The sequence below is a fragment of the Rhododendron vialii genome, chromosome 9a, assembly GCF_030253575.1.
Source record: "Rhododendron vialii isolate Sample 1 chromosome 9a, ASM3025357v1".
Classification (NCBI taxonomy): domain Eukaryota; kingdom Viridiplantae; phylum Streptophyta; class Magnoliopsida; order Ericales; family Ericaceae; genus Rhododendron; species Rhododendron vialii.
This window is the reverse complement of record NC_080565.1, coordinates 22,045,836-22,117,924: the sequence shown is the minus strand read 5'-3', so window position 1 is coordinate 22,117,924 and position 72,089 is coordinate 22,045,836. Positions and strand designations below refer to the sequence as shown.

General features: G+C 42.6%; 2 protein-coding genes and 1 long non-coding RNA gene across 5 annotated transcripts; 1 reads left to right on the top strand and 2 right to left on the bottom strand.

Annotated features, from left to right (window-relative positions):
- Positions 1 to 20,963: 20,963 nt before the first annotated feature.
- LOC131299699 (uncharacterized) lies at positions 20,964 to 22,054 on the bottom strand. Its single transcript, XM_058325278.1, has 2 exons — positions 21,824 to 22,054; positions 20,964 to 21,755 (listed from the first exon to the last, which is right to left on the bottom strand). Exons 1-2 carry the CDS (start codon positions 22,052 to 22,054, stop codon positions 20,964 to 20,966), a joined length of 1,023 nt encoding a protein of 340 aa, XP_058181261.1.
- A 33,873-nt stretch (positions 22,055 to 55,927) lies between these two features.
- Positions 55,928 to 59,010, top strand: LOC131301258 (uncharacterized). Of its 3 annotated transcripts, XR_009191217.1 has the most exons (5): positions 55,928 to 56,731; positions 56,931 to 56,984; positions 58,046 to 58,104; positions 58,538 to 58,593; positions 58,875 to 59,010. It is a non-coding gene; the product is annotated as an uncharacterized LOC131301258 (long non-coding RNA). The 3 variants fall into 3 exon arrangements; XR_009191216.1 differs by having other exon boundaries at positions 55,928 to 56,984; XR_009191218.1 differs by lacking the exon at positions 58,046 to 58,104 and having other exon boundaries at positions 55,928 to 56,984.
- Positions 59,011 to 64,751: 5,741 nt separating this feature from the next.
- LOC131299698 (uncharacterized) lies at positions 64,752 to 65,972 on the bottom strand. Its single transcript, XM_058325277.1, has 2 exons — positions 65,426 to 65,972; positions 64,752 to 65,374 (listed from the first exon to the last, which is right to left on the bottom strand). The coding sequence occupies exons 1-2, from the start codon at positions 65,970 to 65,972 to the stop codon at positions 64,752 to 64,754; spliced, it is 1,170 nt and encodes a 389-aa protein (XP_058181260.1).
- Between the last annotated feature and the right edge of the window lie 6,117 nt (positions 65,973 to 72,089).

The window sequence follows — 72,089 nt, the reverse complement described above, 5'->3', positions numbered from 1 at the left end:
ATAAGAGTACTTTTATTACACAAGGGAAGGGAACTAAGGTTCCTAACTACAGCTCCTCCAGCACCTCCTGCTCCTCCATCTGAGCCAGCTCTTCAGCTCCATAGGCCTTCAAGGTGTACAGCTTACCTTGTTCATCTACAAAGTCTGACACATTATACCAGCGTCGCCACCGATATAATATATCAGGGTTACCAAAAAGGCAACACCGTGAGCTACGAAAGCTCAATAGAAAATCTCATACCCGCTAACCCATAACTTAAAACAACAGAAATAATAACACATCGATTTCCACATGATACATATATACGCAGCTAATCAATGACACATCCACATTCGTTAATCAACTATCGTTGGTGTCCAAGATTTTCTATGTATCTCCTACGCGACTCGTCGTAGACCGTGTCATCATTATCTTTTACAAATCAATATTTCCAAAAATCATTTGTTTAACACGCACAATTGCATTGGCTCCGTACCGCGGATAACCAAGCCACACACCCAACCTCACAATGGTTCCGTTTTTTCTCGGATCCCATTGGAACACACACAAAACACACTCCACACAATGGGCTACCACGTTCGGCCACATTGCGGTTTCCAAAACATTTCCTTTCAAACCAAAATTTGTTTTTAACACACCCAACCTCGGTTCCGCCGCGCCGGTCTCCCGAGTATCCTCACAATGGTTCCGCCGCGCCGGGTTCCCATTGGCACACAATTGCATTGGCTCCTCTTCGCGGATAACCAAGCCATACCTCACCATGGTTCCGCCGGTCCGGGTTCCCATGGGAACGCACACAACCTCACAATGGCTCCGCTATTCCGGATCTCCATTGGAACACACACAACCTCATAATGGTTCCGCTTTTCCCGGATTCCCATTGGAACACACACAACCTCATAATGGTTCCGCTTTTCCCGGATTCCCATTGGAACACACACAACCTCACAATGGTTCCGCTATTCCGGATCTCCATTGGAACACACACAACCTCACAATGGTTCCGCTTTTCCCGGATTCCCATTGGAACACACACACACCTCACACAATGGGCAAGTCCGGCCACATTGCAGATTTCAAATCTTTTCACCCTTTTCAAATGTTTCTTTTACACACGCAAAAACACGACTCACATAATGCCACCCAAAACCGGTCATTATGTAGTTTCAAAATATTTCCTTCCTCGGAAAATATTTCTTTTAATTAACCACACCCTAGGTGTCATGTTTCTACTTTCTCGGTTCTCGTGTCTCGTTTACATACAAAGACTCCGCGGTAGGACAAACGTAAGCAAGAATCATCCTAACAAGATCATCCAATTCTATATTACTCATCACACTCAATCACTACTTATAGCATAACGCCACATGTACGGACGCCTTTGGAGTGTATCACTTATGCTTTATTCAAAGCACAACGCCACATGTACGGACGTTTTTGGAGTGAAATCACTTATGCTTTATCACATACCACAAGCAATACAAGCAATTCATATGTGCATACTCATAATCATTTTTAAAGATCAAAATACAAATACTTCTAAACAAACGATAAGTACGTAAATAAAGATAACCTACTTTCTATCATACGGTTCTATACGTAGAGTTAGGGTCAAGGGGTTCTACCTTACTTCTTGGCGGTAGTCGGCTACGGAAGGTTAGTCGGCTACGGAAAGTACGTCGGTGGTCGGACGGAGTAACTTCCTACGGTAGTCTCCCGGTAGCTTCGAAAGAGAAAGGTTTCTCTCGAAACTTCTACTTGACTAACACTACTCTACTTTATGGATCGAAGGGTGGTCGGGTGGCGGTTTAGTGGCGGCTTAGGTTGAGTTTCTTGAAGAACCCAAGAAGAACTCAAGAACATGAAGAACAAAAGAAAGAACAAAGAAAGAACACAATTTTTCTAGAGAGAGAAGTTGCTAGGTGAAGGTGTGAGTTCAATGGCATGGGATGACTTGCTATTTATAGGCAAAACTCTTGGGCTCTCCCTCCCTCTCATGGCCGGCCCCCCCTCTCTCTCTCTACCTCAAATTTTGACACATGGCATGCACTTATGGAAGATCAAAGGCTAAACCCTAGGTTTGCATGGTTAGGTTAGGCTAAATGGTAGGCTTGCATGGCTAGATTGTACCAAGGATTGATCTTTGGGAGATTTGTTTGGAAAGAAGGAGACAATGGTACAAGATTTAGTCTTGAACAAATCCTAGAAGTACAAATGGGAGTTAAGTTTGGTTAGGGAAAAGATTCTCCCATGGACTTGAAAGATGTAGGAAGATATGGAAGATCAAGGAAGGTCAAGTCAAGGTACAACCCATCTCTTTCTTTCTACCTTCCTCTCTCTCTCTCTCTCTCTCTCTCTCTCCCTAGTACACATACACACACATATATATATATATATATATATATATATATATATATATATATATATATATATATACGCATAAGAAAGAATAAGAAAGGTACAAAGTACAAAGATTTACAAAATCAAATACCCAATAAAGAAATCCAATTAGGCACATGCCCCTTTAAATAAATAAACTAGTGTACTCTAGGAAGATCAACTCCCCAATAAATTAATCCAATTGGGTACAAAACCCCAATACAAAATAATAGCAAAGTACTTAGGAAAATCTTAGGCTTTAAAGGCTACATAATAAAATATGGGTACTTCATCACATGGGGTTTTAAGAAAAAAGACTAATTTAAAAAAAAAACCCATGTACTTGGTTGAAAGAATAAACCCTTTACCCAATGGATAATAAAATCCCTAACGGTTAATAACCAAATGATAATAAGGTAAGAGTACTTTAAATATTAAACTAAGTCTTTGAAAAAGACTACATGTCCTTTTTTATTATTACACATGCTTATATATAAATGTACTTACCAAATAAAATAAAGGAAAGGCTTTTGTCCAATGGGTAAAGATTACCCTAACGGTTATTGTCCAATGGTCCAAGGTTACTTGGGTACTTTTATTAGAAAAAATAATCAAAAGTACTTTTCAAAATAATTATAAAAGTCTATTCAAGTACTTTGCTCAAATCTTTCATTAAACCTTTTTAATATAAAGAATTGGGTTTCTATTATCCAATGGATAATAGTTCCCCTAACATTTATTGTCCAAAGGACAAAGAATAAATCCAAAATAATAAAAGAAAATAAATAAGTAATTTCTAGGGTTTGAAAAGGTTGACTAGTCAAATCAACTTTATTGGAAGGTTCCCTAGTCACATCGGTACTTTATTTGGTCAAAAGACTATATTACCCAAGGGTTACTAACTTTCCTAACGGTTATTACCCAATGGATAATAATCTCCCTTGCGGTTAATAACCATTGGACAAAAGAGTACAAGTACCATTTATTTTAAAATAAGATTTTGAAAGACTACATGTACTTTTATAATAAAAAGTTTGTTATCCAATGGACAAAAATTACCTTTGTGGTTATTAACCAATGGATAATGGAGGGGTGGGGGAATCCCCAATAAACAAGAATAAATGTACTTTGCACATGTGAACATACACCATTAAGATACTATATCTAATACTTTACCAAAATATTTAAATGGGGGCTTATTGTCCAATGGACAAAGATTACCCTAACCATTATGGACCAATGGGTAAAGACAAAGGTTCAAGAGTTTCAAAAGGTCCAAAAGGTTCATCTAGTAACTAGGTGAGTTGGTTGCTCGGTTCCTCCAAGTAGTCGGTTGGAAATTAACTAAATTGGTCACGTAGGTTTTTCTAGTCAAGAGTTTAACCAATGACCAAAATCTAACTACGACGAATATTAACAAGAAATCATATAACACTCAAGAGAAAATAAGTAATTTAAATAAAATTCAAATATTTAACGAAATTTTTATTCACCAAAATTCAGGGTCGTTACAGTGAGCCAGAAGGATAATGAAAGCATGCATAAAAATAGACAAGAAAGATAGACTATCCCAGGAAATAGATCCCTCGGCCGGTGAATGGATGTCAAGGCCGAGGGATCCCGCTAGATTGATGTATTAGCCGAAAGATTGATTCCCCAACCGATGTTCTTCCTCACACCAGACTAAATGATTAACAGAAAATTAAAATGCTACGATTAATGTGCAAGGGCATGAAATAAACCAAACCGTAGGCCCCTGGGCCTCACCACCTTGATCCCTCAGTTGCTTGATTGTTTCGGATTGAGGGTGATTGATTGATTTTACTTCTCAAAACCCTAGGGTTAGGGTTTGTACTTCGGGGGTTTGATCGTCGGATTGCGGCTACCTTCGGAAGGTTAGGGTTTTTGTAGGGGAGATATGAGAGTGTTTCTACAGAATTTCGTGGCTAGAGAGGGTTGATTGTGATGTATAATTTCGGAACCAAAGGCCCTTTTATATAGGCATAGAGTGACTCACTCCAACCATTCATAATGCACGATTTGAATGGGAAGTATATAACCAAAAGATCTCTTTTCATAATCTCCTTATGTAGCCTGAACACATCAGAAAAAGACTGCTAGGATTTTGAGAACGGATCAAAACGATTGATAGAACATTCCAAAATCTGGAAAAAGGACAATTTAGTGGCCGACCAATCGATCTGGCGGCCGAGGAATAGATATGGCAGCCGAAGAAGAGATCTGGCTACTGAGGAATCAATCTCTCAGGGAGATTTTCAAACAACACGTTTCACATGTGAAAGAATGAAGTTGAGGCCGTGAGATAGATCTTGCGGCCGATAGATGGATTTTCCTAGGATGTTGTATTTCTGTCTGAAAGGCTATTTGGCTCTGAATCGGGTCCTCTAAGTGGCTAAAAGTATTCACTAAAAGTCCATGGGTTTACTAGAAGTCAATCAACAATCACTGTATCCATTCATCATCGGGATGGTCCCCAAAGTGGGACTTGAAATAATCGTTAGGCCAAATTGGGGTGTCTATAGATGCCCCTCTTTGACTGAACTTAGACGGATCTCGAGGCATGTTTAAGTAAGAGTCAAAATCGTAAAACAACTTCAATTTGGTCGAACCACTATTCCAAGGGTTTTTTTGAAAAAGGTTTTAGTTTTGGTCGGGCCGGGAGGCTGCCTACGTATTCCACAAGGGAAGTTCAGACCAATCGTAGTTTAAGGCAATAAAGAAAAATAAAAGTTCAGAGGGTTGAGAACAGAAAATGTAGCTTCGGGCTTTAAAAGCCGTAGTGCAACGTACCTGGGCTATGCCAGGATTTTGGCGGAGAGTAGTTGAAGGAGCGCGGAGCTGCCGGGGAAATTTTTGTGGACAACATTCTTAGTATTTTAGGGTAGATCAGTACACAGTGGGTGAGTCATTTGCTTTTCTTGACCATCTTTACTCTAACTAAGGGGAGCTCGGTAGGGTAGCCTATCCTTGTGAATGAGCTTGATGGAATTGATGTAATTGGGGTGGAATCCAAATAATCTTCTGGAGACAATTGGACGCCGGTTTTTAAGATATGGGGGCACAAGGCCAGTAACTGGAGTATGGAGCTTGAGGTGATAGAACCGAGGCGCGGAGCCGGTTGCAGTCATAAGGCAAGAGCCTAAGGGTTAGAGCTTTGAGCTTGAGGTGATAGAACCAAGGCGTGGAGCCGGCTCAGAGCTTGGAGCTTGAAGTGGAAGAATCGAGGCGTAGAGCTGGTTGAAAGCCGGAGCATAGAGCTTGAGGTGATAAAAACTGAGGTGTAGAGCCGGTATTGATCATAAGGCAAGAGCCTGAGAGGTCAAAGTTTAGAGCTTGAAGTGATGAAACCGAGGCAAGGAGCCGGTTGATAGGCAGAGCATAAAGCTTGAGGTGATAAAAACCGAGGCATAGAGCCAGTTGTATGCAGGATTAACCTGTTTCATGGGTGAGAGAGATGCAAAACATAGTATATGATGATGGTTAGATATGATGATGGTGGTGATGAACAAATATGATAATGGTGAGGTAATTGATGCAGACTCAATGTGAATGCTTATGTGCATGGGCCTGTGCATGTGTGTTGCTTTTTTAAGTGTAGAGCTTCTTTCAAGTTCTGGACTTAAGCATTCAGAGCGTAGAGTTTGAGCATTTAAAGTATAAGCTTTAAGCATTCGAACATAGAGTTCGAGCATCCAGTACACAGTGGTTGGGCATTCAAGCGTAGAGTTTGAGCATTCAAGTGTAGCACTTGAGCATCCAATACACAATGGTTGGGCATTCGAAGAGCTTCAAGCATTCAAAGTGTTAGACTTTGCGCATTCAAGCATAAAGCTTGAGAATAGATGATATCTTGGTGATTGTTATGGCATAGAGTCAATTGAGATAGCGGGCGTGAAGTTGCTGAGATAGTGAGCATGTAGGCTACTGATAGTAGAGCTGCTGAGACTATGATAATGAGTGGGCGTAGGGCCGCTGAATGAGCATAGAGCTACTGATTTGTGGGCGTAGAGCCGCTGAGTTTATGGGCGTAGAGCCGTTGAGATTATGGACGTAGAGCCGCTGAGATAGTGAGCATGGGCGTAGTGCCGTTGAATTTGTGGGCATAGAGCTGCTTAGTTGGCGTATGAGCGCAGAGTTGTTGGGATGATTAGCATAGAGCTGAGGGGCTGTTGGAGTGAGTCTACAGGCGTGGAGCCGCTGAGATGATGGAGCTTTTGCATAGGATGTGATGGCTATCGTACTTCTGGAGTATAGCAATTTGAGCATGAAGCCTAAGTATGAGGTATCGAGGATCCTTTGGTTTTGTGATCAAGAGCTCGGGGTTGAGTGTTGAGCAGTAGTAAAATTGCTGGAGAGAGTTTAGACAATCTTGGTGTAACAACTCCGATTTTTCGTTCAATAAAAATCTCGTTGTTATTTGAAATTTCTTAATTTCTCTTAATTGCTCGTTGTTTCTCTTATTGATTTCCTTGTGGTTTGTATTTAAACAATCGATCGCCTTATCATCGTATTTCTCGACTAGAAACCCTAATCGCACTTTGGACCCTCAAGGATCGCTTCTTGACTTATATGCCCTACCTAGCAAGCCTAGTTAGCTTCTAACCGGCTTGATGGAGTGACCAAACTAGGAAATCACCTAGTTACGATTCCCTAACCGAAGATGGACCGTTTTGCCATCTTGAACCTTTTGAACCGTTTGAACCTTAGACTAGTAATTGTTTAATTATTTTCTTTTAATATTTTGGTTTTATTCTTTATCCATTGGACGATAATTGTTAGGGGAACTATTATCCATTGGATAAAAGAAACCCATTTCTTTATATTAAAAGGATTTTGAAAGATTTAAGCAAAGTACTATGATTGACATTTATAATTATTTTGAAAAGTACTTTTCAATTACTTTACTAATAAAAGTACCCAAGTAACTATGGACCATTGGATAATAACCATTAGGGTAATCTTTACCCATTGGACAAAAGCATTCTCTTTATTTTATTTGGTAAGTACATATATATATATAACCATGGGATTTTACAAAAGGACATGTAGTCATTTCCAAAACATAGTTTAATATTTAAAGTACCCGTACCTTATTATCCCTTGGATAATAACCATTAGGGATTCTATTAACCATTGGGTAATAGGCTCATCTTTCAAACAAAGTACTTAACCCATTAAAATAATATTTTGTTAAGATTCCCGGGAGTACAAAAGTACATTATTATATTAATTAAAGTACGGTACCTTTTGTATTGGTTTAAAAGGTGAATCTTGACCCTTAAAGACTAAATTGCTCTTTTGTACAAAAGTACCTATTGTTTATTTGTATTCTTGCATTGTAGTACATACATATATATACATATATAGCTAGTACATGAGAGAGAGAGAGGGAGAGAGAGGAGAGAGAGGCTGAGAGAGAGGAGATGAGAGAGAGGCCGAGAGAGAGAGAGAGAGGGAGAGGGAGAGAGAGAGGAGGAAAGAGGAAGGAAGAAGAAGGTGGATTTGATGTGTGACATTAGTCTTTCAAGGTACTTCAAATCTTTGGTGATTCCTTTCCTAGCCAAATCTTAACCCCATTAACCTCCATTGTACAAAACTCAATTGTTTAAGCCATGAATCTTGTACCAATGTCTCCTCCATTGCAACATATCTTCCAAGAATCCCATCCAAGGACTAACCTAGCCATGCAAGCCTACCAATTTAGCTTCCAACCTTTCAATCAAACCTTGACATGTGAAATAAAGTGTGACATAGAGAGAGAGAGAGGGGCCGGCCAAGAGGGAGAGAGAGAGAGCCCTTGCCTATAAATAGAAGCTCATTCCAAGCTTAAACTCACACCTCAAACCATTGCTCCAACTTCTCTCTAGAAATTCCAAAAGTTCTTACTTTCAAAGTTCTAGTTTTCTAGTGTTCTTGAGAGAAACCACCAAACCACCTCCCAAAACCACCGTTAGATCTTTAAAAGTAACTTAGTTAGTTAGAAAGTTGTTTCTAGGAAGAGAAAGTACAACTCTCTTCCTTTCGAAGCAAACCGACGCCGTTACGCCGCCGAAATCCAAAACCGACGACCGAATCTTCTTAGCCGACTACTACCGCCAAGAAGCCAGGTAGGATTTCCTTAACTTCCATCCCGGTAGAATATTCTTATCGTCCACCCCAAATATAGTGTAGGAATTTCTTATCTCTATTCCTAAGTATAAATTAGTTTTGTATCATAACTCTAAAATAAGTTCATTTGAAAGTAACTTTGATCAATAAGCTTATGTAGATAAGGTTATCTTTGTTTAAAGATGCATAAGATGCATGATGTTGTTATTGTGATTCAAGCATGTTGTGTGGTCAAGAGTTGAATAATATTGTTGTATTCATTTTGGAAATTTATAAATGCTTGTTATGTGGAAAGTCCTACACCACGGAGTCTATGTATGTAACGTGACACGAAAACCAAGAGAATAGAGACATGGCACCTAGGGTGTGTTAACAAAGATAAAAATGTGTATCCGAGGGAAGAAATATTTTGAAACTACATAATGACCGATTTTGGGTGCATTATGTGAGTTGTGTGTGTGTGTGCCAATGGGAACCCGGCGCGGCAGAACCATTGTGAGGATACTCGGGAAACCGGCGCGGCGGAACCGAGGTTGGGTGTGTGCTTGGTTATCCGCGGTACGGAGCCAATGCGGTTGTGTGCCAATGGGAACCCGGCGCGGCGGAACCATTGTGAGGATACTCGGGAACCCGGCGCGGCGGAACCGAGGTTGGGTGAGTTAAAAAGGAGTTTTTGGGTAAAAAGGAAAGTGAAGTAATAACATGGTCTACGATGAGTCTAAGTAATGAACACAACGTTAGACAAGTAAGGATTGTGGATTTGAATACTTGTTTGGGCTATATGCATGATCTAAGTGGAATTGTTGTTATTATGTTCTTCGTTCATAAGTTAAGGGTTAGAGGGTTTGGATAGTTCTATTGAGCTTTTTGGCTCACGGTGTTGCCTTTTTGGTGACCCTGGCATATTATACCGGTGGCGACGCGGGTATAATATGTCAGATCTCATAGATGAGCAGGGCGAGCTTTACACCTTGGAAGCCTTCGGAGCCGAGGAGCTAGCTGTGATGGAAGAACAAGCGGAGCTGTAGTTAGGAGCCTTAGTTTCCTTCCGTTTGTAATAAACGTACTCCTCTTTCATGTTTTGTTGTAATAAAAGAGCCAGACTCAGTTTTTATTTCAATAAAATGTTTTATTTAACGTACCCAAAATTCAGGGCGTTACACTTGGAGTGGGTTTGGCACTAATGCTTGGGACTCCATATCCTCAAGGATGCCTCTAAGGCTAGTTCTAATCATATTGCGTTTGCTCAGAAGTGCCCCCAAGGCTAATTCAATCATTGCTCATTGATGGCTCTGTTGGTCATGGACCTAGAATTTCATAATAGCTGGAGTTGGTGCACTGGGCAAAATCTGATGTGGCTGTAGGAAATAGATTGGGAGGCTAGGGGATTGATTAAGCGGCCGAGATATCGAAGAACTGACCGAATTATTGAAGAACCGGCCGTGAGATAGCCTTGTTTCCAGAGTCCTATTTAAAGGCCCCAACAAACATTTCATTTCATATTCTCCTTTCCTCCATTTTCTTCTGCCTCTGAAGACTCCTCTCGTCCTTTCTGCCTTCGAGGACCCCCCTGCTTCCTTTGTCATTCCGTCGGGCCCGAGCGATGGGTAGTGTGCAAGCATGGTCGGTGTGTGCGGAGGGAGACCGCGCTGCCATTGGTCTTGTCTTGAAGTTTGATTAGAGACTTCCCCATGGGGGGCTTGTTTCCATGACTTGGAGCTCCTGGGGTGGCGTTAGCACGCAGTATGATGATTTTTCTGGACCATGTGGTGATCCTTTTGAGCCGTGCTTCCATGCTTTGTGTATTTGCCTTCTCCACTACTATCTACTAGGCCCTTCCTCTGGCCATGCTGTTTCTATATTGCTTGATTTTGCCCAATAGATTGGTAAACGTGTAGGTTTAGCTGGTTTGGTGTTAGCAGAGACTTTGATGGGTCTTGATGTAGTGAAGGTTAACCCAATAGTCCAGTTCTCAGGCAGTCCTTTATTGCTACAGGTACACTCTTAATTTGTTTATTTGCTTGTCAAATTATCTTTCCCCTCATCACTCTTTTGTTTTGACTCACATGTTTTCACAACTTGCAATTTTTCCCTTATTTTCTACACGTGTGGCTTTTTGATAAACTAAGGGGTATGAGATGTGCCAGAGTGGCTTCCTTATAGCCCGGACCATTACATGGAGCGCCGTGTGATTAGATAATTTCCAAATGTGGCTGCTTGGAAGGCGTGGATGAAGACTCGCAAGGGCGATCGGATTCAATGGGTTTGTCCTTGGTATGGCATTGAAAGCATGATTGTAAGCACAATGAGCCATTTTGGTGTTGCAGTGATTGGTATTACCCAAGTCACCTTCTATTTTCCTGCTCGTTTTCAAAAACAGTTTGGGGCTGAACAAGCCAAAGTCTTTGGTGATCCCGAGTATGCTACTTCCAAGGTCCATGATGCCAACCTTCGCCGCAATGTGCTTCATCTATGGCCGAATCGGGTGATGCAAGATGTTGCTAAGAACCTTGTTGACAAGCTATCTGGTCCGTACAAGCATTTGTTGGAGAAAAACCTTTTGGAAGACAAAAGTGCAAAGAGAAGGAAGACCTAGAGATTGACACATTGTTTATGTTTAAAAGATGGCGAGCTTTGTTTGGTTGGGAATTTAGTTTAGTTTAGTTTTGGTAGTGGGTGTAGGGGGATGAAAATAATTGGTGCTTAGAACAGCATTAGATTGCAACGGGTACTCGTGCCTCTTCACCGGAACCCTAGTTTGTCGTTGGGACCCTAATCTGCAAAACAGACAAGGGGTGAGCGCACCTTTGCCTCTCGTGGCAAAGGCCCTCTGATGCCTAAGTTAGTATCACGTACTAGAGAAATCTCCAATTATCAGTAGGAGAACAATATTAATGCAACGTATTGCATACCTTTTACCTCTAGGTTTACCTCGTATTTATAGATTCATAGATGCTTGCTGCCCAAGCATCCCTGTTGCCCTAGGATTCCTATCTCGTATAGGAAACCTAGGATATCTTAGATTCTAGTTCCCTTATTAGTTCATTACTTTAGTCCTTTTAGGACTCTTTTCCATAGCTGGCTGAACATACCATTCCCGTTGGTATCTTTCCCAGATCCTATTTTCTCGGGATCTCATTCCTTAACGGAATACCACTATATCTGGACCCTTCCAGAGTGTTCCCTCTGCTCCAACACTTGGCTGGAGTTCTTTCCTTGTTTGACTATCTCATCGCCGAACAGACTGCCTGGACCAATCACTTCACATACAACTGGTCCTTTATCAATTACTTGGACCAATGTCTTCTTAGGAGCTCTCCTCCTGTTCGACCTTCTCATTGCCTAACAAGCTACTTGGACCAGTGACTTCACATGTCACTGTTCCTTTATTAGTCTCTTGGTCCAATAACTTCTCATATTTACCGGACCAAGACCTCGTACAACCTTCCTAGACCAATAACTTCTCATGTCACTGGTCCATATCGTCGAACAACGTCTTGCACGGCGACTGTCCCTATTATTTTTAAACCACGGTCCCTCGTACCACGTGTTCGGGCCATCTTTGAGCCTGTTCGGGAATACCTCCCTATAGTGGGTGGAGAGAGAAAAAACGTAATGATTGAAGAGGGGTAATGATTGGAGAGAGATAGAGAGAGATGAGAAAGTAATAATTGGAGAAATAGGATAATGATTGGAGAAAGAAGTAGGGTAATGATTGAAAAACTAAACTAAACTAAGAACCGAACACAACTGTTCTTTTCCATGTTTGATTCTAGTTTTCATAGATCAAGAATTGTTTAAGCTTGCTTTTCTTTTTTTCTTATAAATAATAAAACACTGGTTGCTTTATTAAAAATGCCTTTGCCATGGTTTGATAGTGAGTATGTTTAGGATAGATTAGAAATTCAGAAGTGGTAGTGATAACAGTGGCCGAATCTCAGTCTAGAGATTGCCTACGTATCCCATGGAGGGAATCAGGCCATAAACGTAGTTTCAAAATGAGATTTGTTTGTTTTTTTGTTTTTTTACATTTTAGCTAGGGTTCACTCAGGTATTTTCCTCTCCTTTTATGCTCTTGATTTTGCCTAAAACTGCCCTTGCGGGTTTTCAGTCTAGCGAGCTTTTTATTTATGCCTTAGTTTTTGCCTAAGCCGCCCTTGCGAGTTTTCAACCTAGAAGGCTACTCTAATTTTTGCTTGGGTCCGCCCACCCTTGTGATTTTCGGCCCAACGAGCGTCTCTTAGGGGTAATACTTCCTCAGCTTGTCGATGTTGATTGGTGTTATGAATTCCATCCCATTTAAATCTGCAATGTATGCTGCTCCTCAAGACAATATGCGTTTGATGAAGTAGGGTCCTCCGCTGTTTGGTTTAAACTTGCCTATCGGGTCTGAAATGTGGCGACAGATTTCTTTGAGTACCATATCTCCCACCTTGATGTCTCTTGGCTTCACCATTTTGTTGAATGCTTGGGCAATGCAGCGTTGATACCCTTGTACGTGGTATGATGCTCTCAGCCTTCTTTCATCCAGTAATGTCAACTCGTCGTAGCAATTTTGAACCCAATCCTCTTCGATCATTTCAGTCTCAGCCAAAACCCTTAGTGAGGGTAGTTCCAGTTCGACAGGCAAGACAACGTCCATCCCATAGACCAGGGATTAGGGAGTAGCCCTAATTGAAGTCCTTTCAGTCGTTCGATAACCCCATCGTGCCAAAGGTAGGATTTCTGGCTAGTCCGTGTAGATGTCGGTAGTTTTCCACAGAATCCTTTTGATGTTTTTGTTTGCAACCTCAACTGCCCCATTAGTTTAAGGCCGATAAGTAGATGATCGATGATTCTGTATCCTAAACTCAGCAAAAAGTTTCTTTGTTGCCCCTTTGAAGTGCGATCCATTGTCACATATGAATTCGTGAGGTACACTATACCGATAGATGATATTGGTGCGGATAAAGTTGGCCACATGAGTGGCCTTGAGGGTAGCATAAGAAGCTGCTTCTACCCTCTTGGTGAAGTAGTCAAAGGCTATGAGGATAAATGATGCTTGTATTTCCCTTTTGGATTTATACTCCCAATAACATCTATTCCCTAGGTGGAGAATGGCCAAGGGGATGTCATGCTATATAGATCCGTAGAGGGAATACGTAAGCGATCAGCATGAGTTTGGCATTTGTAGCATCGGCAAACATAGTCAACACCGTTGGCCTCCATCGTATTCCAGTAGTATCCTTGACGTCGGATCTTCTTTGCCATTGTTGCCTCACTCATGTGTGGCCCACAAATTCCCTCATGTATTTCCTCCATAACCTTCTGGCTTTCTTCTTTTGTGACACAAAGTTGATTGGGGCCCAGGTGTACTTTTCGATACAGTGCTCCACCATAAACTACAAATCGGGCGGCAAACTTCGTAGAGCTATCCTATCCTTTGAGATGGCTTCAGAGGGATACTTTCCCTCCCTCTTCTAGGAACTTCTTCACGTCCTCATACCATGGTTTTCCATCGTCTTAACCTTCCTCAGTGAAAGTGCACTCACATGCTGGCTTGACCTTTTGCTCGATCATTAGCAGCCACATTGTGAACCTCAGGGGTATTTCGACCATGGAGGCCAATGTTGCCAATGCATCTACGAACCTATAACTCACTCGTGGAGTGTGCGTGAAGATAACAGAATCAAATTGTGAAATTAGAGTTTTCAACACATAGTGGTATAGTTTCAGTGTATCTTCTTTAACCTTTCAGTCTCCTCTTGCTTGGGACACCACTAGGTTCGAATCTCCAATGACATCTACCCTTTTTGCCCCTAGTTCTAGGGTTGCCTCCATCCTAGCAATTCAGGCTTCATACTCAGCTTGGTTCTTGGTGACTTCAAACCTCAGTTTATATGACAGAGGGATATGAAGGCTGTTAGGGGAAACTAGCAATACCCCTATACCATATCCACATTGGTTTGATGCTCCATCGAAGTAAATCTGCCAAGTGTCGTCTAGGAGAAATAAGATGTCTTCGTCTGGAAACATGAAGTCTTTGCCTTCAGCCTCTGTCATAGGATGATTTGCCAAGAATTCTGCCACAGTCCTTCCTTTTACTGATTTCCTTGTCATGTATTTGAGGTCGAACTCTGCTAACAGCAATAACCACCTAGCTAACTTTCCAATAAGTGCTGGTTTCTAGAAAAGATATTTGACTGGGTCTAAATGAGAAACCAGAACTACCGGATGTGCTAATAAGTAGTGCCTTAGTTTCTTCGTGGCCCATACTAGCCCCCAGCTGGTTTTCTCTAAAGGAGTGTAGCTCGTTTCATAGTCCATCATCTTTTTACTGAGGTAGTATATGGCGCACTCTACTTTGACATTGTTTTCTTATGCTAGCATACATCTCATGGATGTGTCTGTTACCGAGAGATACATAATCAATGGTTTTCCAGGGATAGGTGGTGATAACACAGGCGGGTTATGAAGGTACTCCTTGATTGCCTTGAATGCTTATTGACAGTCTTGGCTCTACTCAAAATCTGTGTCTTTCTTCAAAAGCTTGAAGAAAGGTTCACAAGTGGCTGTGAGTTTGGAAATGAACCTGCTAATGAACTGCACCTTTCCTAGAAAGCTCCTTACTTCCTTCTCTATCTTTGGTGGTGATATCTCCATGATAGCTTGTATCTTGGAAGGGTCCACTTCGATTCCTCTCTGAGTGATAAGGAATCCTAGCATCTTTCTAGCGGTTACTCCAAAAGTGCATTTTTGAGGATTAAGACGTAACTTGTATTGCCTATCCTCTCAAAGAATTTTCGGAGTGCTTTATAGTGTCCTTCCCTCTCCTTTGATTTAATTATCATATCGTCGACATATACCTCCACTTCTTTGTGCATCATGTCATGCAGCAGTGTTGTCGCCATCCTTTAGTAAGTGGCTCCAGCGTTCTTCAACCTAAATGGCATTCCTCGGTAGCAGTAGGTTCCCCATGGTGTGGTGAAGGTGGTCTTCTCTCTATCCTTTGGAGACATTGGACTTTGATTATACCCGGAGAACCCATCCATGAAAGATGGTAATGCATGTCCTGCGGTGTTGTCCACTAGCTCATCTATGTGTGGCAATGGAAAATCATCCTTCGGACTGGCCTTATTGAGATCTTGAAAATCTACATAGGTCTTCTTTGGTATTGGAACGATGTTAGCTACCCATTAAGGGTATTCGATGACTATAAGAAAACCGGCGTTGATTTACTTAGTGACTTCTTCTTTTATCTTTAAGACCCAATCGGGGTGCATACGTCTTAGTTTTTGTTTAACAGGTTTTGCATCAGGATGGAGAGGAATTTTGTGTTGAACAATTTTGGGGTCTATTCCAGCCATGTCCTCGTAAGACCAGACAAAAATATCTTTATATTCTTTTAGCAAAAGGATTAGTTTTTCATTTTCCTGAGAAGATAGTGTTGCACCAGTTTTAACCAACTTGGGCTCGTTTTCAGAGCCTATGTCGGTGTGCGTGGAGGGAGACCGTGCTGCCATTGGTCTTGTCTTGAAGTTTGATTAGAGACTTCCCCATGGGGGGCTTGTTTCCATGACTTGGAGCTCCTAGGGTGGCATTTGCACGCGGTATGATGATTTTTCTGGACCATGTGGTGATCCTTTTGAGTCGTGGTGCCTCATTGGTATACGTTACCCCTGGGGTGTCTTTTTTTTTTTTTTTTTTTCTTTTCAGCTGGCCTCTGGTATTCGGACCACCAGAGGATTCTGCATCCTCTTCTCCTGTTTTTCTGTTTTTCTGCCTGCATGGGTTAGTTCGGTAGAAAACTGATGTATAGTTTCGTTTAGGAAATGTGGGATGATTCCCCTTGTGATGTAAAAAGCTTTTGAGTATATGAAAAAACTTTTGCTTTGATACTTGATCGTGTATGCTACATTTGTGCCATTTGTTTAGCATAAATTCATAATTCGATGAATTGAGCAGAACCATGGAATTTCTCTGTAAATAAGCCGATCCGGCTGCCGATCCATCGTTGAAATGGCTGAAGAATTGATTTTTCTTCTCAAGGACTGACTTGAGTCAGCTTAGATTTTGACGAGCCAAGGAATAGATCCCTTGGCCGACATATCAAATTGTTGGTCGATAAATGGACTTTACTGACGTGGATTTTGAATTTGATTCCGATTCAGACTAGGACTCAACCTAGCCTATAAGTATGCCTTTTACGAATTTTGATAGTTTGTCAATAGCAGTTTTTAACACATGGCACAACTGGTTCTTGATCAATGGATGATGTCCTTCAATGGCCTAGACCGTTTACACTTTAATTCTTTCGGTATGGACTTCGTCTTCTCCCTTTGCCAAATTCCTGTGAATTTTGCTTTTCTCCGTGCAACCACCACCTTGTGGGATCCTGTTCTTTATGTTTTTCGATTTAGAAGGGAAAAGTTATGTCCCACCTTTGAAGAATTTGTAGCTATTATGGGTCATTCGGATAGAGAAGGTCTCATTGTCCATAACCTTTTGTGCAATCGTGGCGACCTTTTGAAGGCCTTACTCCAAATTCAGAAACACGAAATCAAGTTCTATCAAAGAGAAGACCAAGGGCATTCATCCTTGTGCTTTTACCTCGCTTCCGTTCTTCTTGCTTGAAGTTTTATTACATTTAGCTCAATTCCATCTCTTGGGTTCTTTATGGTGAGCGGAAAGTTGGAAATCCTTCAGCGTTTTGGTACAGCTGAAGCTTATTGCCAAATTCCTCAACAGAAACCGTGCTTCCATGCTTTGTGTATTTGCCTTCTCCACTACTATCTACTGGGCCCTTCCTCTGGCCATGCTGATTCTATGTTGCTTGATTTTGCCCAACAGATTGGTAAACGTGTAGGTTTAGCTGGTTTGGTGTTAGCAGAGACTTTGATGGGTCTTGATGTAGTGAAGGAGAGAGGAACGCAATATTTTTTTAAAAAAAATGCCTTTTGAAGTTTGGCTCACTTTTACTAACCAAAATTTTTTGGAGAAAACTACACAAGCGAATAATAGTAAAAGCCCTAGTTCGGATTGGCTGGATGCGGAGATCCTGTTATGTTACCACTCCATTCTTCAGCAGCGCGAAGCGTACTATTTTGACAGGCTTTTGAAAGATTGTTCATTTATGTATTGATCGCCAAATTTTGATTAGTGCGATGATTCTCCAGCAGAGTCGCCACTGTGGGCACACACCCTAAAATTCTCAATTTCAGCCTTAAAAATCGGGTGCGCCCTATTCCGGGAAGCGCAGTGAAATGCTTACAATTCAGAGTCGCCACTCGGGTTTTGTGGTGAAACACCCAAGGAACCGAACTTGAAACGCTTGCCACGTTATTTGATTTTGAAAAGGCGTAGATTGGTCCGTCGTCACCTTCGATATCTGAGGTTCGGGAGCCAGATTACGAGAGGGGAAGGGTTTTATGGCACCCCTCTCGCCCAATCCGAAAATCGGTCTCTATTCAGGCATTTTGTAAAACATTTGTATTTTTCTCTCATTAATCATTTTTTAGCCAGTTAGGACGGGGGAGCAGTTAAAGGGGATTAAAACTGTAACAAGTTGCATTTATGTGACAAAAGATGATTGATGCTTTTTGAGACAGATAGTAATAGATTGAGAACAAGCACCTGCGAGCATTTTAAGCAAACTGGAGCACGCTGTCTCAGAATGAAGCACGCAAAGGGAGACTATATGCACTGGCTGGGCCACTGCATATAGGGACTACTTGCGTGCACCACTGGTGTACTGGTGTGCGCCGGTAAATCTAAACTCACAGCTCTTTTTCTTAACCCTCTGGGCTCTGGAAGGACCAGTACACACCCAGGACAAACCACGCAATTAATATAGCAGAATAAATGCAGTTACAGGCATCAGAGATGGCTTTAGAGCAGTAAAATAAACAGAACCCCCCATAAACAGTGTGGGGTACATAAACGGAGGCCAAGACTCGAATGTCATGCAAGGGCCAGCCACCGGACCCATTGAAACTGTCGTACGCCAGTCCAAAGGCCCCGTACGCCAGTTACACTATTTGGTCAGTGCTTGGCTTTGCATGATTTGGGCTCTGGAACACGACCAGAAGGATCCCAGAGGCCCTCTAAAATAGAAATAACAGATAAGCAACTACACAGTTCTAAGATACAGAAAGTAGTAAACTGGTTCTTAGCATGCATAAAGGTGATAAGATAGAAGAAAACAGAAAGATTGATGGTCAGTGATCCCCACGCCAGTGTTGCACGTATCACCATTACTGGCGTACGGCTCATTCAGACTGGCATGCGCCATTGACTACCATACTTGATCCTTGAAATGCTATCAGCTTTAGGGTCAGGACTGGTATTGATTACCAGCCTTGACCCTGCTGGCACCCTTCAGGGGTCAGAACAGGTTATAGAACAAAAGGTGGTATACCTCTTGTTGGCCTTTGATGGAAGGTTTGAGCTTTGAACTTGAAGTTTTTAGGGGATGGATGATGAGTATGGGGGTGTGATCAGTGTATGGAAGAGGGTTGGCTTCCCCTTCCAACTGATGGGAGAAGAGAGAAAGCAAAGAAGAAGGAGAGAGAGAGCTTGAATGCTCTTTTATGAGTCTTAACCTTGTGAACCCTTATATGCAAGAGGGTATTATAGGCCAGGAGTGGACTGAGGAGAGGGCTGATCAGTTGGGTTAAAAGGTGGTTAGGTTGAGGAGAGAAGCCTCCATGAATTAAATGCATGGGACTTGGGTTGAAAGGTGGTGTAAGAGAGAGGGGGAGCAGGCTGCACAATGGTAATCATCAGGGGATTGTAGACTACGTCAGGGTGGCCACAAAAGTCTCGAGCACGTGGTTGAATAGTGATGTTTGACCGACTTTTTACTGGCGTGCGCCTATATTGTACCTGCGTGCGCTGGTGGCAACTGAGTCAACAGTCGATGACTGACACGTGGCAGTTGACCGGCGCATGCCAGCATGGCACTGGCGTAAGCAAGTATGGTTTTGCTGAGGCCATTTGGTTCTGGCTTGAAGGCTCTGGGCAAGGCTTGACATAGGCCTGAATGAGGTTCAGGACACTCAAAGCTCAAACACACCATTAGCCTCGGAGTGTTCTTGACCATAATCATCATTGGGGAATCAAAATCCTTAAGTAAACTGTTCTGGACAGTCCAAAATAGGGTGTCTACATTCCCTTATCAGTTCATTACTTTAGTCATTTTAGGACTCTTTTCCATAGCTGGCCGAAAACATCCCATTCTCGTTGGGTATCTTTCCCCAGATCCTACATTCTCGGGATCTCATTCCTTAATGGAATACCACTGTTTTTGGACCCTTCCAGAGTGTTCCCTCTGCTCTAATACTTGATTGGAGTTCTTTCCTTGTTCGACTATCTCATCACCGAATAGACTGCCTGGACCAGTCACTTCACATGCAACTGGTCCTTTATCAATTACTTGGACCAATGTCTTCTCAGGAGCTCTCCTCATGTTCGGCCTTCTCATTACCTAATAAGCTACTTGGACCAGTGACTTCACATGTCACTGTTCCTTTATTAGTCTCTTGGTCCAATAACTTCTCATGTTTACTGGACCAAGGGGGGTACAACCTTCCTGGATCAATAACTTCTCATGTCACTGGTCCATATCGCCGAACATCGTCTTGCACGACGACTGTCCCTATTACTTTTAAACCATGGTCCCTCGTACCATGTACCATGTTTTTGGGCCATCTTTGAGCCTGTTCGGGAATACCTCCTTATAGTGGGTGGAGAGAGAAATAGCGTAATGATTGAAGAGATGGGTAATGATTGGAGAGAGATAGAGAGAGATGAGAAAGTAATAATTGGAGAAATAGGGTAATGATTGGAGAAAGAAGTAGGGTAATGATTGAAAAACTAAACTAAACTAAGAACCGAACACAACCGTTCTTTTCCATGTTTGATTCTAGTTTTCATAGATCAAGAATTGTTTAAGCTTGCTTTTCCTTTTTTCTTAAAAATAATAAAACACTGGTTGCTTTATTAAAAATGCCTTTGCCATGGTTTGATAGCGAGTATGCTTAGGATAGATCAGAAATTCGGAAGTAGTAGTGATAACAGTGGCCGAATCTCAATCTAAAGGTTGCCTACGTATCCCATGGAGAGAATCAGGCCATAAATGTAGTTTCAAAAAGAGATTTGATTGTTTTTTTGTTTTTTTACATTTTAGCTAGGGTTTACTCAGGTATTTTCCTCTTCTTTTATGCTCTTGATTTTGCCTAAAACTACCCTTGCGGGTTTTCAGTCTCGCAAGCTTTTTATTTATGCCTTAGTTTTTGCCTAAGTCGCCCTTGCGAGTTTTCGACCTAGCAGGCTACTCTAATTTTTGCTTGAGTTCGCCCACCCTTGTGGTTTTCAGCCCAACGAGCGTCTCTTAGGGGTAATACTTCCTCAGCTTGTCGATGTTGACTGGTGTTGTGAATTCCATCCCATCCAAATCTGCAATGTATGCTGCTCCTCAAGACAATATGCGTTTGACGAAGTAGGGTCCTCCCCAGTTTGGTTTAAACATGCCTTTCAGGTCCGAAATGTGGCGACAGATTGCTTTGAGTACCATATCTCCCACCTTGATGTCTCTTGGCTTCACCTTTTTGTTGAATGCTCGCGCAATGCGATGTTGATACCCTTGTACGTGGTATAATGCTCTCAGCCTTCTTTCATCCAGTAATGTCAACTCGTCGTAGCGGTTTTGAACCCAATCCTCTTCGATCATTTCAGTCTCAGCTAAAACCCTTAGTGAAGTTAGTTCCAGTTTGACAGGCAAGACAACTTCCATCCCATAGACTAGGGAATAAGGAGTAGCCTCAGTTGAAGTCCTTTCAGTCGTTCGATAACCCCATAGTGCCAAAGGTAGGATTTCTGGCCAGTTCGTGTAGATGTCAATAATTTTCCACAGAATCCTTTTGATGTTTTTGTTTGCAGCCTCAACTGTCCCATTAGTTTGAGGCCGATAAGTAGATGATCGATGATTCTGTATCCCAAACTCAGCAAAAAGTTTCTTTGTTGCCCCTTTGAAGTGTGATCCATAGTCACATATGAATTCGTGAGGTACACTATACCGATAGATGATATTGGTGCTGATAAACTTGGCCATATGAGTGGCTTTGAGGGTAGCATAAGAAGCTGCTTCTACCCACTTGGTGAAGTAGTCAATGGCTACAAGGATAAATGATGCTTGAATTTCCCTTTTGGATTTATACTCCCAATAACATCTATTCCCTAGGTGGAGAATGGCCAAGGGGATGTCATGCTATATAATTCCGTAGAGGGAATATGCAAGCGATCAGCGTGAGTTTGGCATTTGTAGCATCGGCAAACATAGTTAACACAGTCGGCCTCCATCGTAGTCCAATAGTATCCTTGATGTAGGATGTTCTTTACCATTGTTGCCCCACTCATGTGTGGCCCACAAATTCCCTCGTGTATTTCCTCCATCACCTTCTGGCTTTCTTCTGTTGTGACACAAAGTTGATTGGGGCCAAGGTGTGCTTTTCGATATAGTGCTCCACCACAAACTACAAATTGGGCGGCGAACTTTTGCAGAGCCATCTTATCCTTTGAGATGGCTTTAGAAGGATACTTTCCCTCCCTCTTCTAGGGACTTCTTCACGTCCTCATACCATGGTTTTCCATCGTATTCACCTTCCTCAGTGAAAGTGCACGCACATGCTGGCTTGAACTTTTGCTCGATCATTAGCAGCTGCATTGTGAAGCCCAGGGGTATTTCGACCATGGAGGCCAATGTTGCCAATGCATCTATGAACAAATTACTCACTCGTAGAGTGTGCGTGAAGATAACAGAGTCGAATTGTGGAATTAGAGTTTCCAGCACAGAGTGGTATAGTTTTAGCGTATCTTCTTTAACCTTTCAGTCTCCTCTTGCTTAGGACACCACTAGGTTTGAATCTCCAATGACATCTACCCTTTTTGCCCGTAGTTCTAGGGTTGCCTCCATCCTAGCAATGCAGGCTTCGTACTCAGCTTGGCTCTTGGTGACTTCAAACCTCAGTTTATATGACAGAGGGATATGAGAGCCGTTGGGGGAAACTAGCAATACCCCTATACCATATCCACAATGGTTTGATGTTCCATCGAAGTAAAGCTGCCAGGTGTCGTCTAGGAGAAATAAGATGTCTTCGTCTGGGAACATGAAGTCTTTTGCTTTAGCCTCTGTCATAGGATGATTTGCCAAGAATTCTGCCACAGTCCTTCCTTTTACTGATTTCCTTGTCATGTATTTGAGGTCGAACTCTGCTAGCAGCAATAACCACCTAGCTAACTTTCCAATAAGTGCTGGTTTCTTGAAAAGATATTTGACTAGGTCTAAATGAGAAACCAAAACTACCGAATGTGCTAATAGGTAGTGCCTTAGTTTCTTCGTGGCCCATACTAGCCCACAGCAAGTTTTCTCTAAAGGAGTGTATCTCGTTTCATAGTCCATCATCTTTTTACTGAGGTAGTATATGGCGCACTCTACTTTGACATTGTTTTCTTGTGCTAGCATACATCTCATGGATGTGTCCGTTATCGAGAGATACATAATCAATGGTTTTCCGGGGATATGTGGTGATAACATAGGAGGGTTATGAAGGCACTCCTTGATTGCCTTGAATGCTTGTTGACAGTCTTGGCTCCACTCAAAATCTGTGTCTTTCTTCAAAAGCTTGAAGAGAGGTTCACAAGTGGCTGTGAGTTTGGAAATGAACCTGCTAATGAACTGCACCTTTCCTAGAAAGCTCCTTACTTCCTTCTCTATCTTTGGTGGTGATATCTCCATGATAGCTTGTATCTTGGAAGGGTCCACTTCGATTCCTCTTTGAGGGATAAGGAATCCTAGCATCTTTCCAGCGGTTACTCCAAAAGTGCATTTTTGAGGATTAAGACGTAACTTGTATTGCCTAATCCTCTCAAAGAACTTTCGGAGTGCTTCGTAGTGTCCTTCCCTTTCCTTTGATTTAATTATCATATCGTCGACATATACCTCCACTTCTTTGTGCATCATGTCATGCAACAGTGTTGTCGCCATCCTTTAGTAAGTGGCTCTAGCGTTCTTCAACCCAAATGGCATTCCTCGGTAGCAGTAGGTGCCCCATGGTGTGGTGAAGGTGGTCTTCTCTCTATCCTCTGGAGACATCGGAATTTGACTATACCTGGAGAACCCATCCATGAAAGATAGTAATGCATGTCCTGCGGTGTTGTCCACTAGCTCATTTATGTGTGGCAATGGAAAATCATCCTTCGGACTGGCCTTATTGAGATATCGAAAATCTACACAGGTCTTCTTTTGTATTGGAACGATGTTAGCTACCCATTAAGGGTATTCGATGACTATAAGAAAATCGGCTTTGATTTACTTAGCGACTTCTTCTTTTATCTTTAAGACCCAATCGGGGCGCATACGTCTTAGTTTTTGTTTAACAGGTTTTGCATCAGGATGGAGAGGAATTTTGTGTTGAACAATTTCGGGGTCTATTCCAGGCATGTTCTCATAAGACCAGGCAAAAATATCTTTATATTCTTTTAGCAAAAGGATTAGTTTTTCACTTTCCTGAAAAGATAGTGTTGCACCAGTTTTAACCAACTTGGGCTCGTTTTCAGAGCTTATGTTTACTATGATTATTTCTTCAGAAAAAGGTTTGGCGTGCCTCTCTTCTTCCCACTCGAAGAATTCTAGAATTTCTTTTGGAATTTCTTTCTCAAAAATTGGATTATCAAAATCCACACAGTTAATCATAGGCAAAGTGAAATACTCTAAATCTTCAATCTCATTGCTAAAATTGCCGAAAGACATTTCAGAGTCAAATTCAAAATAAATATCATGCCTTGGCGCTTTGACCAGGTTTTCCTCACTAGACTCAGTAGTTTGAAAAGATGAAACACTAGACTCGGACTGGGCTGATTCGGAGTCGAAATCAGAATCAGTACTAAGATCAGAGTCAACATTTTTTATTTTGTATTTTAGAGAATGTTCAACGGTCCGGTTTGGGTAAGCCCCCTTTGCAGCATCCACAATCAACTCAGAGCAATCTTTTTCTTCACCAAGGTTGATCATCAACACTTCACTGTCATCTTGATTTGCACTTTCACTATTGTCACCCTGTAAGTCCTAGAGGGCCATTTGGTTTGCCACTACTGTTGGTTCTTCTAGTTGAGCTTCAATCTCCGTTTCATCGCTGTTGTCAGCTTTTCGTGTGCCAACAAATCCCAACTAGTTGCCAAACCTATCCATGATGGGGTGGATTACCCTTATTTCATCATTAGTAACCCCCTCATCAAAGAGTAGGTTTAATGACACTTCATCTAGTGGATCATTGTGTGGGCTCCTTCACGGTGAGCCCTCGAGAGTCACCACCTGAATTTTTGAGATGGATGATCCGAGAAACCGAGAATTCATTCGAAAAAGGCTTTTGGTCATAGCGAAAACATTGAGATTTTGGGTCCGGGGACCCCGTTACGAATGGGGAAGGTTTTGTTAGAAAAGCACCCCACTCGCCCGATAAGAATCAGTCTGTACTTAGCATTTTCAAATGGAAGATCTTTCAATGTCAATTGGAAAGCCAAACTCTTAATAAACAAATATGAGGGGAAGGGACATGGGATTAAGTATTTCACATTGGAGTGCTGGTGGTGCTTGTTGTATAGTGAATGATAAAGAAAATGATATGCAGGAAACAGAATAACAAGTTAACATCAAAACTGTCTTGATCACTTATAACACCGCGTGGTTCATGCAGATATCACGCACGATGTCCAGATAAACCATGCGATGTAATAACTCACCATCAGGCCTGCCATTATATTCTAGATCCTGACACGGCACACCAGTTACTCTGTACAATATTTCTCAAAATACCGTTAAGCATAACCCTCAGTATGTTTCAGAATAACACCGCTCCTCCAAATTGTAGATTCAAAGCAACCTTATGCTTATGGTTAACAATAGTTTATAAAACACCTTTTTAATGCACTTGATCTATTTAAGTGATCAAGAAAACTCCTTTTTGGAAGATAAATCATGACTTTTGGATGTGGTCTCTTTCTGAAACATACTTGGAGTAACATTTAGGCAATAATAACAGACCCAACAATGAGTTAGTGTGATCAAGACAGTCAAAATAGAATAACAATGGACTTTCAAAATGCCTTATGTTGCGATGCACTACATTGTGCGGTGTAAAAAGACACCGTACAGTGTAATAAATCCATTACAGCAGCTAGTTTTAGTTTCTGAAAATGGTTTTTGAGTTAGTTCTTAACCAAAAGGGGTCAAAAATGACTGCAGAAAGTCCTCTCAGGGCCAAAGCTAAGCTTGACCCAAGGAAACTTGTTTTTACCTTCGAGTTTGAGCTTGAATGGACTTGGATGAGTGTAGGCGAGGGGTGGATGAGCATGGATGTCTCGTGAGCTTGGTGTTTTGGAATTTCAGAGCTAGTAAAACACTAAGCTTTGAAAAGGAAAAAGGGGGACCGGGGGGGGGGGAATGTTTGAATGGAAAGGGGAGTGCCTAGAGAATGTTAATGATAACTTTCTCAAGGCTTTGAGGAAAACATGGATGAAGAGAAGGGACTTCAAGAAACAAAGGAATATGAAAGTATGTGTAGGGGATGGAAGAAGTATCTAAGAATGAGGTTGTAGAGCCCTTTTCTCTTGAGAGGAGGGGTGTATTTATAGGCAAGAGCCAATGATTATTAATGCAAATGGGGAAGGTATCCTCTGGATCAGCTATTATTCTCTGCCAAGTGGACTTTGAGCTGTGGCTCAAGTAAGCATGGCTGACAGTTTTCTGAGCCAGTCAGAACTTTCCTAAAACATCGTGCGGTTTACTTCATGACCTCGTGAGGTGTAATGAATTTCATTGTACCGTGTCGTGTAGAAGTGATCATGTGGTGTCAAAAGTTCAATCTCGGGCTTTTCTTGGGCTTTCTGGGTTTTGTAGGTTTTTGGGCTTAGGGAGTCCACATTCAAGCTCTTGAAGATATTGTTTCTTTTATTCATCATCGGGGCATTTAAAGAACCTCTGAGGTCCAGATTTGGGTGTCTACAGTAGTCCCTCTTTAACGGAACTTGAATACCATTGATTGGTACGAGTGACGCTTAAAGAATAAGCATCCCAATCCATTGCTCTAAAGTCTTTAAACAGAGACACAAACGTAAAATCAAAGTGCAGGCAGATGATGGTGATGGTCGCACTCGTGGAGCTTGCTATGTACCTCGTTTGCAGGGATCTGACGAACGTAGTTCAATTGGGACAATGCAAATTATGCAGTAAACATGAGAAGATTGAGTGCCTGTAGTGCCAAGTGTCGTAAAAATTTTCAAAACAAGTCCTCGGGGGACTAAAAGCTAGTGTAAATAGTAGCATAAGTGCGAGACGAGCCCTCGAAGGGCGAAATGAGAGACAACCCTCAGGGGGCAAAATTCGAGATGAGACAAGCCTTCGAAGGGTGAAATGCGGGACAAGCCCTCAGGGGGCAAAATTTGAGATGAGACGAGCCCTTGAAGGGCAAAATGTGAGACAAGCCCTCAAGGGGCAAAATTCGAGATAAGACAAGCCCTCGAAGGGCAAAATTCGAGACGAGCCCTCGAAGGGCAAAAATGACGGTGAGTCCCTTAAAGGGCAAAATTCGAGACGAGACGAGCCCTCGAAAGGCGAAATGCGAGACAAGCCCTCAAGGGGCAAAATTCGAGATGAGAAGAGCCCCTGAATGGCAAAATTCGAGATGAGCTCTCGAAGGGCGAAATTGACGATGAGTCTCTTAAAGGGCGAAATTTGAGATGAGTCCTCAGGGGACTAAAACTAAGACGAGCCCTCAAAGTGCGAAATTTGAGACGAGTCCTCAAGGGATTGAAACGAGAATGTGACAAGTCCCGGGGACGAAAATTCAATAAGTCCCAGAGGACAAAAATGTGACTTTTGAGCAGGCCACGACATTCTATTCAAATTTCTAATGCAAAGTGTAGGTGGACAAATTCAATTAATGCTTTGAACAGCACTAGATTGTTACGGTCTCTTGTGCCTCTTGACCGGAACCCTAATTTATCGTCAGAACCTTTTGATCTGCAAAACAGACAAGGAGTGAGCGCACCTTTGCCTCTCGTGGCAAAGGCCCTCCGATTAAGCATAAGTGATTTCACTCCAAAGACGTCCGTACATGTGGCGTTGTGCTTTGAATAAAGCATAAGTGATACACTCCAAGGGCGTCTGTACATGTGGCGTTATGCTATAAGTAGTATTTGAGCGTGATGAGTAATATAGAATTGGATGATCTTGTTAGGATGATTCTTGCTTACGTTTGTCCTACCGCGGAGTCTTTGCATGTAACGAGACACGAGAACCGAGAAAGTAGAAACATGACACCTAGGGTGTGGTTAATGAAAGGAAAATATTTTTCGAGGAAGAAAATATTTTTGAAATTACATAATGACCAGTTTTGTGTGGCATTATGTGCGTGTGTGTGTGCCAATGGGAACCCGGGACGGCGGAACCATTGTGAGGATACTCGGGAGTCCGGAACGGCGGAACCGAGGTTGGGTGTGTAGCTTGGTTATCCGTGGTACGGAGCCAATGCAAATGATTTTAAAAAGGTTGGGTGTGTATAGCTTGGTTATCCGCGGTACGGAGCCAATGCAAATGTTTTGTGTTAAACAAATGGTTTTTGAAAGATTGTTTTGTAAATGAAAATGTTGACACAGTCTACGATGAGTCACGTAGGAGAAACACGAAACTCTTGGACACCAATAATAGATGATTAATGAATGTGGATGTGTCATTGATTAACTGTGTATATACTTATCATGTGGAAATTGATGTATTATAGCTTTGTTTATAAGTTATGGGTTAGCGGGTATGGGATTACTCTGCTGAGCTTTGTAGCTCACGGTGTTGCCTTTTTGGTGACCCTGACATATTATATGGGTGGCGACGCCGGTATAATGTGTCAGATTTTGTAGATGATCAGGGTAAGCAGTTCACCGTGGAGGCTTTTGGAGCTGAGGAGCTGGCAAGAATGGAGGAGCTGAGGAGCTGTAGTTAGGAACCGTAGAACCCCCTTCATTTTTGTAAATATTGGACTCTTGTAGGAGTTTTGTTGTAATACGAGCCAGACTCCATTTGATTTTATGAATAAAATGTCCTTTTAACGTACCCAAAATTCGGGGCGTTACAAGCAGTAAGTTCCCCACTCAATGATGAACGTTGTTTTCTCACGGTCTTCGGGTGCCATAAGAATCTGATTGTAACCTAAAAAGTCATCCATGAATGAAAGCAAGGCATGCCCCGCAGTATTATCCACAAGTACATCGATGTGTGGCAAGGGAAAATCGTCTTTGGGGCTTGCTTTGTTCAAGTCCCTAAAATCGACGCAGACTCGAATTTGTCCATTCTTCTTGGGAACGGGAACAATATTGGCCACCCAGGTGGGATACTAAGAAACCATGAGAAAACCAGCATCAATCTGCTTGGTGACCACGTCTTTGATCTTCTGTACCCAATCTGACCTCATCCGTCTGAGCTTTTGCTTTACTGGCTTAGCATCTGGCAGTAAAGGGATTCGATGTTCTACTATCTCAGGGTTGATGACAGTCATGTCCTGATGAGACCATGCGAAGACATCACTAAACTCAGTCAGCAACTCCTTGAAATCCCAATGCTCCTCTGGAGAAATCGTGGAGCCCACTTGAACCATCCGGGGATCATTCTCATCTTTCAAATTTATAGAAATTACTTCTTCTTTTAACGGCTGAGCATGCCTTTCATCTTCCCTCTCGATGAGGGCACGAATTTCCTTGGGAATATCCCCATTGCAATCTATCCCTGTATCGTCGGGGTCAACACAGATTATGTATAAGTCATCAAAGTAGTCAGAAGTAGATTCTTTCATTTTATAAGACCCCTCAGGATTGCCAAGTACAGCAGAGTCAAACTCGAAATAAAAGCTATGACGTGGAGGGCCAATAGGCACAAACTCTGACTCAGAGCTAGACTTAGACTCAGAAGACTCAATAGACTCTGTGTCAGACTCAGACTCAGATGCGTCATCAATGCAAGTTAAGCGTGGTTTGAAAATGCAAATTTTCAAGCTACCCTTGGCTTCCATGATAAGGGAGGTGGGATCGTCGAGGGCATCGGGCCTGAGCATGAGCACTTCGGCTTCTTCATCCTCCTCAGCCAAACCCACTTGGGAGAATTCATGGAACAACTGCTCCAAGCTCCCCTAATTGAAAGATCCCAGCCAGTCAGTCTTCACCTTCGGCTGGCTAAGTTTCTTCCTAAATTTTTCCCTTGCCGGCTCTTCATCGTTGTTTGACTAGGTGTCGTCAGCGAAAACCTCGAAACCCAATAGCAGTTCCCCGATCTCTGAATCGATAAAAGGCTCAGCCTGTCCGATGTAAGTAGCATTTCCCATCTCGCGCACAAAGTAGCTGTCAGGATCACCATAGAGAGTTTGAGGTTTTCCCGTACATTTCCTTCTTTTGGCATCATTGGCAGATGCGATGTACCCCAAACCAAAACGGCTCTCACAAGAAGGAAAGGTAGGGAATTCCGAGATCCCTTGTTGATGAATCCCTAAACCCAGGTCGGGTAGATAGGACATCCTTCTTATAATGTCCAAGGCGACAGAGCTTATGATGAAGTCCCGGTCCACGTTGATGGCCAAAACAAAGCCGGATGTGTCAAAAAAGATACTCCCTAGATCGATGTCTTATTCGCCGTGCATGATCCCCAGAACAGGAGTACCATCTTCCTTAAGTGGACGAATCCCAGAATCCCCGCAAATAGTTAATGTGTCGGTAGGAAGTCCCAGCATGACTTTTTGTTGGAGAGTAGATGGCATAGCCATGATGTCAGATCTATGGCGCCATGGCCTGCCCAGTAGAAGATTGAAAGTGGCCAGGATGTCGACGACATGGAACTCAACATCCATTTTGAAGCCCTCAACAACGAGCTTGAGTATCAGCGGGCCCTCGACCATACGACGAGTGTTGTCATATGCCTTAACAGCCAAATTGGAAAGCGCAAAGTCCTTAGCCAGTCCCAGATGATAAGCCACCCTTATAGGGCAAATGTTGATTGTTGAACCATTATCGATGAGGACGATCGGAACCCAGAGTCCTCGACATTTGACAGTGATATACAAGGGGCGGTTGTGGTCAACCCCTTCGACTGGCAGGTCTTTATCAGTGAAGACCACGGTGTGCTTGGAAGTAGGTAGGAGGATGAGAGATATCATTGCCTCAGGAGTGATATCAACTTGAACCTCGAGGCGAGAGAGAGTGTGGCAAAGCTTCTGACGATGCTCACGGGAGGAACAGATTAGTCCCCAGATTGATATGGCAGCGGGAATCTGCTCAACCTGTTTCTGAATCATGTCTGTGCTCGGGGAGCCACCAGGTACCTCAAACGGTGCAGACCTTGGTAAAGCAAAGGGTTCGTTCCTTTGGTTAGAAGGGTTGGATGAACTCCCAATTTGCAGATTAGCAAGCTGGAAAATTTGTTCACTCCTTGTAACGTTGTGAACGTTTCCCAAAGAAGGCACAACCTGATGGTCTTGGTTAACATCCCAGAGATCAGCAGGGACTTCTCCCAATTTGTTTGTTTTCCTTTGTCAGTGATTGGTGCAATTGTAGGCACTTCCATGTCCAATCCCAGAGCTTTAGCCAAGTCTTTCACCAGCAGTGTGTCTCAGAAGTCCAAATCCTTAACTGCCACAATCTCTGGAGCAGGCTCTGGATTGGTAATGAAAGGAACATCCCAACGTTCGCCATTGGCCAAAGAGCGATTGACGGTCCAGACTTCTGTTCCAACTTGGACATTGACTACATCGTCAACATCCCAAAGATCGGCTAGCGGGACAAGGTCCGTGACCATGATGCTGCAGTCCTCCTTGTTCGGAAAGGGAACTATAGGGCACGAAAGTACCTCATCAATGATGTAGAAAGTGGGGTCACACTCGGTATCAGACACCGAGTTAACAAGCCTATTGATGGCAAAGGGGAAAAGCATTCCCCTAAAATGCGAGGTTCTTCCTGAACAAGATCGTCCTCTACAAAGTGAGTCATGTAATCCAGCCAGGCGTAACCTTGGAGAGGATTAGGGTCAAAATCCAATGGAAATTGCCAAACAGGTTTGGGATCCCAATAGTATTCCTCTTCGGGGAGTAAAGGTTCGGGCTGCTGAAATAGCATGTACAAAGAGATGCCATCCAAAGGATCGAGTATCGCCTGGTTATTTCCGGCCAACCATTCTTCGTTCCAGGCCTACTCAAATGGGACATGTTCGGGGAGCGGGACATGCTCGGGATGTAATGGGAACCCTTCAAGCTCAAGTTCAGTCCATTCATTGATTATGGGGGCAGTATAGTCAATATTATTAGCTATGGCCCAACCTACGGCTTGCATGTTAAGTTCAGGTTTTGGCTCAGGCAAGGTTGGCATTGCAGCCCTGAATCGATTCCCGAAGCTTTGAGAAGAGTTGGGATCTGTCATGACAAAGATGGGATCACGACGAGTTGAGGTAGGACCGAGTTGTATAGGCTAAATCAGGCCATCATGGAGATCACCGATGATCTCATTGAAGAAATCCAGGCCCATTTGCAGGAGTTGAGGAGTTGGATTAGGATGAGAAGGCTCTCCTATGAACATGAGTTCTGCTTCTGGCTCCAAAGGCATGGTTACGACCGGCTTGGGTTGGTTCATTGGGAATATATGGTTGGTAGGGTTGAATATAGTGGAGCTGGGATTGATATGAGTGGAGCTGAGGGATACCTGGCTAATATGCGAGATAATGTTGTGCTTTGGCATGGAATTGGAGATGACATTTGGCTTCGAGGGTGTTCCGAGCATGCCATTGTCAATGAGATCTTGGATCGCATGACGGAGGCGAAAGCAAGAGTCAGTGAGATGACCAGCCCCTCCGTGGTAGGCACATTAAAGGTTAGCCCTGAAGTTGGGTGATGAATTTTTAGGTAGAGGAGTTGGATCAAGGGGCTTGAGATGCCCAGACTTGACTAACTTTTCCAAAACCAAAGACAGAGGTGCTTCGATGGTGGAAAAGCTGTGGGGTTGGTTGCGAGACTGGTTGTTCTGTGGTGTTTGCACCTGATTGATGTCGGCGATGTGGTTGGTAGTATTGGAGGAAGAAGCATTAGTGCCTCTGGTTGCTATGTTGGAGTAAGTCCCTTCCCCAAACAGCGAATTGGTATTGCCAGAGTATGCCTGAGGCTTTGACTTTGGGGGGTTAGAAGATTCTCCTTTTGATAGAATTCCACCCTGTAGTGCATCCTCGATGTCCAGGCTAGATTCGAAGAAGGTTTCGAAGTTGGCAGATGCCTGGACAAGAACTAGGTGCCTGGTATAGTCTGGCTGAAGATTACGGGAGATAATGCGGAGTTGGTCTCTCTCGCCGGGGCGTTCAGTCATTAGAACGACTTTGGACCTCCATCTCTTAACGAAGTCAGCGAAGGATTCCTTGGCTTCCATCTTAGTTGACTCAAGCTCCCGAGTTGTCATTTTTAGTTGGGAGTTATAGTTGTATTGCGAAATAAACATAGCCCCAATGTCCTCCCAAGTCCTCCTCTTAACAATGTCAAGTGATAGGAACCAGTGGAAAGCAGGCCCAGAGAGAGTTTGCGGGAACAATTGAGACATGGCCTTAGATTCGAGCGATAATAGCTTCATAGCAGCATGGTAGCTATAAAGATGAGTCTTCGGGTCATCACACCCATCAAACTTGGCTAGGTCAGGCATTTTGAACTTGTCAGGAAGCCTGGCATTAGGATATAGGCAGAGATGGTCCAAGTTGATTCCCCCAGCACTGATCTTCTCGGATTTGGAGAAAGATTCTTCCAGTTTGGTCATCTTGGCAGCAGTTAAGTCAGGGTTTTGAGCAGACCCGTCCCCTACAGGATTTGGGTTTTGAGGAGGTACTCGAACTCTTCTAGGATTGGGCTTCCTCTTGGACAGCTGGAGGAAGACGAGTGTTGAAGAGGTTATTCAATCAGGTAATATTGGCATCTGTCTGATCAGCCCTCTGTTGCATGGTGGTGATGCTATTCTGGAGATTCATGAGCATAGTTTCCACAGTGAGTGGTTGTGGTTGATCTGCCATGACAGATGTTCCAGAGGTACTTGATGTAGATGAAGGAGTTGGTGACTTAAGGGGGGGGGGTCCACTTTCTGAATGACCGATGACGAACCTGATTGAAAAGTGGCTAACAGAGAACACAGAGAGTCTTCCGTTGTGACTGATTGGGATTGTAGCCTAACAAGCCTTTGAATCGGATTCTGATGCAGACGTTCCCAAGTGGGTTTGCCTTTCTGCTTCGATACTCTCCTTGGAGGTGCAATGGTTCAGGACTTGCAGCAAAGTAAAAGAAGGCTCAGTAGGGGTCCCGTGGCAACTTTAATCTAAATAAAAGACTAAAGTACAAATGCAGCCAGCGTCGTCAGTGTCACCCTAGACTCTAAAACTAGAAGATGAGTCTGTCTCAAAAGTGATGAGACACTGCCAAGATCCTCAGAAATCTTTTCGGTAATGTATCCTTATTAGATGAAACAAAAGGATGTCAAAAAAAAATGCCTACACCTTTGACTACCTCACTCTTGAAGTTTCAACTTTGAAGTTCGAACAACTTGGTGTTGATGACGTGATACTGGAACCAAGGTGGCATGAGCGGCACAGCGCTGTTAGCCTAAACGGTGTATGTGCTTCGCACGATAACCAAAATGGTATAAGTATCACGACATTCTCTCCGTTGTTCCTCACTTTCTGTTTGAATCCTCAACCAGGTAGATAAAAGGGTTAGAAAGTTTTGATTTCCCAAAGTCTTGCTGATCTGAGGACTCTGAAGAATTGATAACATGCATTCGACAGAACGAACAACTCCTCATCGGGCCAAGACAGTGTTTTCAGATAGACTCGAAAGAACGAGAACCTAGAAGCCGCCCTAAAACATGCCCCTACGCAAGACGAAATGTATGTACAGTGCATGCGATAGGAAAAGCAGTAACACGTAGATAGTATGAGGGGGTTAGATGCAAATAGATCTTACCCTATAGGTACCTGTCCTAGTTTGAAGTGTGCTAGTGCTTTGTATATGCAATGGCTTGTTTTGGCTTGTAGTAGTTTCCTTGGACTAAAGTCAGGATATACCTCCCGCTGCCCGCATAATCGCACAGCAGCAGTCAAACGGTAGAATGACTTATCATCGTCAAAGGTTGTTGGGCGTTCGGGGTCCCCGGGCTCCGATAAACCATGCCGGATTATTCTCCATCAATGGCGATAATGCCACATCTAAGAGCCTATTCATGTGTAGCCTACTCGGATTAAGGAAAATCCGGTGCAGTGCTTGATAAACTTTCGATGCTCGCCTGATGTGCTCTAGCTGGAAGCAGCCAATCCAATCCCATTAAAGGATATTTAACCCCTAGGGCCGATCCTCCTCTCTCTACTGGCATTGACTCGCAACGAAGGAGTCCCATTCCTTTGGCAAAGTTGCCAAAACACTCTAACGGGGCTATCCCACATCGATGCAAATGAGAAATGCTAAAAATTGATTAAGAAGAGAAGAATCATAAAATCACAAAATGCCTTTTCAAATTTGGCTCACTTTATTTAGTCAATCTTTAGAGGCAACTATACAAGTGATTAATCGAAAAAGTCCCAGATTGGATTGGCCGAACACAAGGTCCTGTTAAATCACCATTCCAACCTTTGGCAGCGCAAAGCTCACCGTTTTGATAGACTTTTAAAGGATTGTTCAAGTGTATTAAACTCTAAGTTTGAATTAATATTGTTTCGATTGTCCCCAGCGGAGTCACTACTGTGGGCAGCATGCCCTTAGGAAATTCCGTTTTCCTAATGGCGAGGGCCCTAATCGAGGGAGCATGAGCACGAATGGCAAGCGCTTAGAATACAGAGTCGCCACTCAGGTTTTGAAGGTTCGACACCCAAGGAACCATATTTCGAAGCACCTGCCGCACTGTTTGATTTTGAAAAAGTGAAAGCACCAATCCATCGTAACCATATCTAGGTTCGGGAGCCAGGTTATGAGAGGAGAAAGGTTTTAAGGCACCCCTCTCGCCCAATCTGGAGATCGGTCTCTACTTAGGCATTTTGTGAAAATATTTGGGATTCTTCTTTTATTAATTGATTTTTTGCCAATTAGGGCGGGGAAACAGTTTAATCGGAGATCAATGCTATAACAATTTGCAGGATATGATCAAGAATAGCATGGATGGATGAAACATTGAGAAATAAAATGGGATAAAATCCTATGCTGTGATTAATTATCAAAACAGTGTCTTACATGAATTCAACGTGCACAAAGGCCAACCAGCATGCATGGATTACATGCATGCAAGTTGACAGGCACGCGCCAAAGCCATACAATGCGCACATGTTGATACTCCATCACAGGATGTATTTTATCCCCTTCTGGGCTCTGGAAAGACCAATGCTCACCCAGGGGCCAAACCAAGTAGTTTATATGTACACACAGAGATAATACTTACAAACAGAATGAATAAAACTGACATACAACCCCTAAACAGTGGGGTATTAAAACAAGGCTCAAGGCCAAGTTGCCCATGTAAGAACCAATCACTGGAAATGAACCGACGAGCGTGCGTCACATAAGGACAAGTGCGCGCTGATTCTGACTAGACTTCCAGGAATTTGCTTCGCATGTCTAGGCTCTGAAACATACTCAGAAGCAACCCAGGGGCATCCCAAAGCAAACAATGAAGCATGCTGAACTAAATTAACAATTTTATCATGTAAAACAACTAGTCAGATTTTAACATGCACCATAGTGATTTATAAGATATTAAAAAAAATAGAAAATAACTAGCATTCCATCCCCACGTGGACCATCGCGTGCAGCCTATTACAGGCGCGCGCGCATGGGAGTCCAGCGCGCGTGAGAAAACCAGTTCATGGTTCTTGTAACCTTGCTGACTTTAGGGGTAGAACTGGTATTGATTACCAGCTCTAGCCCTGCCAGCCCCCCGTAGGGATCAAAACAATAGGCAGAATAAGGTGTTTATACTTTGCTTGAGTGGTTTTGGAAATGGGTTGAACAAGAAGGTAGAGCTTGTAAAATGAGTGTATTAAGATAGCTTGAGTGATGAAGTATCAAGTGTATTAGGGTTTGTGTGTCTTTTTTTGCTTGAACTTTTGTAACCTTTGAGATTTTGTAACCCTTTAAAATGGAAGACCAATGGGGGTATATATAGAAGGGTGGAAGGAGCAATGTTGGTGACAAACAAGGTGATACAACCAGCCAACAAAGCTGGTTGTGGTTGCTTGGTGGTGAAGAAGGTTGAAAAAGGTGATGGGAGTTATTGTGAGGGGAGGAACCCCATGCACCTGCAAAATGCTGTTCAGGCGACGAAAACGGGGTTCTACAGCCATGTAGACCCCCTGATGATTATAAAATCCAGCTGGAAAAAGGTGAAAGGGATAGGTACTGATTTGCGCGCGTGTCAGTGACTTCAGCGCGCGTATGTGCTATCTACCCACGCGCTGGTCAACAGTCAAAGCTTTGACCTTTGACCAACACCTGGCGAGCTGATACACGCGCGTGGAAGCCAATTCAACGCATGCTGGTCAAACCTGGGGTTAGGGTTTTGACTTAGGGTTTTAGGGTTCACAGAGGTTTAAAAGGGGTTCCAATCACTCCAAGTTCAAACCTTTATGTTCTCAAGACTGCTTTTCGATCCAATTCATCATCGGGGAAACAAGAAACCGAAAATTAAAGTAAATCAATTGGGAGATCCAGATTGGGGTGTCTACACCAAGAAAATTCTCAGACAGGGATACTTCTAGTCCACCATGGAAACGGAGTGTATAGAATATGTACGGAGATGTCATAAGTGTCAAATCCATGCTAATCTCATGTATATTCTGCCATCAGAACTGCACCAAATAACTTCTCCTTGGCCTTTCTCAGTATGGGGAATCGACGTTATTGGAAGAATCACACCGGCAGCATCCAACGGTCATAAGTTTATCTTGGTTGCAATTGATTATTTCACGAAGTGAGTAGAAGCTGCTTCCTACGCAACCCTGACTGCGGTAAAATTTGCACATTTTATCAAGCAGAATGTCATCTATCGGTATGGGGTTCCTCAAGCGTTCGTGTCAGACAATGGAATTCACTTCAAGGGTCGAGCTAAGGAAGTTTTTGGAGGAATTTCAGATCCAAGTGCACAAGTCTACCACATATCGGCCCCAGACCAACGGAGCCGTGGAAGCTGCAAACAAGACTGTCAAAACCATTTTGGAAAAGACCATTGAATCCGCAAGGAATTGGCATGAGTAGCTACCACTAGCGCTATGGGGATATCGGACGTCCATACGTACACCAACATGAACAACACCTTATTCCTTGGTTTACGGGATGGAGGCCGTGCTCCCCATTGAGTTAGAGGTTCCATCCCTTCGAACCATGATCGAATGTAAGGTTCAAGAGGCAAAGAGGTTAAGCAATAGGTTCGAGGAACTCATGTTATTTAATGAACGGAGATTAAGAGCCCTTTACCACATCCAAGGGTACCAACGAAGGATTGCATGAGCATTCAACAAGAAGGTAAAACCTAGGGACTTGGCAGAAGGTGACATGATTTTGAAGGAAATTTGGGCACGATTTATGATCCACGAGGAAAATTTCGGCCGAAGTGGTCAGGACTGTACATCATCAAGACTATCTTATCTGGAGGAGTATCACAGCTTATCGATTTGGATGGAAATGAGTTCTCAACTTTGGTCAACCTAGATCAGCTCATACGCTACTATGCTTGAGAGAGGCTCGCTGAATTGAAAATCGCAAGGGCGGGCAGTTATAGGCAAAAGTTAGAGCAAAAGCCTGCTAGGTTGAATACCCTCAAGGGCAGCCTAGGCAAAAGTTAAGGCATATAATAAAAAAGCTCGCTAGGCTGAAAACCCGAAAGGGCAGTACTAGGCAAAATTTTAGAGCACAAAAGGAGAGTGTCAAAACCAGAACGAACCCTATCCTGAACTACGTCATGACCTGATTCCTTTGCAAAAAGGATACGTAAGTAGCCTTGCTTTGAGGCCCGGTCGCAATCTATCAAAATTAAAAACTAGTTGCAAGAACTCAAAACACAGAATCAAGAAGGGGGAAACCCTTCGTAACTCACTTTTGTTTTAATTACTACTTCTATTACATAAGGTTGAGCATACTTCTTGAAGATAAAAGTGCAACATGAAAAAGCAAAGCGGTCCACAATTTATTTCCTAATCAAAGCGGTAGGGGTGAGTCAGTTTTCACTAGCTCCTGCCCTCCCAGCAATGTCCCTCCTGAGCCACTTCCAATAGCTCCCGCATGACAGCATACATGGATAAGGGCTTACATCAGTGACCTCTCGGCTACCCCAAAACTCTTGGTAGTGATAAAGGATAGAAAGGAGAAAGAGAGGCAAGACGACATCAACCAAAACCTCCTCTGGAGCCTCTTGCCTCAAACCAAGTTGGTGCTTGATCTGGTAAAGGATGTAGAATGAAAAGGCCTCCAAACCAGCAAGTACGACCCACTAAGGCCCCATGTAGTGCACTGTCATGGGTGGAAGTTCCAGCCAAGGGCACCTCCAAGAAATGGTTTCAGCCCGCAACCTCTTGAAGAAATGAACCCACTCGAAAACACGACGGTCCGCAAACTCAAAGCATCGACGGGACAACAGTCTAGCCTCATATGTCTAGTTGCCAAGGGGAACAGTCAGCACGTTCACCTTGTCACAAAGCCAAATCTACCAAGAAAGAGAGAAAAACAAGTAAGAAACAATAGGAAGCCAAGCCGAGTGTTGAGGTAAAACGAGAACAAGAAAAAAGCCAGAAAAAGGAGAGCTGAGTGAGAAGCCCACGGGTAAAAGGAGAGGGCTACCCCCAAAGACCCGGTCTCTCCAAAGCGAACCTTGTCTAAACCAATCAAAGTCTCAGCCAAAACCATCGGAATCACGTCCTTCCAAGCCTCAATTTGGACAGCAACACTAACCAATGCTGAGCGAGCATGGCCAGCAAACGGAACCAAGAGGTAAGCCGCCAACAAGCACATGCAAAGGGCCGACATGCGCCGAGACTGATAGGTCATGTTCGTAAGGTCACCAAGAGGAGAGAACATCTTGATAAGCCGCATGATGTTGAGACAATTGTCGCTAACCAAGTAGCGAGCGGTGCCACCACTCAACCCAAGAACCGCAGCTAGGACCTTGGAAATGTTCACACGTACGGGATGGACGATAACCTCTCTCGAGCTTAAGCCGCCAAGGTATGCGCAAAACTTTTCCACGGTAGGACAAAGCTCTTGCTCACCAAACTAGAACACATGGACCTACGGATCTCAAAAGTTTGCTGCTGCCTTCAAAAGTTCCGGACGAATGCGAAAGTTGCGAAGGAACCACATGGAGTAGAGGCCAACAGCTCGAAAGTTGAGCCAATAATGCCATCCATCGAAACCAAGCAAAGGCGAAGTGAACCGGTGAGAGAGAGCCATTTGAAAGAAGAAAGGAGGATGTTTGCGGTGAAGAAAATTTTAAGATGGAAGCCTCAATTTATAGGAGAAATGGGAAAACAACCTCAACTTTCTAAGAGCCTTGGGTTTCAAAAAGTGCAAGTTTTCCATGAGTCTTACATGGGGAAGGTATAGAAACCCAACATAAGCATGCACTGGCCCGGACATACCACTGCAAGAGTCAAACTTCAGTCACTATGCAATCTGTCTTGGGAAGGAGCAAGCTGCAGAATTGTCAGGAAACCAATACCGTGCGGTGTACCATCACAACACACGGCATTATAAAAACTTCGCACGGTATTTCAAAAATTCGTGGTGCTTTAGGAGAGCATGCACGGCGTACCATAGCCACGCACGGCACTCTAGAGCCAGTGTTTTTGCAATTTTGACAATAGAGGTTGAAAATGGATTTAAGGCCCGTAAGAGTGCAGCCAACTGCCAAAACACATTTCAACGAGTATGTGGGACTTCGAGGATGTCTCGCCTCCAGTCAACTCTCAAAATTCAAGGTCGTAGTACGAAAAGTCAATAAAGTCCTATTCTTGAGTCAAATTGGGGTATTTGAAATCCGTTTGCCATCGTTTCGAACTATTCTTTCTAGTCGTACAAGTCATTATGGCCAAATGTGATTTGGTCTAAGTTTCGGGTCGAGTTATTAGTCAAAATTCGAAGTCACGACCTTGAAAAGTCAATATTTCCTCATTTTCAAAGCATAGTAAGACATGGGACCAGCTTTTGAGTATTCTTTCGAGTCATAAAGGCCATCATTACCATATATGACCGTGTTCATAAAAAGGACATTTGTACAAAACTCTCAAGGTGTGGCATCGATTTTTCATGTTGTCTATTCCTTCGTCAATATGTTTCTTACTTTAAGTTAGAAATCAAACTCAATTTCATGATGTTATAGCAAGTTATGGTGTGCATTATTCAACTTCTCTGAGCAACAATAATAAAGGAGATTGAATAGCTAATTCTTATATAAGCCAAATGGCATCCATGAGTCGAAGAACAAAATTGGGGCACGCAAGCTCTACGATCAAAATCCTATCTATTAGGGCAAACAGTTGCCCTCGAAAAGGGAAGCACGCGGGCTCCATTCAAAATGGCAAAAAGCAAAAAGGCAAAGGCTCAATCCTCTTCAGCATCCTCACTCTCATCATCATCCTCCTCAAAAGCACCCTCCTCTGCCTCGAAGCTAAATACATCGGGGACGACTGCAGCTCTAGGCACCGAGCTCTCTGAGGTATCTTCCAGATCGATATCTTCATACTCCTCAGTCTCCTCTGAGTTGGCACTAGGCTCATCTTCAGTAGGGTGCGAACGTCTCTGTCTCTTTGAGGGTCGCTCTTCCCATGCACTAGCAACACAAGCATGTGGTGCGAGCATGCGCACAGACTTCTGACCCAATCCCTGAGAAGCCCCTCCTCTAGCCTGCAAAAGCATGACATTCATACAACATTTGTGTCATATTCGCAAATATAAGGCAATAAGAGTAAGGACTATAAAGATATACCATTGTTCCTCCTATGCAATGCAGCACCGGCGGAGCATGGCCCATGGCCCATGGCCCATGGCCCATGGCCCATGGCATACGGCTGTACCAACTGCTCGAGGCCTAGCATGGCCACCGCCATCTCCCGAGCATACTCCAGAGTCACCTGCATGATAGGAAAGTCAATCAAAATATGCATAAGGGAAAGCAGGCATGGAAAAAGATGGAAACATGATTATACCTCGACAAGGAATTTCAGAGGATCAACTGCTGGATGTGGGACCTCCACTAAACTAGGGACTCCTTGAGTAGAGACCACGTCACTGTCCAGGAAAGAGCAGGTAAAGTGCCCCTGCTATAACCCACGCCGTCACCACGGCCTGCACTTCCACCTCTGCCACCTCCCGTCTGCTGCTATGCCTCCCAAGCAGCACGAATCCCAAAGCCCCTCATCAGGTGCTGAGACCTGTACTCTGCGTAGTCAGCACCAGCGTGGAAAAATGGCTCTAGCTGAGGGTCTAGCTGCATGAACCGCTCTACCTCCTCCAGCATATACTTGCTCGTCGTCAGCAAGAGAGGAGAGAGTGGTCCAAGGACCAAGAAAGCGTCAAGCCCTAGCGACTAACGTGACACCCGGTCACCCAAGTACCACTGCCAGCCATAGGGGGACTCCAAGAGCACTCTCCCCCTTGCCACCTCTCTGCTCCTAGCAACATAAGGGACTTCAAAACGGCCCCTGATGTGCTGGTGCACCTGCAATCAGAAGCATACATCATGATATTATTCGATTGAAGTGCACAAGGAGAAATCAAAGAAACATGGACACTTGGTCAGGACGCAACTCGCCCAAGTACAACCGATATGCATTCAGATCGCCTTTTCCCTTCTTCACTCCCCGATACTCCTTTGACCAATGAAGGGCCCGACGAAGTATCACGTCGTCAGGGCACATGGTCATGGGAGGATACATATCCAGTACCTCGTACGTCAAAAGCTACAAAGTACGAAGCATAAAAAGTTAGTATGAGATATACAAAGGCAAATGGAAAGCTAACTAGCAGTAAAGGAAAAGGCAAGGTTTTGAGTTATACCTCCCAGACCCTCCAGTAGCCGCCAAAGCTCTTCCCCGCTCCACAGGAAAGAGACCCCATGAAGGCATAGCATGCCCCCAAAGCCACACCACCCCAGTCAAAGCAGGCTATCTCCCTGATGTTTCGCAGGGCAGGAAGGAAGGACAAGTGTACTCGGTTACGTTTGTTGGGAGAGAGAGAGGAGAGAAAGAGAGATGATCAGGAGAGAGAGAGATAGAGAGATGATCGGGACAGAGAGAGATGTCGTGAGAGAGAGAGCAGAAAGGATTGAGAGAAGAGAGATGGGCATAAAATTTTGAATGGTGGGGCGTACTGTGTACGCTTCACCCCATTTATACCCCTTAAACCGGTTCGTCTGGAATCGAATTTGGATCAGGTTCGAAACCCATAGCCCCGCACGGCATTCTGGAACAAGCGCACGGCATATTAGCATGACATGTAGAATTCTCAGGTCCTGAACCCTGTTCAAAGAATATTTGGATTTCTAAAATTCACTTTTGGGCCCCGTCCCTATTTAATAGTGCATTTTGCAAGAACCAAACTGAATTTAATACGCCGTGCGCAGTTAGACAGCCCCGCTCGGCATTATTTCTGAAGGATTTCTTAACGATCGAGATCATGGCGTTTCGTTTGTTCAAGTTTGCTCATAAACAATAAAAGAAAGCAGATAAATATGGATGAAAAAGGGACTTTCATTTCATTAAACCGGGGTAACCCCCGGTATTTCATTACAAGACAAAAAAAAATCCTACTGCCCTTTGTGTTCTTACCCCGGTATTTCAAAACAAGACAAAAAAAAATTCCTACTGCCCTTTTTCTTCTCTTCTTCTTCTTCTTCTTCTTCTTCTTCCTCATCCTCGTCCTCAGTCACTACCCTCACCACAAGCGTCATTTGCTCCATCCGAATGGTCATCAAAACCGTTCGGATGGCCCTCAGAGTCCTCCGCGGTATCGATGGACTTGCACTCTGGTGTGAAGTCGGGGTCGCGCTTGTCGTCCAGTTGGTCGAAAGCCAAGTCTTGAAGATTAGAGACGGCACGGCGAAGAGTGCGGATGGTAGAGATGAGCCTCGCGATCTGTCGGTTGAATTCCTCGATCTCTTAGCGATAAAAGGCCATTTCAGCCTCCAAGGAAACCACTCGCGCCACCAAGCTGTTGTCCGCCATGCTGGAAGCCTTGAGAACACCTTGTTTTTTAGAAGAACAGGAGAAATTTGAAGAGACTTAAGAAAACTTGGATGGTGGTGCCCGGAATGAGGCACCACCATGCTTTTAAAAGGCTCCAGCCAATGAAAGGGCATGCTTATATTAATGGGCACCCTTAAACCAGCCGACTGTTTTCGAAAATCGACGAGTTGCATGGGAAGTTGAAACACCGCGCGGTGTCATGCTAAGCCTCATGGCGTTATGGCTCCATAGAATTAAATCTTTTTTCTTGGGGTTCGTTCAATCAAGCCACCAATATCATCCTTGGGAACAACATATTCTGGCCATCTTTGTGTAGGGAGGTACTCCCGAACAGGTCCAAGAAGGGCCCGAACACGGAGTGAAGGAAAAGTCATCGCGCTCTGGACTAGTGATCAAGAGAAGTCATTGGTCCAGAGAAGTTGTACAAGTCTCAATTCAGTAAAACATGAGAAGTTATTGGACCAAATAAAAGGAAAGTGACATGTGAAGCCACTATTCAAGTAACTTGTTCGGCAATGAGAAAGCCGAACAGGAGGAGAGCTCCTAAGAAGGAAATGGTCCAAATGATTGATAAAGGACCAGTTACATGTGAAGTGACTGGTCCAGGCTGTCTGTTCGGCCATGAGATGGCCGAACAAGGAGAGAAGTCCTATCAGACGTTGAAGTAGAGGGAACACTCTGGAAGAGTCCAGAAACAGTGGTATTCCGTTAAAGAGTGAGATCCCGAGAATATAGGATTTGTAAAAGATACCTAACGGGAATGGGATGTTCGGCTCATTATGGAAAAGAGTCCTACAAGGATTAAGGTAATAAACTGATAAGGGAACGAGAATCCAAGATATCCTGGTTTTCCTATACGAGGTAGGAAACCTAAGGTAATATGGATACTTGGGCAGCAAGCATCCATGAATCTATAAATATAAAGTAAACCTAGAGGTGAAAGGTACGCAATACATTGCATTTATACGTGACTTCCTATTGATATTTAGGGTTTATTATCAGTACGAGATACTAACAAAAACCACAAGTAATACAAGCAACTTATATATACATACTCATAATCATCTTAAAGATCAAAATACAATATTTCTAAACAAACGATAAGTAAGTAAATAGGAATAACCTACTTTATACTTGAGGTGAACGATAAGGATAACTACATATACGTAGAGTTAGGGAACAAGGAATCCTACTTATGCTTAGATATAGAGGTCATGGGATTCTACCTTACTTCTTGGCGGTAGTCGGCTACGGAAGGTTAGTCGGCTACGGAAAGTACGTCGGTGGTCGGGCGGAGTAACTTCCTACGGTGGTCTCCGGTAGCTTCGAAAGAGAAAGGTTTCTCTCGAAACTTCTACTTGACTAATACTATACTACTTTTGGATCGAGAGGGTGGTCGAGTGGCGGTTTAGTGGTGGCTTAGGTTGAGTTTCTTGAAGAACTCTAGAACAACTCAAGAACAAAGGAAGAACAAAAGAATGAACAAGAAAGAACACAATTTTTCTAGAGAGAAGAAAGAGCAATGAGAAAGTGTGAGTTGAATGGCAAACATGGGGTGCTATTTATAGGCAAAACCTTGGCTCCCTCTCCCTCTCTAATGGCCGGCCCCCTCTCTCTCTCTAAATCCTTCATGGATTTGCTCCATTAAATCATCAAATCACCTCACATGTCAAGCCATGCCTTGTCCAATCCAAATCTTAGGTGTAAGGCTATGTAATCAACTAAGATCTTAGGCTTTTTAGGTGAATCTAGGTAATTATAATCTAGGTTTAGCTTGTAGTCAAGGTCTAAGGCTAATAAAGGCTAGGATTTGTGTCATAAAGGTCCATCGTAGGTTGTCATTAGGCAAAATAGACTAAGGCCTAATAAGGTAGCTTGCAAGGCTAGGTTTAGTCCTTGGATTGGACTATGGGAGATTTGTTGGAAGGAAAGGAGACAATGGTACAAGATTTGGGTACTAGACAATAATAGAAGTACAAATGGGGAGTTAAGTTTGGTTAGGAGAAAGATTCTCCCATGGACTTGAAAGATGTAGGAAAGATCATGGAAGGTGCAATCAAATTTCCTCTCTCTTTCCTCCTCCTCTCTCCCTCCTCTCTCTCGGCATCTCTCTCTCTCTCTCTCCCTCTCTCTCTCTAGTACACACACACACACACACACACACATATATATATATATATATATATATATAAACAAGAAAGAATAAGAAAGTACAAGATTTCCAAATTTAAAATCCTATTAAAGAAATACAATTAGGCACATGTTGATTAAATAAATAAACTAGGGTACTTTGTAATCTAGGTAGATCACACCTCCCATAAATTAATCCAATTGGGTACAAAACCCCAATACAAAATAATAAAAGGGTACTAAGAAAATCTTAGACTTTAAAGGCTACTAAGTACTTTTATAATAAAATAAAAATACTTCATCACATGGGTTTTAAGAAAAAGACTAGTTTAATAGATCTATGTACTTGGTTGAAAGAATAAGGCTATTACCCAATGGGTAAAGATTACCCTAACGGTTATTGTCCAATGGTCCAAGGTTACTTGGGTACTTTTATTAGAAAAAATAATCAAAGTACTTTTCAAATGTCATTTTTTTAAAAGATCAAAGTACTTGTTCAAATCTTTCAAAAATCCTTTTAATATAAAGAAATGGGTTTCTTTTATCCAATGGATAATAGTTCTCCTAACATTTATCGTCCAATGGATAAAGAATAAAACTCAAATTAATAAAAGGAAATAAATAAGTAATTTCTAGGGTTGAAAAGGTTGACTAGTCAAATCAACTTTATTGGAAGGTTCTCTAGTCACATCGGTACTTTATTGGGTCAAAGGACTTTATTACCCAAGGGTTACTAACTTCCCTAGCGGTTATTACCCAATGGATAATAATTCCCCTTGCGGTTAATAACCAATGGACAAAAGAGTACAAGTACCTTTTATTTTAAAATAAGGTTTTGAAAGACTACATGTCCTTTTGAAATTTACCCATGTGTTTTTATATATGTACTTAGCCAACTATAATAAAGGAAAAGCTTTTGTCCAATGGGTAAAGATTACCCTAACAATCATTGTCCAATGGACAATAGTTACTAGGGTACTTTTTATCGTAAAATATTCAAAAAGTACTTTTTAAAGTAATTATAAAAGTCTACTTCCAAAAGATTATAGTACTTTGTTCCAATTTTTCAAAATCCTTTTAATATAAAGAAATGGGTTTCTATTATCCAATGGACAAAAATTACCCTAATCATTATGGACCAATGGGTAAAGGCAAAAGGTTCAAAAGTTTCAAAAGGTCCAAAAGATTCATCTAGTAACTAGATGAGTTGGTTGCTCGGTTCCTCCAAGTAGTCGGTTGAAAACTAATTCAATTGGCCAAGTAGGGTTTCTAGTCGAGAGTTTAATCAATGACCAAAAAAATCTAACTACGACGGAAATTAATAAGCAATCATACAGCCACACAAGAGAAAAATAAGTAATTCAAATAAAATTCAAATATTTAACGAAATTTTTACTGACCAAAATTCAGGGGCGTTACACTGCTACTTGGTCATGCCGTTTGGTTTGAAGAATGCTGGTCCTACCTATCAGCGAGCTGCTATGACTATCTTGCATGGCATGATGCACAAAGAAGTTGAGGTCTATGTGGATGACATGATCGCCAAGTCGAAAACTCGAGAAGGTCACATTCCTGTCCTTCGAAAGTTCTTTGAGCGACTCTGTAAGTATCGGATGTGCCTCAATCCACAGAAGTGCACTTTCGGGGTCACAACATGTAAAATGCTCAGCTTTTTGATCACTTCTAGAGGAATAGAGGTTGATCCGTCGAAGATCAAGGCAATTCTCAAGATGAAGCCATCGGAGTCTGAAAAGGGAGTGCGGAGCTTTTTGGGGAAGGTGCAGTTCATCAGCAGATTCATCGCCAAGTTAACTTTAACTTGCGAGCCGATGTTTCATCTACTCAAGAAGGATGTTCCTTTCACATGGACAGGGAAGTGTCAAGCCGCTTTCCTTTCTATTCAGAAATACTTGCAAACCCGCCGGTTTTGATGTCGCCTGCGCCAGGGAAGCCCTTAATTCTCTACTTGTCTGTAACCCCGTCTTCTATGGGATGCTTATTGGCTCAAGAAGGAAACAAAGGAGTTGAGAAGGCCATTTATTATCTGAGCAAGAAAATGGTCGGATGCTAAGAACGCTACACCGCTCTAGAAAAGACATGTTGGGCTCTTGTTTAAGCTTCCAAGAAGTTGAGACACTACATGCTGGCTTATCCAGTGAAGTTAATTTCTCGAATGGATCCTCTTAAGTATCTGTTTGAGAAGCCGACACTTACTGGAAAGTTAGCACGTTGGTTACTCTTGCTGGCAGAATTCGATCTTGAGTACGTCACAAGGAAGTCGGTCAAAGGACATGCAATTGCAAAATTTCTCGCTGATCACCCTGTTGATGGGCCAGAGGACTTTGACTTTGTGTTTCCAGATGAGGAGGTACTAACAATTGTTGAAGACTTTTGGACTCTCTATTTTGACGGGCAGCCAACCAGAAAGGATTTGGAATCGGGGTGTTGCTAATGATGCCCGATAGATCTCATATTCCGCTTGCATTTAAACTCAATTTTGATGTCACGAACAACCAAGTGGAGTATGAGGCTTGTATTGTTGGTATGGAAGCCGTACTTACACTTGGTGTTGAAAAACGCGAGGTTATTGGGGATTCCAATCTTGTGGTCTCTCAAGCCATTGGGGACTGGAAAGTCCGCGAAGAGAAGCTAAAGCCTTATCATCAGGATTTGGCAGAGCTGATTCCTCATTCAATAGGTAACTTTCACTCTTATCCCTCGGTTAAAGAATCAGTTTGCCAATGCTTTGGCAACTTTGGCCTCTATGGTCGAACTTCCTTTAGGTGTCAAATTGCGCCCTATCTTGATTGAACAGAGGGACTTTCCTGCTTATCAGTATCTCAACACCATTGATGATGTTGATGATGGCTTACCTTGGTCCCATAATATATGGAATTTCGTTGAGAGTGGAATGTATCCGGATGAGGCCTCGAAAAAGGATCGAACTGCGTTGCGAAGGTTGGCTGCCCAATACATCATCTGTGGAGGAAAATTGTACATGAGGTCTCATTGTGGAATGTACAAGCTATGCATTAACGGCGTGGAAGCAACAAAGATTATGGAAGAGATTCATGAGGGAGTCTGCGGTCCTCACATGAGCGGTGTCATGCTCGCTAGGAAGATCTTACGACAGGGTTACTTCTGGTCTACTATGGAAGCGCAGTGTGTGGATTATGTATGGAGCTGTCACAAATGCCAGATCCACACCAATCTCATGCATGTTCCTCCATCTAATCTCTTTGGCATGACTTCACCGGGACCCTTCTCTGTGGGGCATTGATGTCATCAGCATGATCAGACTGTCTGCGTCAAATGGTCACAGGTTCATTCTAGTAGCGAGAGATTACTTTACCAAGTGGGTGGAGGCTGAATCTTACAAAACCCTAACTGCAGTTCAAGTTGCTCACTTCATCAGGAAGAACATCATCTATCGATACGGTGTTCCACAGACATTTGTGTCAGATAATGGGACTCACTTCAAAGGCAGGGTTTTGGAACTCTTTGAGGAATTCAAGATTCAGATCCACCATTCGACGGTCTATTGCCCTCAGACAAATGGCGCAGTCGAAGCGGCAAACAAGAATATCGAGACAATCATCAAGAAATCTACAAAGTCCGCAAGGGACTAGCACGAATAGCCACCTCTAGCTCTTTGGGGGTACTGAACGTCGATTCCAATGTCAACAGGGGCAACTCCCTATTCCCTAGTCTACGGTTTGGAAGCAGTGCTTCCCATCGAGCTTGAAGTTCCGCCTTTGAGGATCATGGCAGAATGTGGACTCACAGAATCCGAATGGCTCAGCGGGAGATTTGTCAAACTCATGCTATCTGATGAGAGGAGGCTCTGTGCCTTGTATCATGTTCAGGGGTATCAGCGAAGATTCGCCCGGGCATTCAACAAAAAGGTAAAGTCTTGGGATTTGGTTGAAGGAGATATGGTTACACCTGTGTTCGATCCTCGTGGCAAATTCCGATCGAAGCATTCCAGGGCCTTACATCATCAAGACTATCCTTTCCGGGGGAGCAACTCAGCTCATTGATCTTGACGGTAAGGAGTTCAATACCCTGGTGAACCTGGATCAGGTTAAGCATAATTATCCCTCAGAGAAGCTCGTTGGACCGAAAACCACAAGGGTGGGCGGTTCCAAGCAAAAATTAAAGTAAGCCTGCTAGACCAAAAACCAAAGGATGCAGTCTATGCAAAAATAAATAGGCATCAATCAAAGCTCGCTAGGCCGAAAACTCGAAGTGGTGACACTAGGCAAAATTTAGAGCGTAAAAAGAGAGTTAAAATACACGAGTGAACCTTAGCCTGAACTACGTTTTGACCTGATTCTTTGAAAAGGGATACGTAGGCAATCTCTCTGTGAGATTCGGTCACAATCAATCAACTTAATCCATGGTTTCCTATTTTCAGGGCGTATCTTAGTGCTCGAAGCAGCGTGGTGTTCAACATTGGAATCAAAGGAGAAGGCTTTCATCTTTTGATTTTATTGCAAACTACTACTTCTATTACACAATTGAGCAAAGTCTTAAAACAGTTAAGCATGAAAACAAAATAAGATGCTAGAGGCCTTAACAGGCTCGTAGTTTATTATAGATCATTGGAGTTTTGTTGGGAGTTAGTCTACATTTTGTCTCTTTGCAATTTCTTTTCTTAGCCATGCTTTATAGCGATGCTTGAGTTTTGTGCTGAAATCTGGATCCGCTCTGCCAAGTTGTCTCAAACCCCAGTTGTGTTCATATCCGATCAGATTTTGGGCAGTGAATGCAAGAATGAAAAGGGTTTCCACCTCGGCTCGATTTAGCCCTTGGCTCATTCCTAGTTGAAGAAGGATACGGTTTGGGATATAGAATGTAAAACTGGACAGCCCGGCAATCACCATTCACTTGAAACCTATAAAATTTGTGGCCATATCTGGGATATTCAGCGCTTCATGCCTCCAAACGATTTCATGTGGTGACATCTCATTCATGAATGTATACCAATCCTCTATGGACATCTCTAGGTATGTCCTCCCTCTTTGATGCATTCATCCAGGCAGATGGGGCCAATTTGCCTCAGGAGTTTCAAATAGTCCAAGTTTGTCTAATAGCCATAATAACTACATGAGCGAAAAGACAAGTAAGGAGTCATGTAAAACTTGAACGGAAAAACAAGAGAGAAGCCCCAATATAGCCCTAGCTGAGAGTTGAGGTAAAAATAGAATGTGTGAAAATTGGAAAAAGGTGAGCCGAGTGAGAGTTTACCTGCAGCAGGAGTGGACTACCGCTAAATACATTTGTTTGGCCGGTAGAAACAAAATCCAAACCTATGAGAGTTTCCGCAAGAACCATTGGCACCACATTCCTTCGAGCGCCCAACTGAGCAGCCACACTCACCAGTGAAGGATCAACCCGTCCATCTGGAGACACCAGCTAATACACAGCAAGCACGCTGATTACCAGAGCAAATCGGCATCGGGCTTGCATGGCTGTATCCTTCGTATTACCTTCGGGCTCGTACCATTCCATCAGGCGCTTGACGTTTATTTGCCTGCCACTTAGCAGACTTTCTGCTGCACCACTAGAGATGCTCAGGCTAGATTTCAAAAGTTTTGGCATACTTTTTCTGTAAGGCGGCATGACAATCACGCTAGAGGCGAAGCCTTGGAGGTATGCTTGGAATTCCTCCACCGTAGGACACAGCTCATTGTCTTCAAATCTGAATACATGGGCGTTTGGGTCCCAGAACCGTAGAGCCGCCCAAAGGATTTCAGGGCACAGCCTTATGCTTCGGAGGAAGTGGAAGGTGGCCAGCCAGTGAGTACGAAAGGATAACCAATTGGTCGCAACAAATCCTTCTAACCATGGGCTGATTAGGGTTGGTATATGATTTGCCATTTTGAGTGATGAGTGGGGTGTTGCTTCTGGAGGGGTACTTTATACTTATAGGGGCTTTACCCTTTTATAGCAACTGTAAGTGGACAGAACCAGCGCGCGCCTGTGTGGTATCCGCGAGCGCGTGAAAGAACAAGCGCGTTTGTGTCAGTTCGACGCACGATGGTTCACCCTTTTCCTGCCAACAAAACAGCCTACTGACTTTTGGGGGTGATTTTTCACTTTTTGTCTCGGGCCAAGTTTTGAATTTCTAACACTTCAAGAAGTTCATTACAAGTATAAATGACTATCTCGAAGTTTTGATTTTGCGATTTTATGTCTAAATGAAGGATTTGTTCATAATTTCATCTGTTTCAAGGTGGTTTTGCAAATCTGGTGTGCTATACAAGACGTCTTTTATTGAACATACCAGGCTTAAAGGCCATACAATGAATTTAAGGCAAATACGAAAGCAAAATGCTTGAGTAGCCCAATGGCTCTCGAGCTTATTCTCGATACAAACAAGGTTTTTCCTTGGAGTTCAGTAGTATCCCCCATGTCTTGCTTGCACATCTTCATGGAGCCACTTTATGTATCTGCTCTCAAGCCATGTGATGAAGTTCGGAAGGTGCCCTTCAAGCACTCTATCATTCCAATTGCAATTGTAGTTGTGCAAATTCTGCGCATTGAAAGTTGGAGGCTGGAAGTCTTCAATCCCAGCCCGATGGAAGCCCTGGCTCATCCCGAATTGACGGAGTATACGGCCCGACACGTAATAAGTAAAGCTTGCCAATCCGGCAATTACCATTCTTTCAAAGCTAGCAGAAGTGACCACCATATCGAGCAAGTCTAACCACTTGCTAACCACGGGCACCTCCAGACAATGTCATCGGAATCCATATCATGAAGAAAGGCATTCCATTCTTCTATTATCAGTTCGGGATACACCATCGATCTCTCAAGCAAATGCCTAGGAAAGTGTTCCCGACCTGCCTGAGGCGTTTCGAGCAGGCCTACTTTATCTGAAAGCCATATCTGCGTGAGTGATGAAACAAGTAAGTAGCCAGATAAAACTTGAGCGAAAAGACAAGTGAGGATCTAGTGCAAACCTTACCTGAGTGTCGAGGGAAAAAGAGAAAGTGCGAAAATTAGAAAAAAGTGAGTTGAGTGAGAACCTACTTGAAGCAAGCGTGGACTTCAGCTGAATATATTTGTTTGGCTGCTTTTAAGTAAGTCTAGGCCCATCATGGTTTCTGCTAAGACTATGGGAAATATGTTTTTGCGAGCCCATATCTGTAAAGCAAGGGTCACTAGACTAGGGCTGACTTTTCCGACAGCAGGAACCAATAAATAAGCCGCTAGTGTGTAGAGTGAAAAAGTAAACTGTGGGTGAGCTTGCTCGACATCATTCTCCAAAATTCCATCAGGGCCATACAGCTCGATAAGTCGTGCATTGTCGAGTTCAGCATCGTGAATAATGGTTGTGGTTGGCTCTTTAGAAATGTTGAGTTTTTTCTGTAGCAGATGAAGCATATCTTCCTGGAGTGGGGGGACAGCAAGCATATGGGAGTTTGCAAAACCATGGAGGTACGCCTGGAATTCCTCGACGGTTGGTCATAGCTCATCGTCGTAAAAACGAAAAACGTGCATGGTAGGATCCCAGAATGTAAGTGCAGCTCTGAGGAGTTCGGGGCGTGGCCCCACATATCAAAAGTCTCAGATCGAGTCTAGGCATCGTGATCGGGAGTTCGATCGGTTGATGATTTCGAATCCCGATAACCAAGGATCAAGCAAGGCTGGCAATGGGCTTTCCATTTTAAATGATGGGAGTCTTTAGTATTTGAGAGAAGAGGTTTATGCTCTCAATGCCATTAGCTTCTTCCTTTTATAGGCAAATTCTCATAAATATCATCCTCGGCTCTCGTGCCGGGAGATAAGTTCAATGCATAGGTGTCCTACCACCTTGCATGTGAAGGACACCCCTTCTGCAAACCTAAAACAGTCTCTTGGACGGCCAAAAATGATGACAAGGCTTCTTGTGCTTTAAAGGAGTGATTAGGTCAAACAAAGGTAACCTAGCAGGGACTGACCATCGTGCGTCTATCCGGCTTCGTCGCGTGAGAGATGGTTATATTGCGCGCTTGATCCAGTTCCTCGCGCGCGTCTGCAATCTGCATTTTGACAGTTTGTAGTAGCTACTATCTAAGTTTGGTCGTTTTTCGTTCCAAAGGTCTTTTTGCACTTTTGATGGTTCAAGCAAGTCTCAATGGGCATATGTGATTGTATCCAAGCATCGGATTCAAAATATCGCGTTTAACGAAAATTTTGGACCCTTGACTGCTCATTTCAAGTTTAAATTGAGATTTTGGGAAGTCGAAATTTATTTTAAGGGTCTTTGCCAAGTACCATCATGCTATACAGGTCATATGGACCTAATGTGACTGTACAGAGGTGTTGGTTTCAGTCTGAGACATAATCGAGTAATGTTTTACGTCTTGTGTCCATTTTAGCGACATTTTTAGCATCTTTTGGTCTAAATCTTATTCTGGGACGTTTTTCTTCGTCTGATTTGAAGTATTTTGAATTTTGGCTCATTAATGCCCAAAATTTCATTATATTTCCCGTATCCTTGTATCTTGGTCGTATCTTAGGATATGTTTTCCATTCTTTTTTGGGTTAGTCATATTTTTACAAGCATATGTGTTCATAAAACAGTCTCGGTACGTCATCAATGCAAGTTTGGTATTAGCAGTTGGTTTTTATTTTCTGTTATCCATTACAAGAGTTAATGAACCATAAAATGCAAATTTTATAACTACTGCCATGGTCCATCCATGTCAAAACGGTGAAAACTACTGTAGGCACTTCGGCCAATCAAAAGTCATCATGTGTAATTGGGCACATCCGCCCACGAGTCAAAAGGCACACATGCCTCAAAATGGCTATCAAATGTCAACTAGGGCATACCGGCCCTCCGTCTATCCATCCACTTGGGCACGCAGTCCCAAAAGCAAAAATCAAAACGTAGAAAGTAAGATGAGGCTCGATGGTAGCCCTTAGGTCCCCCCGAGCCAGTCGGTGTCCTCCTCATTGTCCTCTTCCTCTCTAGGGTCTCTCTTGTACCCAGGATCGTCGGCGGAGTCGTTAGAGCAGCCGCTAGTAGACGAGCGCTCCTCGTCCTCTTCTCTTTCTTCTTCTTCTCCTTCTTCTTCCTCTTCCTCTTCCTCGGAGACCTTAGGCAGGATCAGTCGCTTCTTGCGGACCGGTTCATTTTGCGTTGGTTTCTTGCGCATCTTAATTTGGTACTGCCTCTCCGCGCGTGCCACGGTCTCCCTGGTTGCGCTCTCACTTGTAGCTACTGGCTGTGAGCTTCTCGTTTGTTGCCTAGTGGTGACTAGAGGTGTTGTAGTCCTCATTGCCATTTTCCTCTGTGGTGGGGACCGTGTGCTTTTCCTTCTAGGAGCCGTCTGTCTTTGTGCCTGCATTGTGTATTCATTTCAAACATCAGTATGCATTGTATATATGGTATATGAAATGTTTGAAAACAGGTACATTATATCGATTTCAAATCAAAGGCCATCGAAGCATGTTATGTATCAAAAGAAGCTACATATATCAAGTATCGAAAGCAGGATTGTATCGTTTTCCAAAGAGTATACCTGCGTCCTCTGAACAACTGCTGGCTGAGCAAGTGGTGGAGTCGGTGTTGGGTAGTGTAGCACCAGTGGTATCCCATTTGCTGCCTTTCTGATTACATTCTCCATTTCGAGCATGCGACGGACAGCTTCATTCACCCACTCAGTTGGCAACTGCAAATACAATTTGGGATTGTTAAACAACGCAAAAGTGTTTCAAGTATATTAAAATGCAATAACCGAAGCTAAATCTTACCAGGACAGTCATCGATGTGGGCTCAACCCTGGCAGGAACAAGGTGTACTTCAGCTGGATTCCCTTGCGCGTCTAGCACTGGCACCTTCCATAGTAATACTGGTGGCCCACCTGTCACTGGTCCACTCACACTACTACAATAATCGTAAAAGATGATGCTTGAAAAAGGGCAAAGATGTCGCTTTTTAGAAAAACTGTAATTAAAAAGATTACAATAAGTAAATAATGTCAGTCATCCAAAAAACTGTGATATAATATATTTATGATGTCACTTTCTAAAAAACTAACATAACTATTATTTCATTTTAATGTCAGTTTCTCTTAAAGTGTGATATAATATATTTATGATGTCACTTTTGATAAAACTGACATAACTATTATTTCTTTTTAATGTCAGTTTCTCCTAAAGTGTGATCTAATATATTTATGATGTCAATTTCTAAAAAATTGACATAACTATTATGATTTTTAATGTCAATTTTTCCTAAAGTGTGATCTAATATATTTAATGACGGTTTCCTTATAAACCGTGATGTTTGTATTCTTATTATGATGGTCATAAAAAAAAAACTGTGATAACAATTGCTTTTTTCAATGTCACTTTTCTTTGTAACCGAGATTAAAAGGGAGTAACTGGAACTTCAAAAACCCACGATCCCTCGTTACTTCATTATTCGCGCTTGCTCTTAAAAGACCCACGATCCCCTCCCTCCCTCCCTCTCTTTCTCTCTCTTTCTCGCACTCACCGGCCTCTTGATCTCCTCTCACATGACCTTCTCACAGTGATTCGTACATTTGCCCCACTGCCCTGTTCGACAACTCTACCTTTCTTCCACAGGTTTGTTCAACTCCTCTCTTTGTACATTTGTTTATTTACCGATCTAAAACCCCATTGCAATCAAAAAACCACCATTTCTAAACCCTAAATTGCTGGATCAAAAAAAAGGGTTATATCCGTGCTTTGAAAAATAAAATGAGCAGTAAAGCTAGGGTTTTGTTACGGAACAGAGTTCGAAAGTTGATTGAGGGCAATCTTCTCATGCTAAGGTATGCCTCGATTTTTTTGGATTCCAGTGAATGCCATTAGCTTCTCACCTTAGTAGTCTTTTCATTACCATTACCACCACTGTAGTCAGTAAGTTTTTTCCCTTTTTAAACTTCTCTGTTCAATTCTCACAACTTTTTGTCTAATTTTTTCGTTCTTGGATTTATGGGTGCTATTTACATGGTTCCAAATTTGTTTCAGTGTTGATTGAGTTGTTCGCAGAGGTCTCGTCAATTGTCAAGATCAATCATGTAGGTGAGTATCCATCCGCATTATAAGTGTTTGATAATTGCTTGTGTCAATCTAAGCTCTTTACAATCATATAGGTGAGTATCCATTCGCATTACAGGTGTTTGATAATTCGTTTGTGTCAATGTATGCTCTGTAATTGAGCCATCGATTGACACAACATGCCACATAACTTTGGTACACACAGGTTAAGGTAGAGAGGGTCTTGAGCCTTTAACTTTGAGGTTACATGCCAATGTAAGGGCAATCATAAGTGTTGAATTCCGAAGGTTAACTCTCCATACGCTCTACCCTTTCGAGACCATTCTCATTGGATTCTAAAATGAGGTAATTTTTCAGACCTCTATCAAAGGAGACTAAACTGAATGAATTTCTCTACCTGGTGTAACACTAAGAATGGAAATCGCAACGTTACCATCTCTATGCAGTTATGGACTAGATGGGAATTCATGGTCACTGATATTGGACTAGGAACTTTAACATAAGTTGTAGTTCAAAAGCATATTTGCTTATGGTTGTGCCCCTTTTTCAAGGTCTAGATCACATGAATTCCCTCTCTCCCTGTCCCAATCCTCATTCTGTGCCGCGAGTTGGAAAAACTCGTCGTCTTCTAGAAAGGGGATTCAGCGTAGGGTGACGGGAGAAAAATGGCACACCCTTAATTCATAGAACACCTCATCTTCGTATTCTCGACACGTTTTTTTTTTCCGTTAGCAAGCCTCTTACAAAGTACCGATGTTGTATGCTTTTCCCTTTGCCTCCTCATATGGAAAAATGAGTTTTTAGTGATGTATGTTGCAGCTTCTTTCCATTTGGAACTTTCTATCCATGTGGTAGGGTTTTCGTTTTGTTCCAAGGTTTTGCTAGTATTTATCTGTGGTTATATTTTCACACCACATGTGCACTTTTAAATATCATCGTATTGATCGTGGACATATTTCAATGCTTCTTTGGCATACATTCTGCAGAGTAGCTATGTTTTTAACTCTTGATATTTTTTAGTATGTTGTTGAAGTATAAAGTCTTAAACTTACTCTTCCATTTTTTTTTTCGGAATGGGATAAAAGAGAGTCTATCAATAAGCTTGTCTCAGACTTGAACAGCGCAACGTTGGAGCCTGATGTTGGTAAGTCAGTGTTGCTGTTCTGTATAGGATCTTATTCTCATCGATTTTAGATTCTATATGCTTAGGAAACATATTTTGGCAAAAATTCTTGACTTAAGAAATAAATCTGTGGCTATAAAATATAGCATTGCTTCCTCATTAGCTATTAGGGTATGGACTTGATAGTTCCTTTGAGAGGTCCCCAAGGGATCGCATTTGTAGAACCTAAATGGTTCTTTGTTCCATCTCCATCAATTAATTAGTGAAATTTTGTTTAGTTTGGACCTCTTTCTTGTATAGGTGTGGATGGTAAACACACTTGTGAATGTTCCTTGCTTTAGGTGGCCGAACATTGAATTATATTTCGGGAAGTCAGCAATATTTCTTAGCGCTCCTTGCTTTAAACTTGCCCATTGATCTCTCTGGTTGATGTTTTGGTTCTTATATCATGTAGGGAAACTGGGGCAACATAGTATCCAGGAACATGCTGTAGGAGCAATGCACTTTGAGGTATGTTTTCAATGATGAAAAGACGTCTTTCGTCCAAGGTTTGCACAATATCTGAGTTTGTGTAGCCTAATTGTAAACTTAGACAACTTGCATATTGATGAGAAAGTTAAGTGGTTCAATACTATACTAAGGTATCTGTTCCTATTTTCCTTGTCTAATTTGCTACTCTCTCTCCTTTTTTTTTTTTTAAATGTAGTGCAAAAGATGTTTGTATATGTGGTATTTGAGAGAAAATAATATGATAATTTATTTTTGCTTTCTTCCTATTGTGTTTAATGCAGGATATATATTATATATGCCGAGCAATGCAAACTTTTGGGTTGAAGAAAGCTGGAATAAGTGAATAGTTATAGGGGTAATTTATTTGTATTGTGTACTTTTCGGGTTGAAAGATACATAAGAATTATGTACTTGAGCATAGTTTAATTTTTGTTTCATTAGTGGATGCTTTTATTTTTTTAATTGTTTTTCATGATTCTGAGCTAGAACTAGAATTATGACTTCTTTTTTTTTTTTTTAGGAAAAAAGAGAGAAAAGATGAGATGACAGTTTAAAACTGTCATCTTTGCCTTTTTAATTACGCTTTAACGTCGTCATCTTTTTGAAAGATGACGGTTTTAAAGCATTTTAATGACGTTTTACAACTTTCATCTTCTACTTTCAATTACGTTTAAAAAGCGTCATTGTTATAGATATTAATGACAGTTTAAAACCGTCATTTTAAGATTTAGACTTTTAATGACAGCTCTATAGATGATAGTTTCAAAACTGTCATCTTTCACGTTTAATGACACTTTTAAACTGTCATCTTTTACGATTATTGTAGTAGTGTCAGGCTCCACCTCACGCGGCCTTCATCGCCTCTCTGTCTCTCTGCAGTAGCTCTCCTCTCCTCAGCAACTCCGTGAGCCTGACCCTGCATCTCTCTAAAGGCCTGAACTCCCAGCGGCCCCGCCAAATGCTCTCTCTGCTATGTGGCGTAGTCCATGTTGGGACGCAAGTGGCGTGTCAAGTCAGTGTCAGGCTGCATGAATGTCTCCAACTCTGCCCGTGTGTACTCTCCCGTGTGTGAAGCCCGTGGTGGAAGTGGCCTGGGCACCTGGAACTCAGTATAGCCAAGTGACTGGCGTGTCACTCGATCTCCCAGGTACCATTGCCAACCAAAGGCCGACTCCAGCAACACCCTGCTAGCTGTGATAGCTCTACTCCTAGCCAAGTTCTTAGGCTCTGGCCCAGCCACTCTCCAAGGATCCCAGTTGACCTGCAAACAGGACAAGTAGGCAATGCACATAATTAATCGGTGACAACATTAAAACAATAAAGGGAATACATGACTAATTATGGAAGTTTTTCATGTTATACCTGTGATGCTCTTAGCTCGTCCAAGTACAACCAGAAGGCATTTATGTCACCTCTTCCTTCTTTCGTCCCCACGTTCTCCTTGCTCCAGATCAGTGCGCGGGGGAGGGTGCTCAAGTCGGGATGCTTGCATGTTGGTAGGTACATCCGCAGCACTTCGTAGGCCCAGAGCTGTACAATGTTTAAACATTCAAAAGCATTAGTCGCAGGGTATACAGTTATGCAATTATATCAGTCAAGTAGACTATGCAGTAAAACAAATATAAGTATAATTTGAAGTTGTACTTTACTCTATGGAAATTATACCTCCTAGATCCTCCAGTATCTAGCAGCTCCTTGCTCCATCCTCGTAAAGTCTCCAAGGAAGCCATAGGCCGCACCAAGGGTTGCTCCGCCCTAGTAAAAGCGTGAGGCTGTCCTCAAGTCCTTCAGCGCTGGCAAGTACGACAGGACCTATCACCTTGCTACGCTTACTCGGGTACAAGGAAGCACCAAAGAGGTATAACAGGTATGCTCTGGCCATTTGCTTCGCTTCCCACTCCGTGGTCACCTTTCTCTCCAGGTACCTCTTGAATTACTCGTACCTCACCATACCCTCCTCAATTTTCGGCACTCTTCAAAGAAACCATTCCAGTGCCGCTCGGTCCTCGTGGATGCCTAAGTCAAACGGGATAGGCTCTCCTCCAACTCTCAAACTAGTGATCGCCGCAAAGTTTGTGGGCGTCACTGTCACCTTCCCAGGTGGTAGGTGGAAGGTATTGGTGGTATCCCTCCACTTGTCTACAAGTGCTACCAGTACAACATGGTCATTTCTGACCGGGGAAAGAGTCCGTATGAACTCGCCAAAACCCGCCTCATCCACCAGCTGCCTTACCCTCCGTGGTAGGTTCTCGTATAGCTCAAGGGAACTACTCGCCCCACCGAAGCCGCGAATATCCCTCTGCCTCGCTCTCGCCTATTTCAAACACAAAGATAAACAATAGGGGGACATGTCAGCATACATGGCTTTCATTCTCAACTTCTAGGTAATCAATGCGGCCTACAACAGAAGGTTGGTTCAAGTTATTACATGGCGTACATTACCAGAATTATATCATCATGGCATGATTCAACTCGTGTTTATCATATGTTATTCTAAGTTCAAGTATGTGAAAGCAAATTCAAAATCAAATTACTAAAGGGGTTTCCAGTAATATAACTATTTCCAGGTGTTCGAGATGTGAGTCTCAGGGTCTTTCAACACGAGCTCGGCGTCGTACTCTGTCCGCCGTGGCGTGTAAGCCGCAAAGCCCGACGGCACGAACAAGTGTGCCATGGGAGGCACGTATGCCTCCACTGAAAAGTCAGGATGTGTCAAGCTCTCCGCCTCTATCACCGCTGTCACCTTAGGCCCCTGCGCCTCAGCACCGGCCCTTCCTCGTCCTCCATATCTCTAAAGGGCTCCTCCCTTTCCTTTCTCTCCTTCTCGGCCCTCTCCGCCGCCTCGAAGGCCGCTATTGCTCTCTTCCGCTCTTCCTTGGCCTCCAAGACTGCTAGTTCAATTGCGGGATTATCCTTGAGGAGTTTTGCTAACGCCTCATCACTCAAGTACTCGGCAACGTCATGCTTGGTGACTGGCCTACGGCTCGACGACGTTGCTGCTGGCTGAAACAATACATCCTCCTCCCGATATGTAAAAGGGGCCTCCTGGTCTCTTCCTCCTCGGTCACAGCGCCTTTGCCCTTCACCGAGTCCTTCGGCGAAGATCCACTAGGACCAACGTCACCGCCGCTGGCACCACTGCCACCGACGTCTCCAAAATTTCTCCCAGTCACCACCAAGCCTCCCACGGCCATGCTCGGGTCCGGTGGCTGAACAACGGGCCCCACGACCCTAGATTCCTCCGTCGCGCGCTGCTCCCTCTCCGATGTACGCTGAATTTCCTCGTCACCGAACTCATGCTCGCGGCCTCGATCCCCATCGCCGCTGCCTGTAGCCTCTACACTGGACCCGTGACAGCTTCCACCGGCCGTTGATCTTCTATTTCAACCTCCATTGGTCCTCCCTGGTCCTCCGGATGATCAACCATTTCTCCCTCTCCGCCGCCGTTGCTGTGGTCTGCCATGGATGAGTGAATGAGTTTGGGTCTCTTGATTTTGAAAGAGATTCTAGGGTTTCGAGAGAGTTTGGAGAGAGTTTGAGAGGTTGAGGAGTTTTGAACTTCGAAACTGACTAAGAACTGTTTCTGTAATGACCCCGGGAAGTTTAAAGGTATTGGACAGGTTTGGGTCGGGTTTAGGGCTTGTTCCAGATCCAAACCCTGACAGGCGTCGTGTGCACGCGGGAGTGGCTCTATCGCGCGACATTCAAATTTGGGCCTCAGGCCCATTTAGCTTCTAGCCTGGCCCAATCATGTTTATCTTTTATCTTAGGCCATGGATCTCGTTATGACATTTCAATAAGTGTTTGGATCGACCCGAAGCATTTTGTATCCCCAGTAGTGGTCCGCCCGCGCACGCTGAAATCCAATTTCAAATCAGCGACGATCCATCCGTCCAATTTTTAAATCAGCGACGATCCATTTGTCCAATTTTCAAATCAGTGACGATCCATCCGTCTTTTCAAATCAACGATGATCCATCCATCCATTTTCAAATCAGCGACGATCCATCCGTTAAATTTTCAAATCAACGACGATCCATCCGTCCAGACTCATTTATTCCTCCAGGAGAGTTCGCATCGACAATCGATTCACTCTCCGATCCATTGGTGCATGGTATTTTTACATACTCGTCTGCATTTTTTCATTAAATCAGCTTTTGGGCAGATTTGATAGGTGTCTAGAAATCTTTGACATTACTCATACCAGTCAATGGTGCTCCGCGTGCCGTCAAAGAGGGACTACTATAGACACCCTAGTCTAGATCTCCCAAATGATTTACTTTATTTTTCGGTTTCTTGTTTCCCCGATGATGAATTGGATCGAAAAGCAGTCTTCAGAACGGAAAGGTTTGAACGTGGAGTGATTGGAATCCCTTTTAAACCTTTGTGAACCCGGAAACACTAAGTCAAAACCCTAACTCTAGGTTTGACCAGCGTGTATTGAACAGGCTTCCACACGCGTGTATCAGCTCGCCATGTGTTGGTCAAAGGTCAAAGCTTTGATTGTTGACCAGCGTGCGGGTAGATAGCACATACGCGCGCTGAAGTCACTGACACACGCGCAGATCAGTACCTGTCCCTTTCACCTTTTTCTAGCTGGATTTTATAACCATCAGGGGGCCTATAGGGCTGTAGAACCCCGTTTTTTGTCGCCTGAACAACGTTTTGCAGGTGCTTGGGGTGCCTCCCCTCACACTAACTCCCATCACCTTTTTCAATCTTCTTCACGACCAACCAACCACAACCAGCCTTGTTGGCTGGTTGTATCACCTTGTTTGCCACCAACATTGCTCCTTCCACCCTTCTATATATACCCCCATTAGTCTTCTATATATACCCCCATTAGTCTTCCATTTTAAAGGGTTACAAAATCTCAAAGGTTACAAAAGTTGAAGCAAAAAAAGACGCACAAACCCTAATACACTTGATACTTCATCACTCAAGCTATCTTCATACACTCATTTTACAAGCTCTACCTCCTTGTTCAACCCATTTCCAAAACCACTCAAGCAAAGGTACAAACACCTTCTTTTGCCTATTGTTTTGATCCTTGAGGGGGGCTGGCAGGGCTAGGGCTGGTAATCAATACCAGTTCTGCCCCTAAAGTCAGCAGGGTTACAAGAACCATGAACTGGTTTTCTCACGCGCGCTGGACTCACATGCGCGCGCGCCTGTAATAGGCTGCACGCGATGGTCCACTTGGGGATGGAATGCTGGTTATTTTCTATTTTTTTAAATATCTTATAAATCACTGTGGTGCATGTTAAAATCTGACTAGTTGTTTTGCATGATAAAATTGTTAATTTAGTTCAGCATGCTTCATTGTTTGCTTTGGGATGCCCCTGGGTTGCTTTTGAGTATGTTTCAAAGCCTAGACATGCAAAGCCAATTCCTAGAAGTCCAGTCAGAACAAGCGCGTGCTTGTCCTTATGTGACGCATGCTCGTCGGTTCATTTCCAGTGATTGGTTCTTACATGGGCAACTTGGCCTTGAGCCTTGTTTTAATACCCCCACTATTTAGGGGTTGTATGTCAGTTTTATTCATTCTGTTTGTAAATATTATCTCTGTCTATACATATAAACTACTTGGTTTGCCCCCTGGGTGAGCACTGGTCTTTCCAGAGCCCAAAAGGGGATAAAATACATCCTGTGATGGAGTATCAACACGCTTGCGTTTGTATGGCTTTGGCGCACGCCTGTCAACTTGCATGCATGTAGATCCATGCATGCAGGTCAGCCTCTGTGCACGTTGAATTCATATAAGGCACTGTTCTGATAATTAATCACAGCATAGGATTTTATCCCATTTTATTTCTCAATGTTTCATCCATCCATGCTATTCTTGATCATATCCTGCAAATTGTTACAGCATTGATCTCCGATTAAACTGTTTCCCCCGCCCTAATTGGCTAAAAATCAATTAATAAAAGAAGAATCACAAATATTTTCACAAAATGCCTAAGTAGAGACCGAGCTCTGGATTGAGCGAGAGGGGTGCCTTAAAACCCTTTCCCTCTCGTAACCTGACTCCCGAACCCAAATATGGTTATGACGGACTGGTGCTTTCACTTTTTCAAAATCAAACAGTGCGGCAGGTGCTTCGAAATATTGTTCCTTGGGTTTTGGACCTTCAAAACCCGAGCGGCGACTCTGTATTCTTAGTGTTTGCCATCCACGCTCGCGCTCCCTCGATACGGGCCCTCACCATTAGGAAAACGGAATTTCCTAAGGGCATGCTGCCCACACTTGGCGAGCATCATGCCGTTCATATGAGGTCCGTAGACTCCTTTATGAATCTCCTTCATCACTCTTTCTGCTTCTGCTCCATGGATACATAGCTTGTGCATTCCATAGTGTGATCTCCGATACAAATTTTCCCTGCAGATGATGTATTGGGCTGCGAGCCTTTGGAGAGCAATTGGGTCTTTCTTGCTTGCGTCAGCAGGATATTCTCCTCTTTCCACAAATCTCCAAATGTCATAATACCAGGGGTTGCCATCATCAGGTTCATCAATAACCATAACGTGTTGGTACACCGGGGAATCTCTTTGTTCAATCATAATGGGTCTTAGTTTCACACCGACGGGGATTTCAATCATGGATGCCAGCATTGCCAAAGCATTCGCAAATTGATTCTTGAGCCTTTGTACGTGAATAAAAGTTACCTTGTTGAAATGAGGGATGAGATCTTCAAGGTCTTGATGATATGGCTTTAGCTTTTCCTCATTGACTTTCCAGTCGCCATTGGCTTGTGACACCACTAAGTTCGAGTTTCCCACCACTTCCAATTTTTATAAGCCAATTTCAATGGCTGCTTCCATGCCTACAATACAAGCCTCATACTCTGCTTGATTATTGGTGACTTCAAAATTTAACTTGAACGCAAGCGGTATATGGGATCCGTCGGGTGCTATTATCAGCACACCAATTCCAAACCCTTTTTGATTAGCAGCCTCGTCGAAGTACAACCTCCAAATGTCTTCAGCTATGATCATCAAATCTTCATCAGGAAACTTAAACTCGGTATCTTCTCCTCCTTCAACCAGATAGTCAGCCAAAAACTTCGCAACGACCCTTCCTTTTACTGACTTCCTTGTGACATATTTGAGTTCAAACTCTACCAACATAAGCAACCAGCGTGCCAGCTTCCCCGTGAGAGCTGCTTTCTCAAATAGGTACTTCAAAGGATCCATTCGAGAGATTAACCTTACCGGGTATGCCAGCATGTAATGGCTCAGCTTCTTGGAAGCCCAAACAAGTGCCCAACAAGTCTTTTCCAATGGAGTATAGAGTTCTTCGCATCCAACCATCTTTTTGCTTAGATAATATATAGCCCTTTCAACCCCATCGTCTCCTTCCTGTGCCACCATACACCCCATCGCGGATTAAGTGACAGACAAGTATAGGATCAAAGGTTTTCCCATCACAGGTGGTGTTAGTACCGGTGGGTTTTGCAGATTGATTCGAATTGCCTTAAAAGCTTTTTGACACTTGTCATCCCATTCAAATGGTACTCCTTTCTTAAGCAGGCAAAATATTGGCTCATAGGTCGAAGTCAACTTTTGCAATGAATCGACTAATGAAATGTACTTTGCCGAGGAAGCTTCTTACACCATTCTCGGATCGAGGTGGTTCCATTTCTAGAATGGCTTTGATCTTCAAAGGATCCACCTCAATGCCTCGAGTGGTAATCACGAATCCTAACATCTTTCCTGTAGTGACCCCAAATGTGCACTTGGACGGGTTAAGCCTCATTCTGTACCTTCGGATTCTTTAGAAGAACTTTATAAGAGCTGGTAAGTGTCCCTCTCGCTCCTTAGCCTTGACGATCATGTCATCAACGTAAACTTCTACTTCCTTGTGAATCATGTCGCTGCTCGCTGATAGGTAAACTGTGACGACCCAAATTTTTACATTGCCTCAAAATTAATACATCTCCAATAATTACAAGTCTTCAAGATAAATATACATGGTGTGCCTAAAAACCTCAAAAATGATACAGATTTTCTAAACAATCTCTATAAAGCTTAATCATTCAAATACTGCAACTCGGGTCGCCACTAACTTTCCTCTGCACCTGAAAAATATAAAACACCTGGGTAGTATATGCAATACGAGGACAATAAACATGGCTAGCGTTAAGAATATACTCAATAAACGAGGATAGTAAATCAAGTAGGATCATTCTGAACGTTTTTCATTTGTAGCCTCAGACCTGACTCATTTCAATAACATGCTAAGCACCGCCCAGGTCAAAACTCTGTATTGGGCACATGGGCCCCATAAACATACTGGACTCCCCATGGGGCAGTCCATCGTACATCTTTCATAACTCTATGACCCGGTGGGCTTAAACATGAACCAATCTGTTCCATGGCTTTCAGCCAAATACTTTTTGTGTCACGAAACAAGAAGTAACAATAACTGAATCAACAAGCTTAGACATCAAATGAGTACAAATATGAGAGAATCAAAGAATACTCTTTGCAAGGAGATTTAGCTAGGAATGTATTGCACACTACTAGGTACCTCAAATTGTAATCGCGACTGTAGGATATGTGAATTTCAGCTCCATAAACTACAAACTGAGATTTCATCACAGACAGAATTAAGTTGCACCAATTGTCTACTTTGCTATATGGACGTATGATAACTCCAAGTTTTCTTTCCACTTTTAATGTCCCAAATGTTTATTAGTTATATATACCCAATGAAGGTTGGTCATCAAGTGTCAATTCACCAAGTCCTCCTTCGCAGATCCACGTCCAGCTCATTTCTCCATGGCACCAACACACCACACCAACACGTTGCACAATGCACCGAATGGCCCCCCCTATTTTTTTTTCCTTTCCTGTGTTGTCTAATTACCCAACTCAAATGAAATACTATTTAAAAAAATACAGGGTATTACAGTCTCCCCACCTTAAGAAATTTCGTCCTCGAAATTTAGCTTCCACATAACCTCAAAAATTTAGACATCCTAATAACCTCAAAATGTTCATTGTTCTATCAACCTCAAAAGATCAGCATGAATTATAATCACCTCAAAGATTGTCTAATCCGAAATAATCAATTTCTAAGACCTCCAAAAATCGGAATCCTAATAACCTCAAAAATCTGAACTACGTTTCAACTGCACACTCTAATCAATATTTTTTTTTTCCTCCCTATAACCTCAAAAAAAAAAAAAATCAGGCATCCTTATTCCCTCAAAATTCAATTACCTATTAACCTTATAATGTCACGACTTCGCTTTTGCTGCGAACTCTGATAAACAAAATTTTCTATAACCTCAAAAGTCACATGCCCACCAAATCCCATGTAAGACCTATTCCCTAAGTTCTAATAGCAACTGTGAAGACCAAAATTTTTACATTGCCTCAAAATTAATACATCTCCAAAAATTACAAGTCTTCAAGATAAATATACATGGTGTGCCTAAAAACCTCCAAAATGATACAGATTTTCTAAACAATCTCTATAGAACCTAATCCTTCAAATACTCCAACTCGGGTCCCCACTAACTTTTCTATGCACCTGAAAAATATAAAACACCCGGGTAGTCTATGCAATACGAGGACAATAAACATGGCTAGTGTTAAGAATATACTCAATAAACGAGGATAGTAAATCAAGTAGGATCATTTTGAACGTTTTTCATTTGTAGTTTCATACTCGGCTCATTTCGATAACATGCCAAGCACCACCCAGGTCAAAACTCTGTATTGGGCACATGGGCCCCATAAACATACTAGACTCACCGTGGGGCAGTCCATCGTACATCTTTCATAACTCAATGACCCGGTGGGCTTAAACATGTACCAATCTGTTCCATGGCTTTCAGCCAAATACTTTCTGTGTCACGAAACAAGAAATAACAATAATTGAATCAACAAACTTAGACATCAAATGAGTACAAATATGAGAGAATCAAAGAATACTCTTTGTAAAGAGATTTAGCTAGGAATGTATTGCACACTACCCGGTACCTCAAATTATAATCGCGGCTGTATGATATGTGAATTCCAGCTCCATAAACTACATACTGAGATCTCATCACAGACAGAATTAAGTTGCACCAATTGTCTACTTTGCTATATGGACGTATGATAACTCAAAGTTTTCTTTCCACTTTTAATATTCCAAATGTTTATTAGTTATAAATACCCAATGAAGCTTAGTCATCAAGGATCAATTCACCAAGTCCCCCTTGAGAGCTCCACGTCCAGCTCATTTCTCCATGGCACCAACACACCACACCAACACGTTGCACAATGCACCGAATGGCCCTTTGTTTTTTTTTTTTTCCTGTGTTGTCTAATTACCCAACTCAAATGAAATACAATGTACAAAAATATGGGGTATTACAATTTCCCCACCTTTGGAAATTTCGTCCTCAAAATTTAGCGTCCACATAACCTCAAAAATTTAGACATCCTAATACCTCAAAACGTTCAGTGTTCTTTCAACCTCAAAGATCAACATGAATTCTAATGACCTCGAAGATTGTCGAATCCGAAATAATCAATTTCCATGACCTCCAAAAATTGGAATCCTAATAACCTCCAAAATCTGAACTACGCTTCCACTGTGCACTCTAATCAATATATATTTTTTCCTCCCTATAACCACAAAAAAAATAAATAAATCAGGCATCCTTATACCCTCAAAATTAAATTACCTATTAACCTCATAATGTCACGATTTGGCTTCTGCTGCGAACTCTGATAAACAAAATTTTCTATAACCTCAAAAGTCACATGCCCACCAAGTCCCATGTAAGACCTATTCCCCAAGCTCTGATACCAACTGTGACGACCCGAATTTTTACATTGCCTCAAAATTAATACGTCCCGAATAATTACAAGTCTTCAAGATAAATATACATGGTGGGCCTAAAAACATCCAAAATGATACAGATTTTCTAAACAATCTCTATAAAGCTTAATCCTTCAAATACTCCAACTCGGGTCCCCACTAACTTTTCTCTGCACCTGAAAAATATAAAACACCCGGGTAGTATATGCAATACGAAGACAATAAACATGGCTAGCGTTAAGAATATACTCAATAAACGAGGATAATAAATCAAGTAGGATCATTCTAAACGTTTTTTATTTGTAGCCTCATACCCGGCTCATTTCGATAACATGCCAAGCACCACCCAGGTCAAAACTCTGTATTGGGCACATGGGCCCCATAAACATACTAGACTGCTCGTGGGGCAATCCATCATACATCTTTCATAACTCTATGACCCGGTGGGCTTAAACATGTACCAATCTGTTCCATGGCTTTCAGCCAAATACTTTCTGTGTCACGAAACAAGAAGTAACAATAATTGAATCAACAAGCTTAGACATCAAATGAGTACAAATATGAGAGAATCAAAGAATACTCTTTGCAAAGAGATTTAGCTAAGAATGTGTTGCACACTACCCGGTACCTTAAATTATAATCGCGGCTGTAGGATATGTGAATTTCAGCTCCATAAACTACATACTGAGATCTCATCACAGACAGAATTAAGTTGTACCAAATGTCACTACAAGAAAAATTACATTGGGTGACGGATGAAAATCGTCACAAATTGCTTGTTTTTCGTCACAAATAATATAGGTGACGAAAAAAAGTTTGTCGACTAAAGGTTGTCGAGGATTCCTACCTGGTGACGAAATCTATTTTTCGTCACCTATAGTGTCTTTTGATGACAAAATACTTCGTCATCAAAAAGTGAATAATTTGTGACGAAATTTTTTTCCTCGCTTATTGTGCTTTTTGATGACGAAATTTTTTGTCATAAATTATTCCTTTTGGCGACGAAAAAATTCGTCACTAATGAGTTTCATCGGTGACGAAAATTTTCGTTGCAAAAGACGTTTTCATATGGGAAAAAAATCCTTCTTTCTTGCTCCTGCTAGGTTTCGAACCGGAGTCTCTTGAGTTTTTCGCGCAAGCTCTAACCAACTGCACCACACACACTTTTCAGTAAATATTTGAAATATCTAATATATAACATATATGTTTTACATTAAAATATATTTTGAATGCAATTTTGAACCTTTACACATTAAAATTAGTAATTTTGATAAACATGAAAGTTGTAGGCAATTGAGTTATTGTTCAAACACAATTTGAATTATCTCAATCGGAGTTTTTAGTAAAGAGTTATGTCCGAAATACATTTAGTGACGAAGCGCAATTTATAAATTTCGTCACGAAAGGTACCCATTTGATGACGAAATATATTTTTCGTCCCTGAAAGCGTTAAAATGGTGACGAAATTATTTTTCGTCACCAAAGTTAAGCATTTGGTGACGAAAAAAATATTTCGTTACTAAATTGGTCTCATTTAGCAACGAAATATATTTTTTGTCACCAAATGATTATCTTTGGCGACAAAAAATAATTTCGTCACCTTTTTTAAGCTTTTGGTGACGAAAAATATATTTCGTCGCCAAATGGGTACTTTTGGTGACGAAAATATTTTTTTCGTCGCTAAACAGGTATAATTGATGACAAAATTATTTCGTCACGGAAGATGTCAAAATGGTGACGAATTTATTTTTTCGTCGCCAAATATACTCATTTAGTGACAAAATTAAATTTCGTCGCCACTTTTTCGTCACCAATTTTGATTTTTCTTGTAGTGTGTCTACTTTGCTATATGGATGTATGATAACTCCAAGTTTTCTTTCCACTTTTAATGTTCCAAATGTTTATTAGTTATAAATACCCAATGAAGCTAGGTCATCAAGTGTCAACTCACCAAGTCCTCCTTGAGAGCTCCATGTCCAGCTCATTTCTCCATGGCACCAATACACCACACCAACACGTTGCACAATGTACCGAATGACCACTTTTTTTTTTCCTTTCCTGTGTTGTCTAATTACCCAACTCAAATGAAATACTATTTAGAAAAATACGGGGTATTATAGTCTCCCCACCTTTGGAAATTTCGTCCTCGAAATTTAGCGTCCACATAACCTCAAAAATTTAGACATCCTAATACCTCAAAATGTTCAGTGTTCTATCAACCTCAAAGATCAGCATGAATTCGAATGACCTCGAAGATTGTCCAATCCGAAATAATCAATTTCTATGACCTCAAAAAATTAGAATCCCAATAACCTCCAAAATCTGAACTATACTTCCACTGTGCACTCTAATCAATATATTTCCCCCCCCCCCCCCCCTATAACCTCAAAAATAAAATAAAATCAGGCATCCTTATACCCTCAAAATTCAATTACCTATTAACCTCATAATGTCACGACTTCGCTTCTGCTGCGAACTCTGATAAACAAATTTTTCTATAACCACAAAAGTCACATGCCCACCAAGTCCCATGTAAGACCTATTCCCCAAGCTCTGATACCAACTGTGAGGACACTAATTTTTACATTGCCTTAAAATTAATACATCTCCAATAATTACAAGTCTTCAAGATAAATATACATGGTGGGCCTAAAAACCTCCAAAATGATACAGATTTT

What these genes read in the sequence shown, in the direction of transcription:
- LOC131299699 (XM_058325278.1), bottom strand. Translation starts at nt 22,054, where the DNA reads ATGGCTCTGCAAAAGTTCGCCGCCCAATTTGTAGTTTGTGGTGGAGCA. An exon ending in AGGCCGACTGTGTTAACTAT is followed by an intron (nt 21,756 to 21,823) that starts GTTTGCCGATGC and finishes GGAATTATATAG; the next exon opens with CATGACATCCCCTTGGCCAT.
- LOC131299698 (XM_058325277.1), bottom strand. Translation starts at nt 65,972, where the DNA reads ATGGGGTGTATGGTGGCACAGGAAGGAGACGATGGGGTTGAAAGGGCT. An exon ending in TCAAGCAGAGTATGAGGCTT is followed by an intron (nt 65,375 to 65,425) that starts GTATTGTAGGCA and finishes AAAAATTGGAAG; the next exon opens with TGGTGGGAAACTCGAACTTA.